The sequence below is a fragment of the Magnolia sinica genome, chromosome 9 (assembly GCF_029962835.1).
Source record: "Magnolia sinica isolate HGM2019 chromosome 9, MsV1, whole genome shotgun sequence".
NCBI lineage: Eukaryota > Viridiplantae > Streptophyta > Magnoliopsida > Magnoliales > Magnoliaceae > Magnolia > Magnolia sinica.
Genome location: NC_080581.1, coordinates 83,389,787 through 83,461,875, shown reverse-complemented (window position 1 = coordinate 83,461,875; position 72,089 = coordinate 83,389,787). Strand labels below are relative to the sequence as shown.

The 72,089-nt window shown below is 40.2% G+C and overlaps 1 protein-coding gene, 1 long non-coding RNA gene, 1 other non-coding gene and 1 pseudogene across 3 annotated transcripts; 2 read left to right on the top strand and 2 right to left on the bottom strand.

Annotated features, from left to right (window-relative positions):
* Nucleotides 1–3,904: 3,904 nt before the first annotated feature.
* LOC131257114 (small nucleolar RNA R71) lies at nt 3,905–4,009 on the bottom strand. The gene has a single exon (XR_009177132.1). It is a non-coding gene; the product is annotated as a small nucleolar RNA R71 (small nucleolar RNA).
* Nucleotides 4,010–16,777: 12,768 nt separating this feature from the next.
* Nucleotides 16,778–19,494, top strand: LOC131255890 (uncharacterized). Its single transcript, XR_009176510.1, has 3 exons — nt 16,778–16,894; nt 17,309–18,193; nt 19,395–19,494. It is a non-coding gene; the product is annotated as an uncharacterized LOC131255890 (long non-coding RNA).
* Nucleotides 19,495–37,209: 17,715 nt separating this feature from the next.
* LOC131255268 (receptor-like protein 11) lies at nt 37,210–45,708 on the top strand. The gene is made up of 3 exons (XM_058255961.1): nt 37,210–37,220; nt 42,324–44,201; nt 44,535–45,708. Exons 1-3 carry the CDS (start codon nt 37,210–37,212, stop codon nt 45,706–45,708), a joined length of 3,063 nt encoding a protein of 1,020 aa, XP_058111944.1.
* Nucleotides 45,709–48,661: 2,953 nt separating this feature from the next.
* Nucleotides 48,662–68,990, bottom strand: LOC131255267 (C2 and GRAM domain-containing protein At1g03370-like; annotated as a pseudogene).
* Between the last annotated feature and the right edge of the window lie 3,099 nt (nt 68,991–72,089).

The window sequence follows — 72,089 nt, the reverse complement described above, 5'->3', positions numbered from 1 at the left end:
CCACGTGCTCCTCCTGCTTCAGGCTAAGTTCCTGTAGGAACCTCTTCATCCAAAGCTTCTCTTTACATGCCTCTGTGACTGCAATGTATTCGGCCTCTGTCGTCGACAATGCTATGACCTTCTATAGTTTGCTCTGCCAAGAGACTGCTCCTCCTGCAAATGTGAACATGATGTAGACTTCCTGGAGTCTATGTCACCTACAATATCTGCATCTGTGTACCCTCTAACACAGGTTTACCGTCACCATAATATAAGCTCAACCTGGATGAGCCTCTTAGATACCGCAGTATCCATTTCACCGCTGCCCAATGCTCTCTGCCAGAGTTGTGTTGAGGGTCAAATATTGCATATCAGACCCCAGTTTTTACCTGGATTTACAAACATGATACTGTTTAACGGCCTGGTTTAAATCGTGTTTGTGATGCAGAGTGTACGTATGAGCTTGGACTGGAAAAGGATGATAAAACCATGGATTTACGCTCAGGAATCATTAATCTAAAGGGACAGACTCTAGGGGACCGAGATCGATGATTTTATACAGCCGAGATTCAAGAAAATCACATGTGTCGCACTAAAGAGGCTCGAAATTGGCTCAGAATGTGAGATCACAGAGTTTCCACCATCCGTTCTGCTCGAAGCTTCATATGCGGTCTTAGGACCACAAATTAACCGTACACGTCAAAAATCAGCCATTGGATCTTTGTGGAAATGTCTCGACAGACGGATCAGCCCACAAATTATCAATCTGGGGCCCGCCTGCTATCTCGAAATACTTCAAGTTTGGTGTCAACCGTTTAAATTATGTGGCAAACAGGATGGTCGGAGCTGATCTCTCATATACATCAGCGTGGGACCCACATGTGCATTGCACATGTACAGCATAGGTGCACTAGCCGTGCACGGCATAAAAGCAAGATTCAAATACGTCTCTGACCGAGACTCTTTCCAAAGCGCGATTTCTTCTTCCAGCGTCCGCACACGGACGTGCGGACGAATCTTTGTGGGCCCCACCACGCATCAACGGTCAGATCCGGACCGTTTATAAGATACACATGCCCCCTATCACTCAAGCCTAGGTGGATGAATGTCAAAAGACACCGGAGATCGGTTTTCCAGCCGTTAAACGCAGGACGGACGGCAGTGTGAAGAACTCTGGGGGGCACATCGGCTCCGATCCAAAACGAGCCACGTCCGACCGGTTTTTCGAGGGGAATCGAACGGACGGACTGGATTTCGAAACCGAAATCGATCGTGGACCACACCAACTTCGACAGCGAGCCCAGCGTGTGCAGGCCCTGTTTCTGCGTCCGGTAGAGGCCGAGATTTGCGGGGGGTAGTAGGCAGCGATCATTGACATTTTGTGTGATCCAGACCGTCCAATGTGTCCACAGGGAAGCAAATACTCTAGCCAAGATTTCAGAAACGACGGATAGCTTGACATCGCGCCGTAAATATGATCCAAACGCAAGATGATTGTGCGTTTTCACTGTGCACGCGGACGCGGCTGCGTAAACGGCCGTCCTTCTCCCCCTCCGCAACAAATTAAACTTCAGCATGGAGTCTTCGGTATTGGACGGACCAGGATATAAAGGAAGGAGGGCTACGGCTGCTGGGAAACGAAAAAGATTGGGAGAGAGCTAGAAGAAAAAAAAAAGGAAAAAGTTTGGAAACGGGGACAGGACAGGGACGTGGAGTGCACGGCTGACCTTGGGTTGGAAAAAAGGGCTGCATGTCAAGGCGTGTTCTGCTGCTGCTGTGCGTAGAAGAGAGGATGCACGTGATCTCAGGAGCAGGCTTGGATGATTGAAGGAGAAAACAGGGAAATTCTTTGGTTTCCTTTTTCTTTTCCTTTTATTGATTTTCTTCCTTTTCTTGTGTTTATCTGTTTATTTTAACCCATTCATGTGTGGCTAAACCCCTTAGCTAGGGCTAAGGGGTGAAGCTTGTAGCGTGATGGGAAGAATTTTATGCCTTTAATTCTATTTTAAACTGAATGGATTTGGTATTGGGTTGATTTTATGGGAATATTTTTAGTTTTTTTAATGGCATGTTGTGACTGAAATTACAATGGGCTTGCAATGGCTTTGAATATTCCTTTTCTTTTTATGTTTATGAAGTCAGGAACCCCTGTTGTTCATCATTGTCCCATGGGCATGGTAGGATGACAGTACCCTTCCTAACCTTCATAATCATGTTGATTGATTGGTAATTAGATTAATTCTGTTGTTTGCCTTGTCCCATGGGCATGGTTTGGTGATGGAATCCATTCTAATTCATCCATTCTTCATCTCTTGAAACCTATATCAATGGCAGTACAGTAAAGTTCCATAATTTGTGATCCTGGCATACGATCTCCCTGATCTCTACAAGTGGATCCTCTGAATCCCTAGTTCCCTTTCTCTGAATTCCTTAAAGTCTTAGCTAATTCTTCCACAATTATTTCTTAAATTCTATTTGGTTTAGATCACATCTTAGTCTAGTTCTAGTTCTACTTGGTTTCAGATAACGTACAGGTATCAGTCCCTGTGGATTCGACCTCGGACTTACCGAGTTTATTACTACATCACAACCCTACACTTGGGGAGTGAACAAGTTTTTGGCGCCATTTTACGTTTTCTGAAATTAATTAGTTTTAGAATTAAGTTAGGATTAGGATTTTACTTACTTTAGGATAGAAGTTTTTATTTTATTTTATTTTATTTTTAGAACTTAACTTGTTTCCTGTTTTATAGGATCTGGACATAAGTTTCTAAATTGGTAATTCCTTCCTAATTTCTCTACTCTTTCTACTTTTAAAATTAGGGTTTAAATTTTAGAAAATTTTAATTCTAGTATTTTTTTTCTATTTTTAGGAAGCAGTTTATTTTTAGAAACTAGGGTAGTTATTTCCCTTTCTAGAAAAATCCTCTAATTTTCGAAACTTTTCTCTTTTGTTTTTCACTTTCTATTTTTAACTCTTTTTAAAATCTAATTTGTTTCCTCATTTATTTTTAGGATTCTTGTTTAGAAACTAACCTTCTTATTTTGTAGGCCTTTAAGATAGAAATCTCTAATTTGGTAAGCTCTTTCCCTACTTCCTATCTTTCAGTTCTCTTTTAATAATCTACTTTCTAGTTAGATCTTTCCTAATTTACTTTAGAAATTTCCACTTTCTTTTAAGAATACCTTCTTTTAGAAATTAATTTACTGTTATTTTTCTTCTCTTTTTAGGAATCTAACTTATTTTTGTTTTATTTTGCAGGTTTTTAACTTAGGAGTCCAATTTGGTAATTTCTTTCCAACTCTCTCTTTCTTTCTAGATTTTCTTTTCCTTTCTTAGGATTAGGTTTTTAATCGAGGGCTGCGAGTGTTTTCATGCCCAAGTGGGCCCGTGACGACACTCGACGTCTCTTGACTGAAGGAGGATTGGTTGAGGGGTTGACTATCCATCGCAGGACTAGACACCACTCGAAATCCCCTGAGTTAAGTGAAGTTATGGCTGAAGACCAACCTCCTCTACTCCCACCCAGGGTGGAGGATACCCAAGATGAGAATGAGGTGCAACAGGCACCCCCGCCTCGTACTTTACGAGATTTTCTGCAACCGGCGGGAGTGAGTATGCCCTCATGCATGATTTTTCCTGAAAACACAGGACAGATGGACATCAAGCCAGGAGTTATCCAACTCCTTCCCAAATTCCATGGACTTGAATCTGAAAGTCCATATTTACATTTGAAAGAGTTCGATGAGATAATAGCTACATTATGTTTTCCTAATGTATCCGAGGATCAAGATGAAACTCTTTCCTTTTTCCTTAAAAGAGAAAGCTAAGACGTGGTTACATTCACCGTCCCAGATCCATTGGCACATGGAATGACATGCGGAGGAATTCATAAAAAAATTCTTCCCACATCATAAAACGATTACCCTCGAAAGCGATCATGAACTTTGCCCAAAAGGAAGATGAAACATTCTTTCAATGTTGGGAAAGGTTCAAAGATTTGGTCAGTTCATGCCCACAACACGGATTTGAAACATGGCGCATTACAAATTTTTTCTATGATGGACTGACATCTTTCATGCGCCAAATGGTCGAGACAATGTGTAATGGAGAGTTCATTAATAAAGATGTCGACGAGGTATGGGACTACCTCGACAGTTTGGCTGAAAAAACACAATCTTGGGACTATTACCCAAAGTCGAACACCACGTCTAGGCCGACTCAATTAAAGGAGAAAGGTGGATTATATCTCTTGAAAGAAGAGGATGATCTCAAGTGTAAAGTGACTACGCTCATAAGGAAAGTTGAGGCCATGGAAGGAAAGAAGGATAAGGTCAATGAAATTGTTTGCGGCATCTGTGATTACAATCCAACAATACCTGCCTTTCGAGGAGTGTTGAATGAACAAGCCAATGCCGTAAATAACTATCAAAGACCTTTTACTGGACCTAACTCCAACACATACAATCCTGGCTGGAAAAATCATCCAAACTTTAGTTGGAGGAATGGACAAACGGCGACTCCTCCAGGTTTCTTCAATCAAAATCCAAATCAAGTGAAACCTCAAGAGGAACCGGTTCAAAATCCCATACAAGAGCTGGCTCAGGCAATGCGGGGAATCACAGATTTTATGCAAAAGATAGATTCTCGTATGACGGTTATAGAAAAGGGGATGCTTCCTGCACAACCTCTCCCCAATCCTCCACCGCAGTACGAGAATAATGATCCCAGCTCTTCAAATCAGAGGGGGCATGCTAAATCCATCACCACTCTTAGGAGTGGGAAGATCATTGATAAAACTCTTGGTTAGGCCCGAAAAGCCTCAAGAACCAAGAGGACAACAATGATGGATCTGATGAGCACCAAAAGTGGAACCGGAACTTCTAGAGAAGCCGATTGCTCCATTCCCCCAACGGTTGGTTTCACCAAAACCTCTCTCTAACTCTCGGGATATCCCAGAGGTGTTGAAACAGTGAAAGTCAACATTCCTCTCTTGGATGCCGTTAAAAAGATACCTTCATATGCCAAATTCCTAAAAAAGACAAAGCGACGGAAAATTATTCAAAAGAAAATCTTCTTGGAGAAAGTGAGTGCCATCCTGAAGCAAGACGTGCAACATAAAATCCTGCTAGCCCAACCATATCATGTGTAATCGGGAACCATCGAATTGATCACGCACTTCTTGACTTAGGAGCGGGCGTCAATCTGATTCCCTACTCGGTATACAAACAGTTTGGTGAATTAAAACCCACCCTAACCACACTACAACTTGTTGATCGCTCTGTTCGTGTACCAAGAGGGATAATTGAGGATGTGTTGGTCCAAGTTGATAGATTTTACTACCCGGTAGATTTTATCATCCTGGACACCGAACCCATCAATAACATGAGCACTCAGATTCCCGTCATTCTTGGTCGCCCATTCCTTGCCACGCCAAATGCAATTATCAATTGCGGGAATGGGATCATGACTATGTCTTTTGGAAATTTGACATTGGAGTCAAACATTTTTTCAATAACGGCAGCAACTCAGAGGATGTTGACAATATTTACGACATTAACATGATTGACTCTTTCGTGGAAGATACGACACCTCGAACCTTATCCTCCGCCTCTAAAGATGTGCCTTTGCTGCTGCTGTGCACGATCAGGGACTGAATTACGATACTGCACCGGTACTTGAAGTTAACCGATGGAGGCCACAATTTGAAGAATTACCACAAACTGATTTAGTGCCTCTACCGTCTAACCTCAAGCCGCCGAAGCTTGACCTAAAACCTTTGCCCTCTGATTTGAAATATGCATATTTAGGTCAAGATGAGACATACCCGGTGGTGATCTCGGCCTCTGGAGAAAGAACAGAGAGTATGCTTATATCTACTCTCATTGAGCATAAAGGAGCCCGGGATGGACGATAGCGGACCTCAAAGGAATCGATCCTCGATTTGTACTCACCACATATATCTTGAGGATAATGCAAAACCGCTGGCAACCACAACGTAGACTAAATCCAAACATGAAGGAAGTGGTTAAAACCGAGGTTCTTAAACTTGGACGTGGGTATTATATACCCTATATCGATAGTCTGGGTGAGTCCAACTCAAGTGGTCCCTAAGAAGTCCAATCACCATCGTAGCCAATCTCGAAATTAACTCGTGCCAACTAGAGTCACTGGTTGGAGAATGTGCATTGACTACGGGAAGTTGAATACGTCACGAGGAAAGACCACTTTCCCTTACCCATTGATCGAGATCCTGGAAAGGTTAGTGGTCATTCCTTTATTTCCTTGCGGGTATTCGCCAACCGATAGAGATAGCCCCGAAGACCAGGAAAAGACACATTTACATGTCCCTACGGCACCTTTGTTTATCGAAGGATGCCATTCGGACTATGTAATGCCCCTGCCACCTTTCAGCGATGTATGCTTAGTATCTTTTCTGATATGGTGGGGCAATATCTAGAGGTCTTCATGGACGATTTCTCTGTTTACGGTCCATCTTTCAGCAAGTGCTTGGAAAGTCTTAAATGTGTGTTGAAAAGATGTGAAGAAAAGAACTTGGTACTTAATTAGGAGAAGTGCCATTTCATGGTTAAGGGAATTGTCCTTGAGCATATCATCTCGTCCAAAGGAATCGAGGTAGATAAGGCAAAAATAGATCTTATCTCTAACCTACCTCCACCCAAGAACATCAGAGACGTGCGATCCTTCTTAGGACACGCGGGATTTTACAGGCGATTCATAAAGGACTTTAGTCTTCTCTCTCGTCCTTTATGTAATCTTCTTCAAAAGGATGTCCCATTGGGCAATGCCGGGAAGCTTTCACCAAGCTTAAGGGCACGTTAACCCCTGCACCTATCATCACCGACTGGAGCCCTCCTTTTGAGCTTATGTGCGACGCCGATTATGCTCTTGGGCGGTTCTAACCACAGAAAAGATAAGAAGCCCTACGTCATTCATTACGGGAGTAGGACAAATCCTGCCCGGGTGAACTACTCGACTACGGAAAAGGAACTCTTAGGTAGTGTTCGCCTTGGACAAATTTAGGTCCTACTTGATCGGATCCAAGATCATTATCTACACAATCATGCGGCACTTAAGTATCTTCTTTCTAAGAATAATTCTAAGCCCCTTGATACGATGGATCCTCCTACTTCAAGAATTGATTTGGAAATTAAAGATAAAAAGGGAGTAGAGAACGTAGTGGCGATCACCTTTCTCGCCTTAATACCTCCGAGTCCCTTGAGACGACGCATATCAATGATATGTTCCCCGATGAACAACTGTTGAGTCTCCCATTCACCTTGGTTCGGATATTGCTAATTATCTTGTAACAGGTTCCATACAGTGGACTGCCCAAGATAAGAAGAAATTTTTCACCGAGGTGCGCAACTTTTTCTGGGATGATCCTTACTTATTTAAATATTGCCGGACCAAATTCTAAGGAGATGTGTACCAGACGATGAGCATCGAGCATCATCTCCTTCTGTCACTCAAGGCTGTGGTGGTCACTTTTCGCTAAAAAGACCACGGCCAAGATTCTGAGTGTGGCTTTTTCTTGGCCCACTATGTTTAGGGATACTCATGAGTTTTGCAAAGCTTGTGAGCGTTGTCGAAATTGGGAGCATTGTCCCTCGAAATATGATGCCTTTGAATCCCATTCTTATCATTGAAGCATTTGATTTTGGGGCATCGATTTCATGGGACCATTCCCCAATCGTTTGGAAATCAGTATATTTTGCTCCGTGGATTATGTCACTAAATGGGTTGAAGCGATTGTGTCGAAAGAATGACCATCGCAACGGTCATTAAATTCCTAAAAGAGAACATCCTTTCTCGATTCTAACGCCTCGAGCCATCATTAGTGATGGGGGCTCACACTTTTGTAATAGACCATTCGAGAGCTTAATGAAGAAATACGGTATCTCTCATAAGGTGAGCACCCATACCATCCACAAACAAGTGGACAAGTGAGATTTCTAATAAGGAGATTAAACACATTTTGGAGAAAACGGTTAACCACGATCGTAAGGATTGGTCAATCCGATTGATCGATGCCTTATGGGCATACCTCGCCTTTAAAACTCCTATTGGAATGTCTCCCTTTAGACTTGTCTTGGGAAAGCTTGTCACTTGCATGTGGAGTTGGAATGTACTGGGCGGTCAAAAATCTTAATTTCAATCTGACAACGCTGGCTCGAAACTTCTATTGAATGAACTTGAAGAAATCAAGATGCCTACGAGAATTCGAGAATTTACAAGGACGATATGAAGGTTCATAAACAACATATTCTACGAAAATCATTCACGCCAGGAAGTCCTTTTGTATAATTCTCGATTACATCTCTTTGGTAAGCTTGATCTCGTGGACCGCCCTTACATTGTTGTCGCTTTCCTCATGGGGCCGAGATAAGAGATCCACAATGGCAAGGAGTTTAAAGTAAATGACATCGTTAAAGCCATTTGTCGAGAAATTTGATTCGGAGGACATGTCCATGCCTCGACTGCTCCTGTTTCAGGATTGATCTCCTAGTTCGATGGAGGTATAGGTAGGTTTATCGCTTTCATAGGATTATGGTAGTTGCTTTGATGAAGACGTTAAACTTAGCGCTCGTGGGAAACCCAGCATTTCAACTTATTTCATTTTCCTAGCAAGTTCAATGTTTGTGGGTAACATTACTGCAAACCCTCACGAGACTACAACTCGTCCACTAGGGGTAACCTAGGGGTTTAAAGGCTTGTTGCATACGCTAAATGCAATCGAGAGCACCTACGAAAGTGGTATAGGTAGGATTTTATTTTGTGTTATTTTTTCTCTCGTGCTGATTGGTGCCCAGGCTGTGATCTCTTGAAAAGTGTCTCTCTATGCATCATCCAGGTACTATCTTCCCATTACTTCTCATTTACTCTTTTTGTCCCATGTGCATTGCATGACTATTTCTTTCTACATTGAGGACAATGTAGCTTTTAAGTTGGGGGTGGGAGATTAGGTTACCTAATCAGTATAGCAAAAATTGTGAAAATTTTTAAATTTTTCTAGAATTTCATATGAATTTGAAGCGATTTTGACGACCATCTTGGACTTAGAACTTCAAGATATGTGATGTTGGTACTTCATGACTCTTGGATTCAGTTATCTATTAAATTTCACAGCTAAGTTTGAAGTATTAATCCATTATTAGAATTTGTAAACATTGATTGAGTCATGAATGCGCAGGACACATCTCGCTTGTGTATTAAGGTTTTAGTTCGATATTAAAGGATTAACTTGGCAATCACTAAACATGAAAGGAACCAACTTGAGAAATCGAAAGGATTGGGCAAATGATCTTTACCTTAGGTTTGCTCCCTATAGGTGTAGATTTAATTTCCCATGAATGATATGTGAAAAAGTTGGGTGTACAGTCTTTACCTTAGGTTTGCTCCCTATAGGTGAAGAGCTGATCATTCTTCTTGGCGTTACTTCTAATTTAAAAAAAAAAAAAATAATAATAATAATAATAATAATAATAATAATTTTTAAAGAATAAAAAGATAATGTGTAAGCCAAAGAAGAGTTAACATGAATTCTCTCAGTTGTTACCAATGATATCCTTAGATATCAAGGTGAATCTTAATGTTGACAAGTCGAGATTAGATTATACATTCATAGATCTCAATGGCTAGAATCGTTCTAATTGATGGATTAATATTTGAGCTTGATTATGAAGTACCGGGAGTTTGATTCTAAGAGAAAGCACTGCCAACATTCATGAATCTTAGAATTCGAATATCTGAATTGTTTTTCATAAATCTCTCGAGTTTGTAGAAATTGGTCTGAATTTCTCAACTTACTTTTCGCATCTTTTGCTCGGGACTAGCAAAATGCTGGTTGGGGGTTGTGTTGAGGGTCAAATATTGCATATCAGACCCCAGTTTTTACCTGGATTTACAAACATGATACTGTTTAACGGCCTGGTTTAAATCGTGTTTGTGATGCAGAGTGTACGTATGAGCTTGGACTGGAAAAGGATGATAAAACCATGGATTTACGCTCAGGAATCATTAATCTAAAGGGACAGACTCTAGGGGACCGAGATCGATGATTTTATACAGCCGAGATTCAAGAAAATCACATGTGTCGCACTAAAGAGGCTCGAAATTGGCTCAGAATGTGAGATCACAGAGTTTCCACCATCCGTTCTGCTCGAAGCTTCATATGCGGTCTTAGGACCACAAATTAACCGTACACGTCAAAAATCAGCCATTGGATCTTTGTGGAAATGTCTCGACAGACGGATCAGCCCACAAATTATCAATCTGGGGCCCGCCTGCTATCTCGAAATACTTCAAGTTTGGTGTCAACCGTTTAAATTATGTGGCAAACAGGATGGTCGGAGCTGATCTCTCATATACATCAGCGTGGGACCCACATGTGCATTGCACATGTACAGCATAGGTGCACTAGCCGTGCACGGCATAAAAGCAAGATTCAAATACGTCTCTGACCGAGACTCTTTCCAAAGCGCGATTTCTTCTTCCAGCGTCCGCACACGGACGTGCGGACGAATCTTTGTGGGCCCCACCACGCATCAACGGTCAGATCCGGACCGTTTATAAGATACACATGCCCCCTATCACTCAAGCCTAGGTGGATGAATGTCAAAAGACACCGGAGATCGGTTTTCCAGCCGTTAAACGCAGGACGGACGGCAGTGTGAAGAACTCTGGGGGGCACATCGGCTCCGATCCAAAACGAGCCACGTCCGACCGGTTTTTCGAGGGGAATCGAACGGACGGACTGGATTTCGAAACCGAAATCGATCGTGGACCACACCAACTTCGACAGCGAGCCCAGCGTGTGCAGGCCCTGTTTCTGCGTCCGGTAGAGGCCGAGATTTGCGGGGGGTAGTAGGCAGCGATCATTGACATTTTGTGTGATCCAGACCGTCCAATGTGTCCACAGGGAAGCAAATACTCTAGCCAAGATTTCAGAAACGACGGATAGCTTGACATCGCGCCGTAAATATGATCCAAACGCAAGATGATTGTGCGTTTTCACTGTGCACGCGGACGCGGCTGCGTAAACGGCCGTCCTTCTCCCCCTCCGCAACAAATTAAACTTCAGCATGGAGTCTTCGGTATTGGACGGACCAGGATATAAAGGAAGGAGGGCTACGGCTGCTAAAAAAACGAAAAAAAGATTGGGAGAGAGCTAGAAGAAAAAAAAAAAGTTTGGAAACGGGGACAGGACAGGGACGTGGAGTGCACGGCTGACCTTGGGTTGGAAAAAAAGGGCTGCATGTCAAGGCGTGTTCTGCTGCTGCTGTGCGTAGAAGAGAGGATGCACGTGATCTCAGGAGCAGGCTTGGATGATTGAAGGAGAAAACAGGGAAATTCTTTTGTTTCCTTTTCTTTTCCTTTTATTGATTTTCTTCCTTTTCTTTTGTTTATTTGTTTATTTTAGCCCATTCATGTGTGGCTAAACCCCTTAGCTAGGGCTAAGGGGTGAAGCTTGTAGCGTGATGGGAAGAATTTTATGCCTTTAATTCTATTTTAAACTGAATGGATTTGGTATTGGGTTGATTTTATGGGAATACTTTTAGTTTTTTTAATGGCATGTTGTGACTGAAATTACAATGGGCTTGCAATGGCTTTGAATATTCCTTTTATGTTTATGAAGTCAGGACCCCTGTTGTTCATCATTGTCCCATGGGCATGGTAGGATGACAGTACCCTTCCTAACCTTCATAATCATGTTGATTGATTGGTAATTAGATTAATTCTGTTGTTCATCATTGTCTCATGGGCATGGTTTGGTGATGGAATCCATTCTAATTCATCCATTCTTCATCTCTTGAAACCTATATCAATGGCAGTACAGTAAATTTCCATAATTTGTGATCCTGGCATACGATCTCCCTGATCTCTACAAGTGGATCCTCTGAATCCCTAGTTCCTTTCCTCTGAATTCCTTAAAGTTTTAGATAATTCTTCCACAATTATTTCTTAAATTCTATTTGATTTAGATAGCATCTTAGTCTAGTTCTAGTTCTACTTGGTTTCAGATAACGTACAGGTATCAGTCCCTGTGGATTCGACCTCGGACTTACCGAGTTTATTACTACATCACAACCCTACACTTGGGGAGTGAACAACTACCAATGCCATCTAAACAACAACACCAACCGCATATGCTATATCTGGGCGTGTACACACCATAACAAATATCAAACTTCCTACAGCAGACGCGTAGGGTATCTTCTGTATCTCATCCACCTCTGCCTTCTTCTTGGGACATTGTCTGTCGCTCAATTTAAAGTGACCATCCAGTGAAGTACTGACCGGCTTCGCTGCATTCATATTGAATCGCTCTAGAACTTTCTCGATATACCGCTCTTGTGACAGCCAAAGCTTCCTGCTGCTTCTGTCACGGGCTATCTCCATTCCTAGGATTTGTTTAGCCGAGCCCAAGTCTTTTATCGCAAATGACTTGCCTAACTCCTGTTTCAACCCGTCGATCTTTTTGATGTCTTTTCCCATGATGAGCATGTCATCAACGTATAATAGCAGAACTAAGAAATTACCATTTGAGAACTTGCGTGTGAACACACACTAGTCTGACTCCGTTCTGTCATACCCATACTATAACATGAACGAATCGAACTTCTTATACCATTGTCGTGGAGCTTGTTTCAGCCCATACAAGCTCTTCCTCAGCCTATACATCATATGCTTTTTGCCCTTGACTTCAAACCCCTATGGTTGGTGCATGTAGATCTCTTCTTCCAGGTCACCATGGAGGAAAGAAGTTTTAACGTCCAACTGCTCTATCTCTAGATCCATACTAGCCGCCAACCTAAGCAAGTATGGATGTCATCTTCACCACTGGTGAGAATATCTTCTCGAAGTCTATGCCTTTCCTCTGACCAAACCCTTTCACTACAAGTCTGGCCTCGTCAGTGAATTCTTCTGCTTAACCTTCTTTCTGAATACCCACTTGTTGCTCAAAGCTTTCTTGCCCTTAGGCAGTTTTACCACATCATAGGTGTCCGTGGTTCTTATGTAAGGATTCCATCTCCTCTTGTATAGCTTTCAATCACTCCTCCTTATGCTCGTCGGATAGGGCCTCAGAATAATCTTTTGGCTCCCTCCCATCAGTCAACATAATGTACTTATGCGGCGAGTACCTCTTAGACGACTGTTTGTCCCTCGATGACCTCATCACCTGTGGCTCAACAGGTGGATCAAGTGGGGGCTGCTCCCCTGGTCCATCTTCTGAAGGAACTCCCTCGTCTTTTGCATCTTGTTGTACTCCCCCGTTATCAGGCACCACGGGAGGAATAATCAGATTCATGTCCTCTAGCTCACCTGAACTAGGCTGGTTCTTCTTTGGCTTACCAATGTCTTCTATACACTGATCTTCAAAGAATACCACATCTCTGCTCCTAATGAGCTTCTTCTCGGTCAGATCCCATAATCTGTAACCGAACTTTTCATCATCGTACTCCAAGAACACACACTGCCTGATCTTCATATCGAGCTTGGACCTCTCGTCCTTTGGTACGTGAACGAATGCCCTGCATCCAAATACCCTAAGATGATTGTACGATAGATCCTGTCCAGTCCACACCTTCTCAGGTACTTCTCCATTCAACGGGGCTGATGGAGACCTGTTTATCAGATATTCCGTTGTGTGCATTGCTTCTCCCCAGAATGTCTTGGGCAACTTCACATGGGAAAACATGCATCTGATTCTCTCTACAATGGTGTGATTCATTCGCATAGCTACACCATTATGCTAAGGGATCTTGGGAACTGTCTGTTCATGCCGTTACCCAGGGACTTGCAATACTCATGAAAGTCACCAATGTATTCACCGCCATTGTCAGTGCGGATGCACTTCAATGGTCTGCCTGTCTCTCTCTCGACTAGAGCATGAAACAATTTAAACACACCAAAGACCTCGTCCTTGAATTTTAAAGCATAAGCTTAAACCCTCCTAGAAAAGTAAAAAAATACAATGCCCCACCTAAGGTTTTTGTCCTCGTAGAACCATAAACATCAGATAAACTAAATCTAATGCATGCACTTTATTAACATGAAAAACAGATTTAATGAATAAAACTTTATGTTGCTTCCCTAATAAACAATCAAGATAGGTTTTGAAAGGTGTACCTATCACGTCTGGAAGGAGCCGCTTCCTCGCTAATAGCTGAAGCCCTTTCTCACTCATGTGGCCTAGATGCTTGTGCCACATATCAATAGCTGAATCTTCCGCTGTGTTCAACCCACCCTTACACATACTGACACTTGCCTTGTAGAGGGTGCAACACTTCTTTCCTCTGGCCACGATCAACGAACCCTTGATGAGCTTCCATCGCCCACCAGCAAACCGGCTTTCATAGCCATCATCATCCAACCTTCCCGTCGACATCAAGTTGAGGCGAAGGTCTGGGATATGCCTCACATCCCTGAGAACCAATGTACAGCCCACATCAGTCTTCACATAAATGTCACCGACTCCCACGATTTTCAATACACCAGAATTTCCCATCTTCACAGTCCCATAGTCACCTGACTTGTAGCTTGTGAAGAAGTCCCTGCGTGGAGTCGCATGAAAAGAAGCTCTTAAGTCTATCACCCAGTCGGTGTCCTGACTCGTAGCCGTGAGACATACATGGTGATCTACTGAAAGAATAACTACAACGTCGCTATCTGAGTCAACCGCAGTGGAATCTGATTCATCTTCCTTCTCCTTTCCTTTTCCTTTTCCTTTCTTGTCGTTCTTCTTACCACGACATTCATGCTTATAATGGCCCTTCTTGCCACAATTCCAGCAATCAACATCCTTTCTATTACTCGACTTGCCTCTTGATTTATCTCGGGCTTTCCCGCCCTTCCTGTTCTTTCCTCTTCCCCGTTCCTGTGTCACAAGGGCCTCTTGCTGAGTAGACCCTTAAGATTTTCTCCTTGTCTCCTCATTGAAGAGACAGCTAGTCACTTGTTTCATGGATTTTCTTCCATCTGGCGCGGAGTTACTTAGAGACACCACTAATGTCTCCCAACTGTCAGGCAATGAACTAAGCAATAGTAAAGCCTGCAATTCATCATGCAGGACCATCTTCATGGCAGAGAGTTGGTTCACTATATTGCTGACCTCATTCATGTGCTCGGCCACAGAACCACCATCCTTGAACTTGAGATTCACAAGTCGCCTTATCAGAAAAAATTTATTACCGGCTGTCTTCCTCTCATACAGCCCTTCTAATTTCAGTCATAGGCTATCGGCTGAGGTCTTCGTAGACACATGGTGGAACACAGAATCATCCAACCATTGTCTAATAAACCCTACCGCCTTTCGGTCCATCTTCTTCCAATCATCATCAGACATATCCTTGGATTTTGCTGATATACCTAAAATTGAAAAATATAGGTCCTTATAATAAAACAAGTCCTCCATCCTAGCCTTCCATATGGTCCAGTTAGAACCATTGAGGTTGATCATCCTTGATGAGCCACCTTCCATAATTCAAAAAACCGATCTTACCCATTCAATGAACTTGGTTCTGATACCACTTTGTTAGGGGCCTTGCACAAAACCTTAGGATCTAGCCCTCCAAAGAAAACCAGAATTATGGAATAATAAAGCAATGAAATAAATCAAAGCATCAACCACACACCACACAAGAGATTTTTACGTGGGAAACCCTCAAAGAGGTAAAAACCATGGGACCTCGTCCAGATCAACTGTCCACTATGAAGTAGAACGTTACAACCTTCTTCACTCACGCAGGAGTGGATAAACAATAAGAGAATAAAATAAAAACGGAGAGATCTCACCGATAACGAGGACGTAGAAGCACTAAGATATAAATTGCACAATAGATAACCTCCACGAGCATAACCTCCTTTCTAAAAGCTTCCTGTCTCTCTCTCTCTCTCTCTCTCTCTCTCTCTCTCTCTCACACACACACACACACACACACCTTTTGACAGCCCTCTTATGTTTTTCATCCCCTTAGAAAAACCCCAGGGACCCCTATTTATAGTTTTAGGAAACTCCTTTCTACATCCCAGTTGCGAAAGGACTTGCAAAACGAAATCCGCGCAAAATCGCGGAACGAATCTGCGTAACTACGACTGGTCGTGTCGAGTCCACGACCGGTCGAGCACACCCACGACCAGTCGAGCACCTCCCACGACCAGTCGAGCGCCCTGGAGAAAATTAACTCAAAGTCGCTGGACTTTGAGTCATGCAACCCACGACTGGTCGAGCGAGGCTCACAACCGGTCATGCCTAGGGCAAAAAACCCCATCATTTCCGCCAGCTATTTGAGATTGCCTTTAATCTTTTCCTTGTTCTTTTGGGGAAAAAAGAAAGGAAAAGTGAGAAAGAATTAAATCAGTTAGTTGAAATTTGTGAACATTTGGAGAGATCAATGGAGAAATTAATCCCTCGAGTTCCTGAGAACTATGGGAACTTCTCATAGAACGCTGAAGCTTGTCTATTAGATAACTTTTAATAATCAATTTCTTGTTCTGGGTAAAGATGCACTTGAGTCATCAGCTGATGCTCTCATGCTATTTAGGATAAGAGAACATTAAAGGACTTCTTTTTTGTTCTTCTCGAAATTAAACTGTGTATCTTTTCGATTCTGCATAACTTTTTTCTTCTCTTGTGGACCATCGCTTAAAGTTGAGCTGTTTGTTACTTACTGACATTATAGGCATTTTTTTCTCTCATGCTTGTGCATTGGTTAGTGCTGTGCTTGTGATGTAATATCATTTTATTATTATTATTATTATTATTTTCTGCAACATGTCCAATTCTGAGGAAGATGCCTCATGGACTATTGAGAGAGAATGTCAGAGGTAGCTGGAGACGCATGGAAGAATTGCCTTCGCCAACTGCAACTTCACGACCTTAGAGCTAAGGTTGAACTGCAATCGACTATCTTCCTCTCTGATTTTTCTGATTTTTTTTTCTTACTTACCCCTTTTTATTTTCATACTACTCATTTTCCACTTTGAGAATTCCTCATATCGGTGTGTGGAAATATGAAAAGGTTGGGGTGGATGCAGATATCAAATTACGTTTAGGGGTCATTTGTTTGAAAGGATTTTGGGGGGAAATTGATTGGAAATCCATTTCACTCCTTTTACGGACGTTTGGCAGCAAGGATTTAAGAAAATCCTCAAAAAGGGCGTTTTTGGAATTCTCAACTGTTTTTGGTTATGTTGGAAAATTTGAGACGTTTTTCATCATCAAATTCATTTTCATGTGAATATGCACAATATAATTCTGATGTCATAATCTAGTTTGCCAAACTCAATTTATGGATCTGTCAGGATTCAAATCCAAGCTGCCAAACTCAATTTATGGATCTCAATGCAGATGTCTTATTGGCCACAGATTTTGGCGATGTTGTTAAATTAAATGTAAAGCATGTTTGGATGCAAGGCATGCTCAGTTGAATTGAACTTAATGAAACAAAGAAAAATGAAAAAAAATAAAAAATAAAAAATCTTGAATCAGGTATCATTATTCTAATTTGAATGAGGTTGGCATTGCATATCATGTATTTTAATTCAGACTCAATATCATCTGAATTTGCAGTTTCGGTCCTTTTCCCTCTAGCAGTGTGCTTGCTACTCATTTTTTGTCAAAGCAAATGCTTTTTTGAATTTGAATAAAATTAAGGTCCTGCTTCCCACCTAAATATAAATAAATGGCGATTTCGACTATTACCCATTTAATGTCTGACAAAAGAAATGCTTCTAGCTTTCCAAATCTCCCAACAACATTGATGGCATGACCCAAATGATTACGTTTAGGTACTTCTAGCCATTTAAACAATCCATTCTTCCCCTATCAAATGTAAATCACTGTCCATCCATTTGCCATTCTTCTCTAACCTTTGAGGTGTGTTTGGATACATAATCCAAGCAGAAATGGAAATTGCTTTTCATCGGCTTGCATTTTTGTGCTGTTTTATACGATGAATTATAGGTCTAGATGAAATTTACAATGATCATATATCTAGAAATATCATGATATTTTGACCATCTAATCTCATGTTTGGGATCATATATCTAGAAATATGTCTAGATTGTCATGTATACAGTGCGCATATAGATGAACATATGGATAAAATACATGCACGCTTGTTGGTGCTTCCTGGTGAAAGGGTTGAAGGCCTGATTTCTCCTACAGGGAACTGACATCTCTACAACGTGTGTGTGTGTGTGTGTGTGTGTGTGTGTGTGTGTGTGTGTGTGTTTTCCTGTTCTCTTTTTCTTTTTCTGCACAATCACTTTCAGGTTTTATGCATGTTTGTTTGGTAGGCTGAGAGAGAGAGAGAGAGAGAGAGAGAGAGAGAGAGAGAGAGAGAGAGTATAGTATGTGTTTGCAAGGTGTATTGCTTGATATTCATGTCATTCAGTTTGTTTAATGCTTTGCATCTTCATAGTTCCATGCTTAACCAGAATCATTTCCGCATGTGAGCATTTACTAGCATTCATAATGAGGCAGGAGCCCTCAAATTGTTGTTACCTTTCTTTCAAGTCCAACTTCAGAAGCAATCGGTGAACCTTTTTTTATTTTTTATTTTATTTTTATAGGTGAACCTAGTACAACAGGATTTAGTCAAACCACATCCCAACTTGATATCTTTATAGGTCCAAATCATATCAACCGAAGTATTTCTAAGAAAAAGAGAACCAGAACCAAAATCAGGGTTACATTTAGAGGTGACTTGGGATTCGAGGCTTCACTCATTTCAATTACAATGTGAAATGAGTGAAATTGTTATTATTTGGAGGAGAAAAGACAAACTGATAATCTGCACAATGGGGCTTCAATTATCACACCAGCCCAAATCTGATAATGCCATGTCCACTAGTGCAGGGAGACAATTGCATTGCCTTAGCATGTAAGCATTGGCACATGTATCATTCAATTATAAGATAATTAACTGACATTCACCTGCCTCTGCTTAGTAGTTGACTACGGTTGGACTATTCCAATTATCTTATCAATTTGATGCCGCTGGATAAATTAATCTTTCGATGAGTAGAATGACCTGACTCTAGGACCAAGTCATCTATGTGGTGAGCCCATATGAAAGATGGCTGGGATGTCATGTCACACACAGTTTTCATAGTCAGGTTCAGTTCAGTTCAGGTTCAGTTTGCAGTTTGGATTCTTGAGGTGCTTAAGGAATCCAATTCACAGAGCTTGGTTCACCATCAGTTTGTTCAGTTTGTAGTATTGATTTACTAAGTTTGTTTACTCTGTTAGTCATTTTGTGAAGTTTGTAGTATTGATTTACTAAACTTGTTCACCATGGGACCCACTTGTGCAAATTGAAACCTGAAATTGTTATACCTTGCATATTAAATTCCTGTTATTGACCAACTGGCTATTTATGTCTAGATAAATCAGACACTGACTGGTAGTAACTGGAAAAAGGTTTATAGATGCTGGAATTTGCATTCGAATGCTGGGAATTGTGATCAGATTGCTATATTTTTTTTTACAGTTCTGGAAAACTATTTTCTTACAAAGGTATTTATATTGGAAATAGTCTAAGACTCCTAACAAATTAAATACAATTGAAAACAATAGCTATTGAAGTAAATGGATGTTCAATATCAGTTTATGAGGAATCATCACAAACAACCAGTTGCATGTGAAGTTCACATGCAAGCCTGATCATATGTCAAAGTGTCATGTGTAGGACATCTGAGCGATGCATAAGGTGGGACTCACTATGACAACCACCTGCTGCAAAAAACAGGTCAGCTCGCTCATCAGGAAGCCACCCTATATGAAAACAATGAGCGTTTTTAATTGGAACTGTTAACTGTCTGATTCAACGTGCATGTCTGTCCTGCCTGATCAGTGGATTTTTCTGATTTCTATGCCAAGTGGCCTTCATCTTATGCATAACCTGATGTGTCATACACATGACGTGAACGGGGTTTCATCCGAAGTTCACATGCAACTGGTTGTAAGTGATCATTCCTACTAGTATTGAATTGACTGTAATGATGGTTATGTCTTTGAATAATCCCGAAAGTTTGGCCCAATAACTCGCTCAGATGTTTGTCCAAGAGCTGGCTTTGAACGTAACATTTGTTTAGCCTTTATCAGCAAATCTTTGGTTGACAGTTGTATCATCTCATCTTTTGACAGTTGTGGGTCATCTTTCCATGCTCATAACTGTCCTTTGTTTATCTACAGATTTTTGTTGTTGTAAGCATGGGGTCTTGGTCATTTGCATAGTACTTGAGGATTAATGCTTCTTTTTTTGTTCATTTATTTATTGATTTTAGCTTTTCGGTACAGATTAAATTCCTAGCCATATCTCTTAGACCTATGGCTACAATACTTACTGCTACGGTCACATGCTCACACTATGAGTTTTGACCGTAGCCTGTTCTATTTAGCTACGGATTTTATTCGTAGCATAATTACTTTAGCTTTTCTTGTAGTAAACAGTCACTTGTGAATCATACGCCAGTCCAACCAACCACTGATTATATATTTTATTTAGAATGCTCCATGCTCATCTAACAACTGGGAGACATGAAGAAGTAAATGAACATCAGACCATTCTTACCTTTGACCACTTGCTTAATGGGTCTAGATTCACTCATCTGTTTATCATAACACCAACCAGATCTTGTCTCTGAGTCTGTGCAAAAACAGGGGGGAAAAAAAGAACATAAATGGTTGCATCCTTCTAGTCTAATTTGCAGTGATAGCTCTCACAAATGGTTGTACAGGTGCCTAGTTAGAGGTATTGTGCTTAGGTAACCTCTACTAGGGGACCCACTGATTTGGAGTGGCTCCACAAAAGTGTAAAAGTGTGCTCCCAAAAACCGTCCATATGGTTGTGGGCCCTAGATGATGTCCGAATGACAAAACAAATTGGTCCCGTTTGAATGCCTATTGATATAGCTCTCAAACAGCCAAATATCATGCGACTCTTATATAAAAAATAAATAATAAATAAAATTACATGTGACTCTGATATCATTTGAATGAGCTATGATGGATTTATGGAAGGGTTGTATGATGGGATTTAGATAATTTGTCTTTTTTAAATATTTTATTAAAATGGATGGTCAGAATTAGAATAGTGAATGTTTAAGACCAAATCAAGGTTTTCTTGGGAAAAAGTACATATGCATGTAATGACTCTTTTTATGACTGAATGATGAATGTAATTTTAGTTTACTTGCCCCAACTCATTTTGTTGCTATTTCATTTTGGTCTACTGACTTGTTTTGTTGCTAGATGACAAGACAACTGTGGCTGTACTCCAATCTTGAAATCTGATTCACTATATTTACACAATTTCCAGAACAATGCCTTTTGGAAATCTAAATTAGGCTGACCATAACATAAATGCTTACTATCAAAATCATAAACGGCCCATGTGATAGATTGTAGAAATTATTATGAACAACAAAGCAGATTTTGACCCAACCCAAGCTATTATAAATTAAAGAATAAGAACATGATTAGAATAAACCCAGTCTTTTTCTCAGCTTCATGTTGTTTCTCCAAGCAAATGGGTCGTGGATTTTTAAACATTTCAATAAGTTCTGAAAGCTCTACAACTGGAAACATCTGAATTTAAGAAAAAATAAAATAAAATTATATCAATCCAAAAATTATAATTAGTAAAGAAGCAGGTAACATTTAGTTAAAAGTATCAATCAAAAAATCAAATTGATAAAGAATCTAGTGAAAATCAGGTCACATTTATCAATCCCATGTCTCACATAATTGTTGCATGTCCATCGATCTAGATCAACCAATTCATAGGCCGCCTCAAGAATGGGTTGCTGCACAAGATTTGCAATGACTAGATGATTCTAAGCAGTTTTGAACTTTTGCTCCGAAAGCTTTTTGGCCATCCAAGCATTTATATGAATCAGATAATTATGAATGTGAAATCATCAATGATCTTGAGGTATGCCTAATCCTAGAGTTAACCAGCTGATTAGATGGTCAGGAGTCTGAACCAACAGCAGATGCACCAATCAACAGTTTATACAGTTTTTCTGCCATTTAGATGTAGCCAATGCCTATAAATAAAACCGTAGTATGTGAGTTACCTCAACCAAAGCCCCAATCAGGAAGTCATTGCATCTATGATAAGAACTCAAATAAAATCTGATTTCATCTGCTTGACATAATCCTTCCTTGTGGAACACTCTTGCCTCAAGGACTTAAAATTGGATAGCATTAATTTGAATAACTGCTTAAATACTCAGAGAATTAGCTAGAAAGAAAATGAAAAATAAAAATAAAAAATAAAAAATAAGGCGGAGAAGGAAAGAAAGTCAGATAATTGAAGGCTAGGAACATTCCACCTAGGAAATTCTTGGCATCACAGGCCAACCAGAGTCAAATGGTTCAGATCATTGAAGCAATATTGACATCTCAATGTGAGCCTTTGCTCTACTTTCAGTATTATCCCTCTATTTGGTAGCCACCTAATTGAAGGCTATGAACTTCCCACTTAGCAAATTCTCAACAAGGTGGGCCATCCACAATCAGTGGTTCAGATCACTGAACCGTTGGTGGCTAAATGCGACCCTTTCCTGTACTTTAAGTGTTAACCGTCTATCCGCACACAAGCGGATTGCATGGTGTGCTCCATCAACAGGTGGGCGAAGCCAAGCTCTCAACAGGCCCAGCCCACATTCTTCAAAACAAGCCTAAACCTGGCCTGGCCCATCATGGTCCAAAATAGCCCAACAGCCAGAGCTACGCTGGCTAGTCAGACTTTGACGCAGGGATGAACGTGATGTGGATAACTACTCCGAATCCACGGAGCTTCTCTGGACTCCTCACAGAGACTTCTCGAATCCACGAGGAAAGAAAGCAGAAAATAGAAATAAATTCTAAGAAATTCGAAATTGATTAATTCATGAATAAAAACGAGTTCACAACCCTTTAAATAGGGGTACCAAGCAATGGGAAAGAAATTAGAATCAAACTACAACTCAAACTCCTAGAATCCGCGATTTACTATAAATAGTAAACTTACTATTTATAGCGGTCGTGATGTCTACTAGTGCGCAAGGTTTTCGGCCAAAAATAGTAAGTGTCCTATTTGGCTTCACCAAACCGTTCTCCAAATTATTTTAAGCTCTTTTCACGTTGGGCGCAACTCCTAAAGCCCGACGGATGAAGACTTATAATCAAACTAAAACTTACTATTTATAGTAAAAACAAAATTAAAACAGGGAAACGACCGTCGATCCAGGGGTTTTTCGCAATTCCGGCCTGCGCAACCCGGCGTAGCAGGGTTGGTTGGCTTCAGTAGCTCGTTCTACCCCAAAATCATATATTTTACGCCAGATAACTCATTCCGAATTGCAAGATACGCCCGATTTAAGGTTCGATGGTCTGGATCACTTCTGTCGTCGACCGGGCCTTTTCTGATCCATCTTGGCCATGTAACTGTCCGCGACCCGCTCTACATCAGTCTCCTCCACTTCAAAAGAACTTGTCCTCGAGTTCTCGTCATGCTCTGGTTCATGATACTCGGTTAGGTCCGCGACATTAAAAGTCCGTGAGATTGCCATGTCATCTGGGAGATCAACAACATAAGCGTTGTCATTGATCTTTCAGATGATTGGTACCGTTCCAATCTTCTTATTTTTCAACTTGTTGTACATCCCGGTCGGAAATCTCTCTTTGCGCAGATGGACCATAACGCGGTCGCCCACCTCGAACAATTTTTATCGCCGATGCTTGTCCGCTTGTTCCTTATACTTCTCGTTCGAGGCATGTAGCTTGGTCTGCACTTCTGCATGGATGCCCATGATCTTGTCTGTCATATGTTCTGCTGCAATGCTCATGCCTGGGTGCTTGGGCAGAGGGACCAAGTCAAGTGTGTGGCGAGGCACTCGTCCGTAGATAATCTAGAACGGTGATCTCCCTGTCGAGCGGTTCACCATATTGTTGAATGCAAACTCTGCTTGAAACAAGGCCAAATCCCACTGCTTCGGTTTTTCTCCCGAAATACAGCGAAGGAGGTTTCGCAACGTGCGATTCACAACTTCGGTCTGCCCATCAGTTTGTGGGTGGTAAGCACTACTGAATTGAAGTCGTGTATCGAATCGATTCCATAAAGACCGCCAAAAGTGGCTAATGAACTTCGTGTCACGATCAGAAGTAATGGTCTTGGGGACCCCGTGTAGCCGTATGACCTCCCTGAAAAATAGATTCGCTACGTGTGTTGCATCGAGGGTCTTCTTGCATGGGATGAAGTGCATCATCTTGAAGAAACGATCTACCACCACGAACACCAAATCCATGCCGCGTTGTGTTCGTGGGAGACCAAGCACGAAATCCATTGATAAATCCTCCTAAGGACCGTTAGGTACAGGTAACGGGGTGTAGAGGCCCGTATTCTGAGATTGCCCCTTGGAAGTCTGACAAACATGACAACATTGTATGGCTTTTCCCACATCGCTTACTAATTGTGGCCAGTAATACCGCTCTTCCACAAGAGCTCTCGTCTTGTCTCGCCCCAGGTGTCCACCGAGGCCACCTCTATGTAGCTCCTGAATAATTTGCTCCCTCAGAGAACTTTGAGGGATGCATAATCGATTCCCTTTGAAGAGAAAATTGTCCTGTATATGAAGGTCACTGGGGTGACCTTCTTGGCACTTCATCCAAGAATCTTTGAAGTCTTCATCCTCGGCATACAGCTCCTTGAGACAGTTGAAGCCGACCACCTCGTTGCTCATTGTAACAAGTAGTGATGCACGACGGCTAAGTGCATCAGCTACCTTGTTCTGCTGCCCTGACTTGTGCTTCAGAATGAACGTGAATTCCTGTAAAAATCCAACTCATCTAGCATGCACACGATTCACGTTAGTCTGACTATTAATAAACTTTAATGCTTGATGGTCAGTGTACAAAACAAACTCTCCTTGAATCAGATAATGCCGCCAATGTCGCAGCGCCTGAACAACTGCGTACAACTCAAGCTCATAAGTCGACCACTTCTTTCAAGCTTCGCTGAGCTTCTCGCTGTAGAAGGCTACCGGCCTGCATTCCTGTGATAATACTCCTCCAATTCCGACGTATGAAGCGTCACACTCAACCTCAAACAATTTGTCAAAATTAGGAAGCACCAAAATCGGTGTTGTAGAAAAACGATGCTTGATCTCATGAAAGCTCTTGTCAGCTTTATCGGTCCACTGGAACGGTCCTTTTTTCATGCAATCTGTTATAGGCGTGACTATGGTACTAAAATCTCGCACAAATCGACGATAGAAAGTCGCCAACCCGTGAAACCTCCTCATCTCATGAATGTTTGTCGGGATCGGTCATTCCCTAATAGCTCGCACATTTTCATCGTCCACACGAATGCCTGTGGATGTTACAACAAATCCTAGAAACAACAGGCTGTCAGTTAAAAAACTACACTTCTTCAAGTTAAGGTACAACTTGTTAATTTGTAGGACCTACAGCACCTGCCTGAGATGTTTCCTGTGCTTCGCCTCATCCTAGCTATATATCAATATTTCATCAAAATATACTACCACAAATCGGCCAGTGAACGGTTTTAGAACTTGATTCATCAAACGCATAAAAGTACTTGGTGCGTTCGATAGGCCAAAGGGCATGACCAGCCACTCATACAACCCTTCATTGGTCTTGAATGCCGTTTTCCACTCATCACCGGGTCGAATACGAATCTGATGGTACCCGCTCCTTAGATCTAGTTTAGAGAACACCTTGGCCCCTTCTAACATATCAAGCATATCGTCCAACCGTGGAATTGGGAACCGATATTTGATGGCAATTTTGTTGATTGCCCGGCTGTCAACACACATGCCCCAGCTTCCATCTTTTTTTGGCATTAATAATGCTGGTACGACACATGGGCTCATGCTCTCTCAAGAGACCCTTACAGATCAATTCATCCACTTGCTCCTGAAGTATCTCGCACTCCTTCGGATTCATCCGATAATGAGGGCGGTTGGGCAGGCTAGCCCCAGGGACGAGGTCTATGTGATGTTGGATGTCCCTCATGGGGGGCAATCCATCAGGTAAATCCTCAGGCCAAACTTCTTTGAATTCATTTAGCAACAGTCTTAAACTTGGAAGGATGTTTGAGGGTTCCTCTTCCTCGCCCTTCACCACTACAGCGTGTACTTCGCCGGTTTCCTTGGATTCCTCCATAAAATCCCGAATGGTTAAGAGGGAACTCCCCTCCACTTTAGAGGCTTCAGGGTGGTTCTCTGGTGCCATAGGGGTAAGGATTATTTTTTGACTATCCTTGACGAATACGTAAACATTATCTCGTCCCCGATGGGTCGCATCACGGTTCGACTGTCAGGGTCGACCGAGTAACATATGATAAGCTTCCATATCGACCACGTCACAAAGTATTTGATCTTTATAATTTTTGCCAATTGAAAACGAGATAGTGCATTGTTCAGTTACCTTGGTCTCATTCACCCTTTTTATCCAGCCAATTGAGTACGGGGAAGGATGTTTCATCGTTGGTACCCACAACTTATCCACCATCACTCTTGAAATGATGTTCTCGCTACTACCACTGTCTATGATCACATCACAGACCTTTCCATTGACGGTGCACCGAGTACGAAATATATTGTGTCGTTGTAGATGTAATTCCTTTCGTGGGGCATACAGCAATCGCCTCACAATTAGAAATTCGCTACGATCTTCGCCCGTCATTTCATCACCACCTGCTATTTCTTCAGTGATTTGTTCATGTTCATCAAAGTGATGTTCTTCTGCAGCCTCATCTTCAGTGCCCCCTTCGTTTATAGTCAAGTGTGCGGCGGGACACTGAGGACAAGTGTTTGATAAGTGGCTTGGTTGGCCACAGCGGTAACAATTGTTCCACCTTGGCCGAGCATAAGGATTTGGAATCCTACTCGGACTCGCTGTTGTGGGTGCTACACATTGAGGTCTAGATGAGCCGCTCCCCGTATCACGGTTTGCGATTGTAGAAAGTTGAGGTACTGGGTCTTTTCCTCATGACAGCACTGGATCCTGCGTGGGACCCGTCATGGGGGGTCGAGTTGAAAGATATGGACGAGCAGGAGCTCTTGCAAGTTGTGTTTCTGCCCTACCCGCCAATTGAACTGCTTCATCCACAGTCCCGACTGGGTACATCTGAACTCGGTCCTGAATTGTCGGTCGCAACTCACCTATAAATTGTGCCACATTCTGTGACTCAGATTCTGACAGATCGTTTCGTGTAGCCAGCCGTTGGAATTCTTCATTATAATCTGTGACTGTTCGATTTCCTTGTCTACAATTTTGATATTGCTAGAATAATATCTGCTCATAATCACTGGGGAGAAATTGAGATCGAAGAAGGCGTCTCATCCGTGGCCATAATGAGATGGGCGCCTTGTTTTGGCGGGCTCGTGAGAGTTGTAATTGTTCCCACCATGTAGAAGCACCAGATTTTAATTTAAACGCTACCAATTTTACCCTTTTATGATCTGGCACGTCCATGTAATCAAAGTATCTTTCTACTTCGGCTAGCCAATCGAGAAAATCTTCTATATGTAATAAACCGTTAAAACTAGGAAGTTCAGCCTTACCTCGATAGTCTCTTTCAGCACGATCTAGATGATCACCTTCATGGATTGGTCGTCTGGCAAAACCCTCATTAAGGTCCTCGTCGCTAGAACTTGAATCATCTGGTATAGCCCTACGGTTTGCCACTGGTAGTGCTCTACGAAAATCGGGGTTGCATCGTACAGCAACCATGGGTGGTGGAGCCACCATGGGTGGGGGAGCAACCAAAAGTGGCGGAGCACCACCTAGGGTTTGGGGCGGGAGTAGCGCATCCGCAAGACGGTCGGGAGTTGCATGCAGCCCTTGCATGGTCAATTGACTCTCCCGGTGGAAAGCTTTCATTCTTTCCGAAAGATAACGAATCCCTGGATCACCGTCCATAGGATTTTAATTCATACCTTCATTGTTTGCCATCAGCCCGAGGGGAATCCTCGCTTTGATACCAATTGACGCAGGGATGAATGTGATGAGGATAACTACTCCGAACCCACGGAGCTTCTCTGGACTCCTCATAGAGACTTCTCGAATCCACGAGGAAAGAAAGCAGAAAATAGAAATAAATTCTAAGAAATTCGAAATTGATTAATTCATGAATAAAAACGAGTTCACAACCCTTTAAATAGGGGTACCAAGCAATGGGAAAGAAATTAGAATCAAACTACAACTCAAACTCCTAGAATCCGCAAATTACTATAAATAGTAAACTTACTATTTATAGACGGTCGTGATGTCTACTAGTGCGCAAGGTTTTCGGCCAAAAATAGTAAGTGTCCTATTTGGCTTCACCAAACCGTTCTCCTAATTATTCTAAGCTCTTTTCACGTTGGGCGCAACTCCTAAAGCCCGACGGATGAAGAGTTATAATCAAACTAAAACTTACTATTTATAGTAAAAACGAAATTAAAACAGGGAAACGACCGTCGATCCAGGAGTTTTTCGCAATTCCGGGCTACGCAACCCGGCATAGCAGGGTTGGTTGGCTTCAGTAGCTCGTTCTACCCCAAAATCATATATTTTACGTCAGATAACTTATTCCGGATTGCAAGATACGCCCGATTTAAGGTTCGATGGTCTGGATCACTTCTGTCGTCGACCGGGCCTTTTCTAATCCATCTTGGCCATGTAACTGTCCGCGACCCGCTCTACATCAGACTTGAAGACCAAGCTGAGCCGAACTTGAGTTAGGATAAGCTGCTGGCCAAACCAAGCTGAGCTGAGCCAAGATTGTCTCAATTAGGCCAGTTGTTTTATATAATTCCAACCCCACCCAGCCTGTATTGGGCCAAAATAGTCCAGCAGAGTCCATCCCAGTGCCAGATCAAAAATAGTCCTGCCCAAGAAAGGGAGATTTGAATGCAAGTGAAGAGGGTAACCACCCATCTTCCGTAGCAGAGTGATGGAATCGGGTTTGGAGATCATCAGTCCAAAAATTGAATCTTAATGCCTACATCTCCATAGTCATATTCTGTTAGAGAATCGAGGTATTATCTCTAATAGAAATACATTTCCTATACAATATGATATACTTTTGCAACATAGATTCGAAGAGGAAAGAGAAAGGGGTTAGTACTGAGTAAACTCTGTGGGGCCCACCACAGTTGTATGTGTCTTATCCATGCCATCCGTTTTGTTTTTCCAGATTATCTTAGGGTATTAGTCAAAAAATTAAAGCATATCTGAAGCTCAAGTGGACCACACTGCAGGAAAAAGTGGGAATAATGATTTCCACCATTGAAACCTTCCAAAACCTACAGTGATGTTTATTTGTCATCCAACCAGTTCATAAGATCACACATACATCGATGAAAGGAAAACACAAATATCCATTTGATCCAAAACTGTTGTGGGCCCTAAGAATTTTGAAATGGTGGATGTCGAATTCACACTGTTTCCTATGGTGTGGTCCACTTGATCCTTGGATATGCTTCAATTTTGAGCTTATACTTTAACATTATTTGGAAAAATGAATGGACAAAGTGGATAAAAGAAATACAGTAGGCCCCACAAAGTTTACTCGATACGCAATCTATTTCATTAGTAGAGAAAAAGGTTCAATACATCCCAAAGGATGAATTTTTTATTTCCTCCATTTTTTGTTGGACCACATCATCAACTACTAGTGTATTAGATGCAAATTAATAACATCCCTGGAGGTAGCAAACAATTCGTGTTTACTGGAAACAGAGGATCCAGACTCAATTTACCTTGACCAGGGTTGATAAACGGAATTGTGATGGATTTGTCCTCACAACCTCTATTTTTTACCGTTATATCCCTTGCAAGGGACAATATGCAGAAAATTCTACGGGGCTCACTTTTATTCATGAGTGTGATCGATGCCGTCCATCCATTTTGTGATCTCATTTTAAGCCATGAACTTAAAAATTAAGTGTGCAGCAGTGGTTGTAAACATTATAAACATGTTGGATGGCCCTGATAAGCTAGTGATGGAATGCCTACCATTATAAACATGTTGGAGCAATGGATTTCAAATTAAGCTGATTTTGTGTTTTCCCTTCATCCATATGTGTGGCATTGTCAACAGGTTGGATGGCCTTGGTAAGCATTTGGGTGGGCCCTAGTATGTGTGTGGTTGTAAAAACATGGGATGCGGGCCGGGGTCCTCCAGGGCAGCGTTGGTGGATCCAAGGATTGTGGGGCCCACCTTGATATATATACCGTGAATCCACACCGTCCAGCCATTTTGAAAACTCATTTTAGGGCATGTTCTCAAAAATGTAGTATATTCAATATTAGGTGGACCATAGTAAATGAAACAGTGGTAATCAACTATTAAAAGATTTCGTGGGAACAAAAGTTGAAGCTGATAATTGTGTGGTCTCTTCATCCAGGTCTTGGTGACCTTATCAACAGGTTGGATGGAAAATAAAAGTCCGGTGGTCCCTCTGAAGTTTTTAAGGGCAGGAATTCAATAAAGGACCGTTTCCTGTGGTGTGATCCGCATAGGATTTGAATTGCTTCATTTTTGGAATAATATCCTAAATGAGTTATCAAAATGGATGAATGGTGTGGATGTAAGGCACATACATCACGGTAGTTTCAAAGTTACGAATCCATAGATCCATGGATCTATGTAAACGGACATACAGGGTTGCATATGGTGCTGCCAGCAGCGGATTGCGTGATGGTGCACACACCACCAAACTCTGACACCAAGTTATATAGGCCCACCATGATATTGATATATATATATATATATATATATATATATATATATATTTCAAAACTATTTATACATTTTGCAAGATCATTTTAATGCTTGAAATAAAAAGAGAGGTAGATCCAAATCTCAGGTGGACCACACCCCAAAAAGCAGTGGGAGTGAATGCCTACCCTTGAAAACTTCTTCGCCGAACAAAAGCCTTTCGCAGGAAGTTCCCGTGCAAGGATGCTAGGTGGGCCCACCTAGATGTTTGTGAGAAATCCATCCCATTTATCTGTTTTGAGAGCTCATTTTAGAAAATGTGACTTAAAACAGAGCTCATTTTAGAAAATGTGACTTTAAACTAGGTGGATCCAAAACTCAAGTGGGTCACACAACAGGGGAAATTGGGGAAAGAAATTCATATCCTTGAAACCTTCCTGGGCTACACCTTATATGACATCCAAACCGTTTATAAGGTCATTACCACTGGGATGAAGTGAAAATACCAAAAATATTGCCTGACGCAAAAATTTTATAGCCCCAGGAATGTTTCAACGATTCACACTGAATCTCCGCTGTTTCCTCTCGTGTGACCCACTTAAGTTTTGGATACACATAATTTTTTGTCGCAGCTCCTAGAATTATCTCTCAAAGACGATGAAATGGTACAGAAAATAGATGTACGGTGTGGATAAAACCCATACATTACATCACGGTGGCCGTTCAAAGCTCCTATACCTATTCCCACCTGGAGACGGGCGGGCGTAGGACACAACCATTCTACTTTACCCTGTAAATAACTTAGATGAAAAATAAGCATCATGGTGGGGCGGGCGTAGGACACAATCATTCTACTTTACCCTGTAAATAACTTAGATGAAAAATAAGCATCATGGTGGGGCCATGAAAGGTTTCAATGGTAGGTATCAGTCCCTACTGCTTTATGTAAGGTGGTCATTTGTGGCTCAAAATGAATGTATGACTCACAAGTAACGTCAACACAGGAAGGTCGGTGGTGCTGATACACGAATGAATGTATGACTCACGTGTAACGTCAACACAGAAAGGTCGGTGGTGCTGGTACACGCAAGCCTCTCATTTTTGCAAATTCTTTTCTCAGTTTTCAAATTCATTTAGTACATCAGACCAAAAACGAGTAGAATGCAAGACCCAAGTTAACCACATGGGAGGAAACAGAAACTAAAAGCCCTGTATATGTTGTCCCCACCTATTTCCGCCAATTTTGACTCTTCAAATCAATTCAGAAGACTCACACATATATACAGCTAGAGTCATGCGTGGTCTTTTACTTCAAAGAAGAGGAAAAAATAAGAAAAGATTATTGGATGGAAGAATCAACACGAAGGTTTGGTATGGTATATTCCCACGACTTGCAATAGGATACGTTGGGACAATATCCATGGGGTCATGGTTTTTTTAATGATCTAAACTGTTTATAATGATGGGCCTCATAATCTATAAGAGATTAAAAAAAACAAAAAATAAAAATAAAAAATCTGATATTGAAATAGGTTAATCTATTGATTTTTCAAAGGTTAAGAAGTCCATTTATATTTAAAAGGAACTAGTCCAACGATTAAAGGATTTGATATTTAGTAGTTATTTGATACTCTTCCAAAGTATGATGCTTCATGCGCAACCACTCTGAAAATATATCCTGTGGCATACATTAACTTGAACTAAATAGACCAAACTGCCTACCACGTACTGCTAAAGTCACCATTCTAAAGTCTGGCTAGGCTGGTCGAACAACTCTAGCCTCTGATTTGTAGACAAATTTGTTGAAACAGCACCTGCTTTCAATTTTAACCTTCCAATAAATGTCCGCCTTTTGACGGTTATAAAATTAACCAAGCCTAGATTTTTGTTGCTGATAAATCTGAATGGAAACCATAGTTCGAATAATTTAGTTTGAATACGCAATTTCTAAATTACCTGTGTATCATCCCTAACACCTTTGTATAGAGTATCAAAGTTTTTGTTTAAAATATTTGCTAAGTTTTCCCCATCCAAATGTGAGGCGCATGGATCGAACCATTGAAAGATGAACCCAAATAGGAAGGCTAGAGTCCTATTGAATAGCAATAAACCCGAATGTATTCTAAGGAAAATTAATTGAGAAAAATGAAGGTAAGGTCCGCATTTTGATAGATTGAGGTCTCTCTGTGGTCATCAATGCACAACTTTCTACGCTAGTGTGAATATATTGATAGGAAGTACGACGTGCTTTACTCGCTTGTCATCAATCCTTTGCCTCTTTTTTCATGTGTGGGATTCACATTTTGATAAATGGAGGTTTTTCATAGCCACCATCTGCATGACTTTCTACCCCTGCATGAATGAATTGACATAGGGTTTGACGTGCATGATTCCTTTGTTATCAATCCTTTGCCTCTTTTTTCATGTATGGGATCCACGTTTTGATCAATGAAGTCTTTTCATAGTCACATCTGCATAGCTTTTTATGTTGGCATGAAAACATTGAATGAAGATTCGATGTGCATGGTTCACAATTGTAGTCAATCCTTTCCCTCTCGTTTCACATGTGGGGTCTACATTTTGATAAGTGGAGGTCTTTTCATAACTTACTATCATCACCTCTCTTTTCATGGTGCATGCATTTTGGAATAGTGGCTTTGAAATCTATGTCCATGCTAGAGACTCCCTTTCCAACTTAATCACCTTCTCAACAAACTTCTCAGGATAGCCATTAATTAAGTGAGAATCAAAAATAATAATGGTGTAGATCATCGTTTAACATGCAATCCTTGTTAGCAAGGGTGGCTTGGGCATGGTACCCTATTAAAACTCTTCCCTCATTCCCTGGGATGCAAATTTCCAGCAACCGTAGTCATAGGAGCCCTGTCTACAATGTGAATTGCCTTTGTGCCGGCTTAAATTAGCACATGAGCTCTAAAATCAAACAGAGTTGAAACTCAAGTAGGCTGCACCATAATAAATAGGGGAGATTGAGTGCCTGCCATTGAAACTTCCTTTGCACCAACAGAAGTTTTTTTTATTATGCTGACATTTGTGTTTTCTTTCATCCTAGTGGGGTTACCTTATAAACAGATAGGAATGCATATAAACTTAACCGTGCGCTACAGGAAGATACCAATGGTGGATGTTCCCCTCGTGCAGCCCACTTGAGATCTGATTTTACTAATTTTTATGATCATGTGCTAATATGATCGCGCAACCTCTATTTTTTTACTGTTATACCCATTACAAGGGACAATAATGCAGAAGATTCTACAGGGCTCACTTTTATTCATGAGCGTGATCATGCCATCAGTTCATTTTGTAATCTCATTTTAGGCCATGAACCTAAAAATGAGCCAGTCTGAAGCACAGGAGGACTCTGCCACAGGACATGCTAGTGATTGAATGCCTACCATTATAAACATGTTGGAGCAATGGATTTCAAATCAAGCTGATTTTTGTGTCTTCCCTTCGTACATATGTGTGGCCTTGTCAACAGGTTGGATAGCCTTGATAAGCATCAGGGTGGGGCTTAGGAAGTGTGCAGTGGTGGTTGTAAAAATATAGGATGCGGATTGGGATAGTCGATGGCCACTTCGGTGGATCCTTAGATTGTGGGGCCCACCTTGATATATATACTGTGAATCCACACCATCCAGCCATTTTGAAAACTCATTTTAGGGCATGATCTCAAAAATGAAACATATTCAGTATCAGGTGGACCATAGTACATGAAATACTGGTTACCAACTATTAAAAAAAATCCGTGGGAACAAAAGCTTTGGATCAAGCTGATAATTGCGTGGTCTCTTCATCCAGGTCTTAGTGACCTTATCAACAGGTTGGATGTAAAATAAACGTCTGGGGGTCCCCGTAAAGTTTTTAATGGGGGGATTCAAAAAGGATGGTTTCCTATGGTGTAATCCACATAGTATTTGAATCTGCTTCATTTTTGGGATCATGCCCTAAATGAGTTATCAAAATGGATGAACGGTGTGGATGTAAGGCACATATATCACATTAGTTTCAAAGTTAGGAATCCACCAACCACGAGGATTTAGGGAAATGGACGTCCTGGGTTGCGCATGACGCTGATTGTGGAAGAGTATTGCTTGGTGGTGGACACACCACCAAACTCCATGGTGTTGTAGACGTCACCAACTTATATAGTCCCTGTGTGTGTGTGTGTGCACGCGCGTGCACGCGTTATATCAAAACTGTTTATACATTTTGCAAGATCATTTTAGTGCTTGAAATAAAAAGATAGGCAGATCCAAAGCACAGCTGGACCACACCACAAAAAGCAGTGGGAGTGAATACCTACCCTAGAAAACTTCTTGGGGGCATAGTAGTCCTGGTATTTGTTTTTTCCATTCATCCAGTACTATATATGATCCTACAAATAAGTTAGATATATGGTAAATAAGCATAATGGTGGGGCTCATAAAAGGTTTCAACGGTAGGTATCAGTCCCTACTGCTTTATGTAAGGTGGTCATTTCTGGCGGAAAATGAACGTATGACTCACATGTAATGTCAACACAGGAAGGTCGGTGGTGCTGGTACACGCAAGCCTCTCATTTTTGCAAATTCATTTAGTACATGCAACCAAAACCGAGTAGAACGTGAGACCCAGGTGACCCACACGGGAGGAACAACGACCAAAAACGAGTAGAATGTAAGACCCAAGTGACCCACACGGGTGGAAACAGCTACCAAAAACGAGTAAAATGCAAGACCCAAGTGACCTACATGAGAGGAGACAACGACCAAGAACGAGTAGAATGAAAGACCCAAGTGACTTACACAGGAGGAAACAATGACAAAAAACGAGTAGAATGCAAGACCCAGTGAGGAAACATCGGCCAAAAACGAGTAGGACCCAAGTGACCTACTCGAGAGGAAACAGCAACCAAAAAACGAGTATAATGCAAGACCCACGTGACCCACAAGAGAGGAAACAGTGGGATTGAACAACACCGTTAAAATGACTTTATAAACGGTTTGTATGGCATATAAACATCAAAGTGGAGCCCACAAAGGTTCTAAGGATAGGCATTCCTTTCCAAATTTATATAATATGCATTAGCCATGACTGGCGTCTAAATGTTATGCATATAACGTTTGATTTGGGTTTGGTCAGTTTGCCCAAAGCCTCAACCCAAACCCAACCCAACTTCGGTCAGTTTAAGGATTTTCGACCCCAACCAATAACGCAAACCAAAGTTCAGGTCATACTAAGAATGTTTGAATTGACCTAACCAAGTTGCACCCCTAGCCACCCCAATCTGACCAAAGCCCAACTTGATCAATCACTTTCCCAACCATAACCCATCTCAGGTTGAGTCCGATTGGATCCTCACCCTTGCTCCGGTGGTAGACTCTCAGGAGTTTCAACACCTGGTCATGAGTTCGAGTAACCATAGGTGGTGAAATCCCACCTCAGCGTGGGTGTGTGTGCAGGGCTCGAGTATCCATAGGTGGTGCAATCGCACTACAGCGTAGTGTGTGGGGGTGAACGTAAAAGGGAAAAGTATAAATGATTTTTTATTTTTATTTTTAATAAATCATACGCATCCAATGTTGAGGCTAGGAACCTTAATGTCATACTCAGGCTAGTCAGTCCAATACTCTTAATGAATTTTTTAGCGGATCAGATCCATCAGAGGGTAATGGCCATTGGTGAGGTTTGGGCAAGATTTCCAAAAGGCTGGGCGTGCTCTCCCATTGATTCATATGGTGTGGGCCGGCTGTGTGAGTTTTGGATCAGCATGAGTTTAGGTGCACCCCATTTTCTTGGTGGGCCTCGATGGATTCATGGTTTGGATGATACACAAGTATTACTGTGAGCATAAAAATGTTCCTCCAGCCATACTTTTACTAGTACCCTACACTCAGGCTATTGAATCATAAATTTCTTAGTTTTGAGTTTCCAAGTATTTGATGTTCTTGCATAATAACATGCTTGACACAAATGCAGTTGTAAATTGTACATGTGGACTATATTAATTCAGATTTAACGGACTAATTTCTGGCATCCATCCTTCTTTTTTTCTTTTTTCTTTTTTAAATTTTTTTATTGGCAAACTCACCCCACATGCCACATGGGGACTTGAACCCATGACCTCAATGTTGAAACATACACTGGCTACCACTAAGCCATGAGTAGGGACCCATCCTTACCAAGTCACTGTCCCAAAATCAAATTGGTTGAAGAATTCTTCTTATTGATCCAGTAAATGCTCACCAACCTACTATCAAAGAACCAAACGAATTTAAATTTTAAAATTTTGTTCATGATATATCTAAATTGAGACTACTCATAATTTGGATGGTTAAATTTGAATTACTTGTATGTCATGCTTATAATTTCTTTTTAAATGCTTGCACTTATATTAGCTCATGTCAAACAATGTATAGATACATGACACTATTTCTAATCCTTTATGATGGCAAAAATTAACCTTAAATCTCGAACATGAAGCTAAGGTAAGAAATTCTAGATGACAGATTAGAATCATTAAACCCACTATTATATCTTTTGTTGCCAGAAACTTATGAATTTGTAATATATAACAAAGATATGATAATCAGCAAGTCAAGCACCCACTCAGTCCAAAAAATGGGGTGCGATCAGGAAACGTTTTTTACGGTAACTCGTCCCCTGGCGCCTGTGTCAGTTGCCGTCTGTTTTTGGTCTGTTGTTGCATATGATAGGTGTGGCTCGCCCCTTTTTGTTGGGCCCCACCCGAAGAGTTATAAATTTTGGTGTTTAATGAAAAGTTTTCTTCAAAAAAAAAAAAAAAAAGCACCCACTCAGTCATACGGAGTGTGGAAAGTTGTACAGATGGTAACTATGAAAAGATAACACCCGTCTGTCAAATTTTTAACCCTATGTTGTCCCCACCTATTTCTGCCAATGTTGACTCTTCAAATCAATTCAGAAGACTCACACATACATACAACTAGAGTCATGCGTACGTGGTCTTTTACTACAAAGAAAAGAAAAGAAAAGAAAAGAAAAGAAAAAAAGAATATTGGATGGAAGAAACAACACGCAAGGTTTGGTATAGTATATCCCCATGACTTGCAATAGGATACATTGGGACATTATACATGGGGTCATGGTCTTTTTAATAATCTAAACTGTTTATTATGATGGGCCTCATAGTCTATAAGAGATTAAAAAAACAAAAAAAAAAAAAAAATTAAAAAATTAAAAAAAAAAAAAAACTGATATTGAAATAGGTTAATCTATTGATTTTTCAAAGGTTAAGTAGACCATTTATATTTAAAAGGAACTAGTCCAACGATTAAAGGATTTGATATTTAATAGTTATTTGATACTCTTCCAAAGTGTGATGCTTGACGCATGACCATTCTGAAAATATAGGCGTGGCATACATTAACTTGAATTAAATAGACCAAACTGTCTACCACCGCTAAAGACTGTTCTAAAGTCTGGCTAGGCATGGTTGAACAACTCTATCCTCTGATTTGGAGACAAATTTGTTGAAACAGCACCTGCTTTCAATTTTAACCTTCCAATAAATTTCCACCATTTGACGGTTAGAAAATTAATCAAGCCTAGATTTTTGTTGGTGATAAATCTGAATGGAAACCATAGTTAGAATAATTTAGTTTGAATATGCAATTTCTAAATTACCTGTGTATCATCCCTAAAACCTTTGTATAGAGTTTCAAAGTTTTTGTTTAAAATATTTGCATAGTTTTCCCCATCCAAATGTGAGGCGCATTGATTGAACCATTGAAAGATGAACCCAAATAGGAAGGCTAGAGACCTAGTGTATCGAATAGCAATACACTGGAATGTATTCTAAGGAAAATTAATTGAGAAGAAGGAAGGTGAGGTTTGCATTTGGATAGATTGAAGTCTCTCTGTGGTCATCAATGCACAACTTTCTACGCTAGTGTGAATATATTGATAGAAGGTTCGACGTGCTTGACTCGCTCATCACCAATTGATCTTTTGCCTCTTTTTTCACATGTGAGATTCACATTTTGATAGATGGAGGTCTTCCAATAGTCACCATATGCACGACTTTCTACCCCGGTGTGAATAAATTGACAAACGGGATGTGCATGACCCCCTTGTCATCAATCCTTTGCCACTTTTTTCCCATGTGGGATCCACATTTTGATCAATGAGGTCATTTCGTGTCACATCTGCATAGCTTTTTATGCTGGCATGAATACATTGAGGGAAGATTTGACGTGGATGCATGACTCACAATTGTCGTCAATCTTTTAGCTCTCGATTTCACATGTGGGGTCTACATTTTGATAAATAGAGGTCTTTTCATAATTTCCTGTCATCCATCTTTTACCTCTCTTTTCATGGCACATGCATTTTGGAAGAGTGGCTTTGAAGTCTATGTCCATGCAAGAGACTCCCTTTTCCAATCTGATCACCTTCTCAACAAACTTCTTAAGATAGCCGTTAATTAGGTGAGAATCAAAAATAGTAATGATGCAGATCGTTGTTTAACATGCAATCTTGGTTAGCAACGGTGGCTTGGGCATGGTACCCTATCAAAACTCTTCCCTCATCCCCTGAGATGCAAATTTCCAGCAACCGTAGTCATAGGAGCCCTGTCTACAAAGTGAATTGCCATATCCTGAGGGAGGAAAATGCCCTAGGCTGAAGCTCTGGCCCGATTCGGTAGCGCCTCGAAGGAGACTTCTATGTTCAAGATCTCAGCCGAGCTCCCGCAGCATATTAGGGGATTATTAGTGCTTGATAAAACAAGTGTGGGAGCCATTAAAAAATTATAGGGAGTCCTCGATTGTGCCTTGTAGGGGCATTCCATATGATAGGCGGCCCTCCATCTCTTTTTATGATAGGGGTGCCCGAATGTTGGTCCAGTCAGTATATAGCTACAATTCTATGCAATGAGAAGTTCCTTTCAAAAAAATAAAATAAAATTGCCTTTGTGCCGGCTTAAATTAGCACATGAGCTCTAAAATCAAACAGATTTGAAACTCAAGTAGGCTGCACCATAATAAATAGGGGAGATTGAGTGCCTGCCATTGAAACTTCCTTTGCACCAATGGAAGTTTTTTTATCATGCTGACATTTGTGTTTTTTTCCCTCCTAGTGGGGTTAACCTTACAAACCGGTAGGAATGCATACAAGCATAACCATGCGCTACAGGAAGGTACCAATGGTGGATGCTTCCAGTCATGCAGCCCACTTGAGATCTAATTTTACTAATTTTTATGATCATGAGCTAATATGATCTGGTGAAACTGATGAACGGAGTAGATGTCTAATAGACATCACGATGGGGCTCACAAACTTTTGGGTTGCAGACCCACTTATATTAATGTGTGGCCATTGCTGATGGTTTATGTAGCCTAAACCAATTCACAGTGGACCACAAAGATCGTTTCTTAGAAAACAGGGAAGACAAAAATGAAAAATAAAATAACAAAAAAGGATATGAAAAAAACAGATAGATGCAACCCACTTTGTGAGTCAGTTCACCTTGGATAGTCCATTTCAGTAAAGATTGATAGGTTATATGTCCCGTAACGATGGCCGAATCAAAAGTTGTGATCAATTTACGGTTCACCTTCTTTTGGTCCAACCATGCTAGGAATTTATATCTGACACGTTCAACATCATAAACTATACATGTGGATCCTTTCCCTTGCTCAGGTGGTAGACTCACCCAGTCAAGGGTTCGAGTATCCATAGGTGGTGAAAGCCCACTACTGCATGAGTGTGTGGGGTGTGGGGTGTGTGTGCATGTGAAAAAAAAAAAAAAAAACTATACATGTGGACTATATTAACTCATTTAATGGACTAAATTGTGGTAGCCATATGTACTAAGTACTAATCTCAAAAAAATGAATTAATTGAATAATTCTAACATTTGATTCATGAACACTTGTTTATTGAAATAAGACAATAGGATATTTTTCACTTTATTGGTCTAGTAAATGCTCACTAACACAGTTGTTGCAAAATTAGAAAGTTTACATTTTTGTTCATGATAGACCCGACCTCACCCAAGACGGTGCAGCCCATACTGTGGGGCCCACCTTGTTGTGTGTATTTTGTATCCACTCCACCCATCTGTTTTTTAAGATCATTTTAGAGAATTATTCCAAAACTTAAGATGATCCAATTATTAGGTGGACCATGCTCCGAGAAACATTGATGATTGAACACACCACTATTTGAAACTTCTTAGGGCCCACCTTAATGTTTTCTTAGTTTTTATTTACTATCTAATCTGTTGAATAATTTCCTATGGTATGGTCCACCTGATAATTGTATCTGCTCCATTTTTTTGAAGTAATTCTCTAAAATGATATGAAAAAACAGATGGATGGAGTGGATAGAGAATACACACATCAAGGTGGGCAACCCTGATAGAGCCGCACCTTCGCAGTGAGTCCCAGATCACACCTAATCCACGCTTCGTGGTGCAGCACATTCCAGGTACAGAGAAGAAACCGGAAGTGTGGACATGTGAAACTTTCGTGGGCCTCATCATGAGGTATATATCAGATCCACACTGTTCATATATTTTTTTCATACAATTTTACTAAATGATACAAAAACTAGGCAGATCCAAGGACTAAGTGGGCCACACTACAGAAACAGCACGAATCAGAAGCCAACCATATGAAACTTCTTGAGGCCACATAAGACTTTGATCAAGAAGTTAATATTTTTGTTTTCCCTTCATCTTCATCCAGGTGTTTGTGACCTTATGAAGAGGTTCGATGGCTAATAAACCTTACAGACTCTAAGAAGATTTCAATAATAGTCATTCAATTCCCGCTACTTCTGTGGTGTGGTCCAATTGAGCTTTGGATGTGCCTCATTTTTGGGCTAATGCTCTAAAATGATCCGTAAAAGTTGATGGACGGTGTGGATCTAAAATATAAATCAGTGTAGGGCAAAGAGAAGTTACAATCGTTAAAAATTGGAATTTGTTCTTTTCTAGTCGTTGTCTTCGAGGACAGATCATCCGAGATGTCCAACGTTAGATCAATGGTTGGGATCCTATCAAGACTGTACAAATTGACAAAATATGGAATATAAACCAAAGGGCCCAAATCAGCCATATCGATGGCTAAAAAGCCCAAAACATTAGAAAACAGTGGTGGCCCACCATGGACAGATTGGACAATTCCACCTGTGGATTGATCTAGACCAGTTATCTGGTTCAAAGATTGGATGACCCAAGACGGAAGAAAAAAAAAAATGAAATAAAAAGAAAATCATAAAAAATAATAATAATAATAATAAAGAAGTGGAAAGACTTCATCAACTGTACTGGCTGCGTGATGAGTGGTCCTCATCCCTCGCAAATGTGCGACTTGTTATTAGGCAACCAAGTGAAAAGCCCACTCCCTCTCGCCTATATAATGCCTCCCCCACGTATTCTCTTCCTATCACAAATCCCCCAGTCCAAATCAAATGGATCACCTCCACATCTCCTCTCTTACTAATAAACCGTTTCCATTTCCAATCTTCTTCTTTGTTCTCCCTTCCTTATTTAGGTTTCTCTTATTCTCTTCCTTCCTTTTCTCTTCCTCTTTTGTCTTTGCCAGTGTCAGTAACAGCAAGGCATTCTCAATCCAACAACAATGCATTGAAGACCACTTCTCTGCTTTGCTCCACTTGAAACAGGGCTTTAACTTCTCTGGTGAGTACTCCAAGACTAGACTCACTTCTTGGAATCCTGGTAACAGGGATTGCTGTTCTTGGGAAGGCATCACGTGCCATGGTGCCACTGGTCACGTGACCAGTCTCGACCTCAGCGAGCTCCGTATTTTCGGTCGGATTGATTTTGTAAGCCTCTTTCGTCTTCAGAGCCTGCAGAGGCTCAACTTCGCTTACAATAACTTCGATGGCTCTCCAATTCCTTCTGGGTTTGAACATCTCACCAGTTTGACCCATCTCAACCTCTCTCATTTGAAATTTTATGGCCAAATCCCACTGGAAATCTCCCGCTTGACCACTTTGGTGTCTCTCGATCTATCTTACAATTCCCTTCAACTCAAAAACCCAAGCATCAGAGCATTCGTCCAAAATCTGTCCAGTCTGAGAGAACTCCATCTCAGTTGGGCAAACATCTCAGTTCAGGGTAGCGAGTGGGGCTTGGCCTTATCCTCGGCACTCCCTCTTCTCCAAAAGTTGAGCTTGAAAGGCTGTCATCTTTCAGGCCCCATCCATCCTTCCCTTTCCAAGCTCCATTTCCTATCTGAACTCTACCTCCGTCTAAACAATCTGTCTTCAGCCATACCCAAGAGTATTTTCAGCCTGCCAAACCTACAAACCCTGGATGTATCTTACAATCCTCTCCTCACAGCTGGCGAAATCCCTCCAAACAATACTATCAGGCAGCTGTACCTATCCGCCACTGGATTTTGTAGCAATCTACAAGATTCGTACGGTAATTTCACACTGCTGACCAAGTTAGTACTCAGTTCTTGCTATCCAGGAAGCCCATTTCCATCCTCTCTTGGCAACCTCAGCAACCTCATTTATTTGGATCTTTCATCCAGTGGTTTCAGCGGACTATTGCCATCCTCTCTTGGCAACCTCAGCAACCTCGCTCATTTGGATCTTTCATCCAATGGCTTAAGCGGACCATTGCCATCCTCTCTTGCCAACCTTAGCAACCTTGTTCATTTGGATCTTTCAACCAATGGTTTCAGCGGTCGAATCCCATCATCATTGTTTTCACTCCCATCATTACGGGTGCTTCATCTCCAAAAAAACCAATTTAGTGGTGAGCTTGGGGAGTTCCAAAACACATCCTCTTCACTACTTGAGAACATCTACTTGTATGAAAACAAGTTGGAGGGGCCCATTCCAAGGTCGATCTTTCAACTCACAACGGTCATAGAGCTCAGACTTGACTCCAATAGTTTCAACGGCACAATCCCTTCTTTGTATGGAAATGCACTTCATAATTGTACGGAGATCAACTTTTCCAACAATTCACTCAGTGGGACCATCCCATCATCATTGTTTTCACTCCCATCATTACAAGAGGTGCATATGGAAGAAAATCAATTTAGTGGTCAACTTGACCAGTTCCAGTACACATCCTCTTCAGTGCTACAGATCATTGTTTTGTCCAACAATTCACTCAATGGGACCATTCCATCGTCATTGTTTTCACTCCCATCATTACAACTGTTGTATCTCCAAGAAAACCAATTTAGTGGTCAACTTGGTGAGTTCCACAACCCATCCTCTTCTCTGATAAACGCAATCGGCTTGGATAACAACAAGTTGGAGGGGCCTATTCCGATGTCCATCTTTGAACTCACAAAGCTTGAATACCTCTCTCTTTCATCAAACAATTTCAGTGGTGATGTGGACCTTGGCTTATTCCAAAACCTTGAGAACCTCTGGCTCTTAGATCTTTCAGATAACAACTTCTCAGTCCATGATGGCAGAAGCAATTCAACCTCCATGTCCTTTCCCCATATTCAATATTTGTCCTTGAGATCTTGTAACGTTACCAAATTTCCAAATATCTTAAGAAACCAAGAATTTATGCATTTCATAGACCTTTCCAACAACAACATCAATGGTGAAATACCGAAGTGGCTATGGAAGTTGGGAAACGGTAGTTTATATTATTTGAATCTTTCTCACAATGCACTCGAGGGATTAGAGCAACCATTTCCCTATCATTCTTTAAGCTCATTGCAACATCTTGACCTAAGCTTTAACAAGCTAAAAGGCTCAATCCCAATCCCTCCTCTATTTTCTATTTTCTTTTCACTTTCAAGCAATCATTTTAGTGGAGAAGTTCCCTCACTTATTTGCAATTGCACTTCCTTACAAGTCCTCAATTTGTCTCACAACCGCTTCAGTGGTTTTATTCCACCATGTTTGGGTCAAATCAGTGATGCCCTCATTGTGTTGAATCTTGGAGGAAATGCATTTCATGGCCCGTTGCTTCAAACATTCAAAGAGGAGTGCACTCTAAAGACACTTGATCTCAATGGAAATCAATTGAAAGGACAGGTGCCAAGTTCTTTGGCTCGGTGCAAGAAGCTAGAGGTGTTAAACCTTGGAAACAATCAAATACATGACACCTTTCCTTTCTGGATAGAAAATTTGTCCCATTTGCACATTCTCATCTTGACATCCAACAGATTTCATGGCACCATTGGGCACCCCCAAGCAAATCATACATTTCCACTCTTACAAATCTTCGATCTTTCATACAATGGCTTCACAGGTAACTTGCCATCTAATTTGTTTAGGAGCTGGAACGCAATGATGGAAACCAAATCTCAATCTCAAGTTCTTAGCAAAACTGCTGGCAAGAGATACTATCAAGATAAAGTGATTATAACGAGTAAAGGGCTAAAAATGGAACTTGTAAAGATCCTTACTGCTTTCACGGTAGTGGATCTCTCAAATAACCAATTTCATGGGGACATTCCAGAATCGGTTGGGAATTTAAAGTCTTTGGTTGTGCTTAATATGTCCTATAACCATTTCACAAGCAGAATTCCAGCATCACTCGGAAACATTAAAGCTCTTGAGTCATTAGATCTGTCACATAATAATGTGTCAGGAGAGATTCCTTGGCAGCTGACAAAGCTAAACTTCCTTGCCGTGTTGGACCTTTCGGAAAACTTCCTCATTGGAAGCATACCGCAAGGTCCACAATTCAATACATTCACAAATAAATCTTTTCTAGGGAACTCGGGATTATGTGGCACTCCACTGTCAAAGAAATGTGAACACGTTGAGGCTTCACCACCATTGGCACAATCGGAAAGCAAATATGACTGGAAATCCATGTGGATTGGCTTTGGAGTTGGATATGGAGTGGGAATGGGAATTCTTTTTTGGACTCTAGCACTTTGGACAAAGGGAATGAAAGAATTCACTATATTTGTTGATAGAGTGCTTGTGCTGATTTTTCCATGTGAGGCATTTATTCTAATGCATCCATACTAAGCGGATTGGAGCTAGGAGAAGAACCAAAGAACTCAAGGGAATAGAAGCGTAAGAGAAGAAGGATGATATTTATAATGATATTTATACTTTTGTATCTAATGTATTCAAGTATATGTTGATGGCTATATAATAGGCAAGGCATGTTCCCTTTTTGTGGAGCCCACCTATATGTTTGTACGCATTTTTGTCAAATCAACAAAGTTACAGGTGGTGTGCTCCCACCTTTCTGGAAAAAAAAAACTATATATTGATGGTTTTGTATTTCATAGTTATGGCTTTCATTTAATTAGTTTTGTTAATTTGGTAAACAGAGAATTAATTATTTAGTTTCCACTACTTGGGCCTTATATTATTGGCACTACGGTTGCTCAAGTCGTGATCCGATCTCTAATCAACTCATGACATAACCGAGTCATTAGAGAATCATCTGGATAACTTATGGGGTCAAATTGGATAGGGTCCATCTATTAGATAAGCTTAGATTTTTGTTGGTGGTCCATATAATTGAAAACTATAATTTAAACAATTTAGTTTGAATCATGCAATTTCTGAGTAACCTGCATTCATCAATAGCACCTTCATACTCTGCAAGAGTATCAATGTATTTCTCCAATATATTATCAGAATTCTTATCTTTTTGTCACAATAGCTGAAGCACATGTATCGGACCATTGAAAGATGAACCCAAATGAAAAGGTTGAGGCCCAATGCATCCAATAATAATACATTTGACTGTATTTTAGAGAGTATTATTAAGGTGGGATCACATATGGAGGTATTTCCTGGACTCAGATCGGGTGTTCACCCTGCTACTACAGTATGTTTTTCGACCATGTGGGATTCACGGGAGCAGATCAGGTGTTACCTGATAAGACCGCTGGTGGGTGTTACTCTTGCCACTTGAAACTGTGGTGATTGACCATTAAAACCTTATTGTAGGCTATAAAAGTTTTGCATGAAGCCGATCTTATGTATTTTCCCATCAATCAGGTCTCTTTGACCTTATCAATAGGTTGGATGACAAATAAAAATTATGTTGGGCCCTAGGTAATTTCTAATGAGAGGCATTCAATCAACATTGTTTCCTGTGGTGTAGTTCACTTGAGATTTGGATCTGAATAAGTTTTGGGACCACGTCCTTTTTGATCCAGAAGAACAGATGAAGTAACACCTAGTCCGCGTGACTCGCTGCTGAAAAAGCACCATGGCCCCACCATGATGCAAGTGTTTTATCCATTTTTCCAGCTCATTTTACCGTATGAGTCGAAAAGTTAGGCAGGTCCAAGTATCAGGTGGTTCACACTATAGGAAACAGTGGTGATTGAATGCCCACCATTAAGAACTTCCTGGGAGCCATAAAATTTGTATCAAGTTAATATTTGGGTTTTCCCTTCAACCATGCATCTGTGTTGTGTCTGTGTTGTGTCTGTGTTGTATGGCAAATATGGAAGTTTTTAATGGTGAGCATTCAATCACCACTCTTCCTGTGGTGTGGTCCACCTGAGATTTAGATCTGCCTCATTTTTGGACTCATGCCCTAAAACAAGCTGGGAAAAAGATGGACAGCGTGAATAAAACATATACATCATGGTGGTGCCCACAGCACCGATCCGTAGCCAGGTTGCCCCATTGGCTGGTCTGTATGGTTAGGTCGAGTATGTACTCAACCAGCCCATCCTGACAGCAGCACATGTTCTAGTCAGATCCCTCCACATCATGTCACCACCAACATCTGTGCTGGCAGGGTCACCATGAAATTATTGTCCCTCTTTCCATGGTCACCGTCTACCTAGCTTACTACCCTGCTTGCACTGACATTGGTATAGGCAGGACATGGGATGTGATTGATGGAGCCTAGACTGTCAAAGATGGGGCCCATGTGAAACATGTTTGGGCCTCATCTCTGACAGGCTGGGCTCAACCTATCATACCCGCCATGTCATGCCTGTATCAATGTCCCAATCTACATCCTCGATGGGCATGAATCTCTGATCTGATTTTTAGGCCACTTAAGCTTAACTTGATCCACCAAAGACCAGCTCACCAGCAAAAGGAAAAGGCCTACTTATCAATGGACAAAGAAAAAAATTACATTAATTTCAATACATTGTGATGTTACAGTTCTGTTTCAGCAGAAACCGAACCCGTTTCTCAATTGACATTTGATTCCAAAATTTACATAAATTACATAAGAAGAACAATGATGCATTGAGAAACGACCAAAAAAATTTCTCTATCAATCTTGAGAATGAAAATCATGCCATCGCAGTGAATCTTTTGTTACAAGTCAGCTGCTCATACCAATGCCATGGTCTTGGGTTCAAAAGTCTTCACAACCAGCAACACATCAATGCCCTGCCACCCCACCTGTCTTCTCTCAGCTGTAGGTACATTGTCGGAATGGGATACAAGGAAATTATGGAATTAAGCTTAGACGCATGTCACGATCTTCTGTTTGGCTACCATTTCAAATTCCTCTCTCAACGGAGAAAGAAACTAGTCTGGAATCAGAAAGAACGTCATTCTAGAAGCTTAAAAATGAGTGTGTTGAGAATTGTAAATGAAGTCTTGGATCCCAATTTCTTATGCAAATGAATCCATTTCTTTCAACCTCTGAACAACCAAAATTACAGAATTCACCTTCAATCATTGCACACAATGCCTCCTCTCCACAAGTAGACAAATCGGGTCATTCTCTTCTTGCAAATCACTTCCTGAAACAGCACACTTTCTGAACCCAAGCTAGAATTCACAAACCGTTGCATCTTGGTCAATATCCCTTGAGATGTGATGGGCCCTACAACTCCAGTGCCTATAGGAAATACAGCAGATGATTCTTGTGCTTGGTATTTTCCAGCTGGGGGAGGGGAAAGGCCTTAGCCGACATCGGCTTGGTGATATAAATTAACGAAAAACAAAAACTACCCACGCGGTCGACTGCAATGGATCTTTTCTATTTTCCCAGTGTGAATTCCTTCTCAACTAGGCTGAACATCTCTTTCAGACGATCAGCCAGATTTGATATCACATTCTTAGTAATCCTTTTCTGATGCTTTGTGCTTTTCGGCCACGCGATTCCCATGAATACTTGAACATTGCATGCCTTCGATCTAGATGGGAGATCCTCAACCTGGTATCTTATATGAAGCTGCAAACCAGACAAAAGCAATGATTACACACGAAACTCATGCATCCTGGAACGAAAAAAGGGCAACCCTTAAAGTGGATCCTGTAGATCAGTGATCCACAGGGTCCAACCATGAATGTGAGATGCACCAAGAAAAAATCTCTATATTGGAAGATCAATCAGTGGCACACAATTCCTGGCCATGATAATTCGTGGAATAAATGACTAGATGAAGCAAATACATACGCTGAAATAATTGCCGGGACCCCTTGTAGGGTCATGACCTCTTCGACAACCCATCCATTTCTGTCGGGAATGGGGGATTTTTGCTGTGTGCTTGTCACTTGCCCTCCGTAACGAAAGACATGCTTGTCGAACTTCAAACAGAGCTGTCTTTGGTACACATCGTTCTTAATGAATTCCCATCGAGTAGAAGAGTAATCAAGACAACCAACTTTCTCCATTACTTTATGGTCCATGTAATGAACAGTTCTATTAATGAGTTGGCCTGATATACACAATAAGTAAATAGATAGATAGATAGATAGATAGATAGATAGATGGGGGGGGATGGATCATAATTGACCCGAACTCCATATGTTTGAAAAGGCAAAAAAATAAAATAAAAAATCATATATTAATTAAAACGTTTAAACTTTGTATGGAAAAAAGGAAAAACCTTCTCTTGGGCAACTGAATTAAACACATTTTTTTTTTCAATAATACACATTTTATTCAAAAAGAAAATCTTTTGGGGGCAATTCCAAAAGAGAAATTAGCAATCACCACCCACTGTGGAAGGATAGGATTTTACCTTTACAAAAAATGAAGGATTTAAGAGAGGTAAAGAACACCATTCAACTATATGTATATTCATTATCATCTAAGCATCATCATGTAAGCATCATCCCAACTAATTGGGTCAGCTACATGAATCCTTTACCCCCATTCCACTCTATCAAAGGCCATAGGTCAATAGCCTTTTCTTTCTACCTCCACCCACATGCTTTTAGGCCTTTCCTTTGCACTTTTAGAGCCTTCAACTTGTACCAATCCTCTCCTAATTCCTAACTGGCGCAGCTCTTGCTCTCCATTGGACAGGCCCAAAGCATCATTACCTATTGCTGCTGCTCCTAACTATATGTATATTATTGTCATAAATATAAAAGTTCTATTTATTCTACTTTTAACCTTAACTATATATAATAACCTGAACTGGCGTGGCTCTTGCTCTCCATTGGACAGGCCCAAACCATCATTACCTATTGCTGATGCTCCTAACTATATGTATATTATTGTCATAAATATAGAAATTCTATTTATTCTACTTTTAACCTTATTTATATATAATATATAGACACATGCACATACATAGCCATTTTTTCACTTTGTTTTTCTTTTCTTTCTTTTCCATTTTTTTTTAGTTCAAACCATATATATTTTTCTTAGAATTTTTGGCATTTCCGTGTTTTTTTGCCTAAAGATATACAAAAGAAGAGGAGTGAGAATCATCTTTCTGGTATACATGAGATATTTGGCCCATGCATGAGTTTGCCAACATGAACATATCTTTTGGCACAAAAAAGATGCCAGTCAGCTCATCAGGTGGGTATAATGGAAAGATAGCTAAAATAAAATAACCATCTGCATTCAACATACTTGTGGGGCCTAAATGATGAGCATGGAATTCCATAATAGTAACGGTTGCCGTAACAGCCATTACCATTACCATTATCAACCCCCCTCCCCCGGTGGCCCGGGTCATTTTTTCCTGTAACAACCATTTAAGGCCCACCATTAACATTATGTAACTGCCGTTACATAAACCATTTTGGAACAACTTGATTATAAGCACATCAACCCTTTTTTTCTTTTTGGTGGGGGCGCAATCTGCAATACTGTTCAAATCTCACACGTCCCATGCTCACATTGAGCATTGCAAAGAGGTTTTTATATCCTCTTCATTCTCTATTTATCATTACCATCTTAGCCATTCTCCCAACAATTTGGTGTTGGAATTTAAGTGGCGGATTGGCAAAGTTTTATGACCAGCTGCCTGCCAGACAGGACATTCTCACACATGCGCACATTTTGGGGGAGAGAAAGAGAGCTCACAGGAATTGGAAGAACAGAGGAATAAACCTCGGACATGCTAGCATCTACTATGCCCAAGAAAGATCCACTCTCTTCAGTTTGGAGGAACTTGGCATTGGATTCTTCTTCCACTATTTGAACCTTCTGCTCAGGACTCAAAGTTCTTGCCTTCCATAGTGCCATGATGGTCCTGTTTCATACAAGTAAATAATTTAATTACTTTGCTAATCATCAAATTGTAAAACAATGTCAAAAAAAATGACTGACATGCAAGATTACAGGATAAAGTGGAACCAATGCCACATCCATGAAGGTATAGGCCCTAGAGGAAGGAGAAGATAGAATTGATAGATTTCTAGCTAATTGTGGTGATGCCTAAAATAATAACTCGCGTCAAGTGATGTTGGAATGACATGAATGTGGACTCGTTTGAAAGCTTATAGAGTTAGCTCTACAACGAGCCCAAGATTATGCAATTTTGATGCTAACAGAGCAAATCATAACCAAAATATGATAGAGTATCACATAATAGAGAATTGAAAGATAGGGTGATCACGTGGCTCTAGGGTCCTAACATATGTGGTGCCCACATAAGAGACTGATTTTGGGTTTCAAATCTTTGAGACTTCAAGATGGTTCTGGAGTTCTCAAAGTTTCTAAAGGTGTTGTCAATCAGAGTTGTTTTATATATGTTAACTTAATTAGTAGTTTAATTTCGTTAGAATTCATTAATACTTAAGACTTTCTTGACTATTGTTTTCAGTTTCTTGGCTTTTAAAAGATATTTCAAAAGAAGAAGAAGAAGCTTGTGTTGCTAGTTTTTCAGGGCCCTATCTAATGCTTATGTAATAGGGGCTAACGTGAAGAAGAAGCAAGGAAGGTTTCTTTTAAGTTAGTAATAATTAGTTTTTAGAATCTTTTACATAATTATTTTTCGGAAAGATCTAAAAGATCTTTAGCATAATCTACTTTCGTTCAGGTTTGAAGTCTATTCTTGAGTCGTAAAGGGTTCTAGAAAGTCTAGTGTTCTATGAATAGACAATATCAGCCCATATTTTCAGTAACAATTGTTGGAGATATGATTCCATCCTGGAATACAATAAATAAATAAAATAAATTGTATAATGATAATATTGTCTTTACATGCCCGGGTGGTAGACTCTCGGGAGTTTCAACTCCCGGTCAAGGGTTCGAGTACCCATAGGTGGTGAAATTCCACCAGCGTGAGTGTGTGGGGTGTGTGTGCGTGTGTAAAAAAAAAAAAAAACTGAAGAAAAGGGGAATGCAATTCGTCAATATTTGTCTCTGCAACAGCAAAGCCGAGGAATCTGTGGACCATCTCCTGCTGCACTATTCTTTTATTTCTCAGATATGGGTTGAATTCCTGTCACGCTTCAACATTTGTTGGTGTAACCCGCTCTCTGCCGCCAATCAGTTGTTGTCTTGGCATGGGGTTAAGCTGTGGAAAGCCAAAAAATGCATCTGGAGGTTGGCCATCCCTGCAATCTAGTAGTCAGTCTAGGAGGAGAAACAATAGGTATTTCAACGACAAGTCGGCATCAGTTCAAGCTGTCTAGTTCAGGGCAAAAAATATTATATTTGAATGGGCGGGCAATGTAAACGGGCTGAAAGAAGAGAATCTGTTGTTCCTGGGTTTCTAGGTTCTCTGCTATCTCAGCAGAGTCCGTTCTTCCTTTGTTCTTATTCCTTTTTTAATATATTTTCTAGTTATCCTTGAAAAAATATATATATACTGAAGACTGCTAACTTCTCAAGCACAAACTGGTTAACGGATAGAAGCATGAAGAAGACTACACATTATACAAGCTCAATGAAGACAATTGAAACTTGAAAGGAATATTGACGAAAAGAGGGAAAATTACTGAAGACTACTAATGTCTCAAGCATGGACTGGGGATCGGATCCGTAGGTCATTTGACTAAATCAATCTTATTATAGCACGATCCTTGAAAGATGATTGAATAAGAAATTCTCAGTTTCCGTGATACATTGGGTGCACTAGCTGTAGCACAGCCATACAAGTTGCCACATAATAGCACATAAAGCAAATGCATTAGGACATGTCCAGTTGTCCTAGCTGCCCAGTCCGTACAGGTGGACCCATGGTTCAGCAACCACATTGGATTTGGTGGGAGCAACTTTGAATGGGTGAATCCCCAATCAGTGTTCGAAATATTGGTATCATGTTACATATCGCATCCTTGGAATACAGATACGTATCGGTTATCGCATGGGATATATCGTTTGTATTGGGTAATTTATCGCACTTTTTGGAAAACATTGGGGAAATGGTAGAATTTTTCAAGGAAACTTTAGCGATAGTTTAAAAAAATACCTTAATACACACTTTTAAAACATAATATCTTAAAAAAGAAGTGCGCATAATAGGTTTCCTTTGTATAGGGTCCTAAGCTATGCATTGTCTGACTGAACTAATGCAACTATATTCAAATTGAATGCATAACATTTAAAGTGTTTGTGATGATCATTTCATCAAACACTCTTAACTACATTGAAATTAGTCTCAATAGACAGCTGGTTGAAGGGAAATTTCAAAAAAAAATATTTTTTAAATAATATTTTATTAATTTTTAATTAAAAAGTGATTTTGATTTTCTGAAAATTGACAAGGACTTGACAAATCGGTAGATCAGCCCTCATACATGCTTGATTTCATGTTTGGCTTGGAGTACAACATTGCAAGCAATTTGGGAGAAATTTCGAATTTTCCCCAAATCGTACCAACTACATTCAAATTTCGAAATTAGATTGTACAGATGATCATTTCTTCAAATACTCCTAAATAGTTCGAAGTTAGTATTAATTGCCGGCTAGTTGAAGGTAAGTTTTGAAAAAAACATGAAGAACCAATGGATATTAAAATCAAAGCTCCAACTCCATGATTTTTTCATGCAAAACATGAAGAACCAATGGATTTATAACCATTTAATACTGATTTAACATAATTTTAACAACAAAAAAAAAAGGAACAAAAATTGAAAATGCTCACCAGATCAAACATGTGGGATATATCAGCACTACCTATGCGTTTCATATCGCACAGGTGGGATACAAGATATATCGTGGGATATATCGGCCGATATCGTCAATATTTAAAACATTGGCCCCAATAACCCCCAAATTGGAGGATCCTAATCCTCATAAGCATTGTGCAAATTATCTCCAATATTATTGAAATATCTCCAATAATATCTCTATCTCCATCTCCAGCTCGGCGATACCGATAACATGGGTAATATTAAAAATTCCAAGATCAATGATTTATTGCCAATGTTTTGATATGGTGAACATTTTCGACTGTGTAAATTTCAGGTGTCGCTTGTGTTGCAAATGTATCAATATCACCAATGTATCGCTAATATTTGCGACTATGTAAATTCCAAATGTTGCTTGTATCGCTAGTGTATCGGTGATATTTCGATATTATTGAAAAAAAAAATTGTTTATTAAAAAAAATCTTTTCAAATACTTTATGGGAGCATGGTTGCACACAGTGTTTAATTTGCCGATGATAATATCTATAATATCATGATATTATCATTATCGCAACATAGGCGATATCGAGACTGCAATATATTCTTTCTAGTTGTCGACGATTTCTTGGCAAAATATCGTGTCTTGGCAAAATATCGTGTGTTGTCGATATTCTGAAATATCAATGGATGCTTGGATGGAAGGTTGGATGGATATATGGGATGGTTGAGATGGTTAGACTGATTTCTTACAACAACACATGCTTTTAGGCCCCTATTAAATGAAAACTTATTATACATGCATTCTTTTTGTAATTTTTTAATTCCTAAATATGCAAATGTGTATTTTAACATCTCCTGAAGTTTCATTGAAAAAATCTATCATTTTCCCCATGTTTGTCCAATGTTTCCCACATTTCTAGTTATCAGCGATATTATAGGCGATATCGATACTGTTTCCATATTCCCAGCCAGTGAAACTTGTAGCGATACCGATACTTCGAACACTACTCATAAGTGACTTACGTAGGGATGTGAATGGGTTGGGCTTGAGGTTGGCTTTGGCTCAGATTTTGAATTGTTTGGGCTGGGCCTAACAGGCCATCCCTATTCGAAATTTTTATTTTGCTTGGCCCAAGCCTGGCCCATTGACAGCCCTAGACTCACAAAATAAAGATAATAATGTTAGAGAAATTTCATGAAATGGTATAGAAAAGGCCAAAAAAAAATAGGTAGAGTTTTTTGGGGCATCCCCCATCCATGATGGTGCCCATCATAACAACATTATGGATCATTGAATGATGGATTTCACCTGTACCAACTGGTGCATTAGGATACCACGTGCCTTGAAGCATCAAGATCAAAACTTGATAATTTCCTTGTTCACAGAAGCATGTAAAGAACTTCTATTGAAAGTAGAAAGGATGTGAAACTAGTACCTGTTGGCTATATGGAATGATGCAAACGATTGGAAATGGAACTTCAACCTGCCTTCTTCATCCTGTGCCTTGGCACCATGCTTGGCATCCATACCCCTGCCTCAGCGAAGAATAATGATAAGAGATGGACTGCCAACAGGTGCTAGAGATGGAGGGACCACTTGGATGTCTTCTATGTCTTCCCAAAGAAAAAAGAATTTTGTTTTATGTCCAAACAAGTTTGCATGAAACCCAATTATTCTTGCGGACAGAAAGAGACAGCCCTGCACAGAAGGAACCAGATAAACATGGTCAAAGCATACCTGGTATCAACAGGAAGGATGTATGTATGAGTCATTAAAAAGAACATGGAGATATATGATCCTCAATATTAAGCATTTACGATACCATCAGGTTAGTAGTTTGTGTAAGTGGCACCTAATATTTCATGATCCAAACCATTGCTCTCATGGGCTAGCACAGTAGATGGACTGTTGCTAAAAATCCCCAGATGGAACAATCCTGGCCCGTCTATTGCTGACCTGCAAATAGACTGCTAAGAAGAAAAATATGGACATAGCCCATATTCAATTGAAAGAGCTTTTGGGACATGGCCCATTGAAGGAAGAGTCCATTGGATCAATGGATTTAATCACTGAAACATGGGCCTCACTTCTACAAGCTGAATACCCAAGGATACTACTCCTTGGGGTGGACCCGATCATCATGTGGATCCCGTCATTGAATCTCATGATCATGGCCCACTACCCTAGGTGACCTAGGACTTTGAGTTTTGCTTATTACTGTTATTAGGAACATCATGAACAGTTTCGATTGCATTGATTAGTTGTTATTTTTGATTATTTCGTCTTCAAGTAATAGTATGCGTACATGGCGCGGCTTTTGGGGTATAGGTTTTTCTTATAAATAGGCAACCCTTTGTAGGTTGTTTTTCATTGAAGATGATTAACAAAATTCTGCATTTTCCTACTTCTCTAATGCTCTAAGTTGTGGAAACTTAATTGGGTGCGAAACCCTCCCTTCTTTGAAGGGCTAACTACCGTGGTACGAAACCACACCTATCCCAAATCGCCCCCATCTCCTACCCTCCATATTCCTCATCTCCTACAGTCATCCCCTCATCAAATCCACTCACGTTTGTAGCTAATCTTTCCCCTATAGCAGATTTTCAGAATCTGGCTTTGCAGGAGGGCTGAAACTTTGACGGAGCATCATGTTCAAACCGATCATCTGTTTGGCCTGAAATTTGGAGGGAAGGTGGCCCATCCCTGGCCGACCAAGCCCTAGCTGGCCAATTCCAGATTCGTGGGCCCCACACATGTGCGTCAGACTGGTTTGTTGTCCACACATGCGGGCTGATCACAGGTTCCCTCTCGTCTCTATTTCACTCATTTTTCGCCTTGTTTTCATAACCCTAGCCCTAGATCATCTCAAATCCCCAAGTTCTATTCCACTTTTGAAACCCCACATTTTTCCGAATTGAAATGTGAGAATCCCTTAGATGGGAAATAATCTTTTGCATGTGTGGATGAATCTACTATCCTTTAAGCATTGTTTGGTCTATAATTTTTAATTGATTCAGCCCTAACATGTGTAGGCTTGGACCCCGTAGATTCCCCTTGTTGAATGCTTGACTTTATATGGGATGTGGAATTATTGTGATTGTTTCTAAATTATTATGATCTAAAGCCTGAAATCTTGCACATCATATCTAATTTTCATGTCCTGCATCACTTGTATTGTTCAAAAAGATTTGTAAGTGCAACTTAGACTGGCATGCCTGAGCTAACTTCCCCTGAAGAGGAATCCATATATCTGCCAGTTCAGACAAATTAGATTTTACGAAATTGATTTCAGTGTGTCCGAGGGATGTTGCTTCGTCGAAGGGTCCATCAAAATCAAACACTTCCACATCCAGCATAGACGGAGGCTCATCCATTGCATCAAATTCTTGCACATCATATCGCATTTTCATGTCCTGCATCACTTGTATTGTTTAAAAAGATTTGTAAGTGCAACTTAGATTGGCATGCTTGAGCTAACTTTCCCTGAAGAGGAATCCATATATCTGCCAGTTCAGACAAATTAGATTTTACGAAATTGATTTCAGTGTGTCCGAGGGATGTTGCTTCGTCAAAGGGTCCATCAAAATCAAACACTTCCACATCCATCATAGACGGAGGCTCGTCCATTGCATCAAATTCTTGCACATCATATCTAATTTTCATGTCCTGCATCACTTGTATTGTTCAAAAAGACTTGTAAGTGCAACTTAGACTGGCATGCCTGAGCTAACTTTCCCTGAAGAGGAATCCATATATCTGCCAGTTCAGACAAATTAGATTTTACGAAATTGATTTCAGTGTGTCCGAGGGATGTTGCTTCATCGAAGGGTCCATCAAAATCAAACACTTCCACATCTATCATAGACGGAAGCTCGTCCATTGCACAAATTCAAATATTTCTGCAAGCACAACAAAATTCGATAATAAAAATCCATACATGAGAAATTGGGATCACGAGTTGGTCGTCTGAAATTCTACTAGGAACTTTCCAGCAAAAGTGCTACAGCTGCTATCTTCTAGTAGCTAGGACTGCAATGGGCTAGCCTGGCTCTTCAGGATTCCTGGCAGAACTTTATGACTGCAAATTGGACTAAGGCATGATACTTGGGCCCAACAAATAAACAACCATGCCCATGACAATGTTTAACAACTTTTTCAATTGAAGCCTGTTCCAGGTCTGGCTGTGATTGGTGATAAACAGCCGGCCTGAACCTGAATTCAAGCTTGATAACAGTCTTGCCTGAGCTCGGGCTCAACCACACATTCAATTGTCCGCTTGCCATATCCTAAGTGGCATCACAGATATGCTAATACATTAACAGTACAAATACAAAACAGAGAAATTACAATAGCTTACCATTCCATTGAGGATCTAGCATTTGGAACTTGATTGAGCTGGTTCTTCTTTTACCATTGCAGGTCAATATCACATATGGGTCCGAAAATCCAGTTGAATCCACAGCCGCTAAGTTGGTTCCTTCAATCAAAGCAACAGTTAGCAACCACCCATCCCCCTGTGCTTTGACTCCATGATCGCTGCCTAAAATTCAAGATGGCAATGATTCAAGTTATTAACCAGAAAGTGTGCAACCACAGAAACTTAAAATTTGCAAGAGAAATACATGTATATTTTTGTCAATCAGAGATGCTGCAGCTACGAAGAACAAAATCTTGATGGCCATGAATAGGGCAAAGAAAGTGGGTACAATTATGAAAGGCAAAAGCATACTTAAGTTTATATATATATATATATATATATATATATATATATATTCTGAAACTCATCCATTTTTAAAAAGCAAAATGAAATGCCAGGGAAATATATATTTAGGAAGTCAGGTATCAGAATATATGCCTTCATGTGTGAGTATTAATATTGTGTTTGGTATGGCTAAGGAAAATGAATTCATTCCCAATCATACTTTACATAAATGCTCACAATTAATACTATCATGCACTGATATTAGAATCAAGAACCCTCATGGTAAGAGGAATTATAGCTCCATAATGCATCAGGTCATGCTTACCATTCTCGTGTGCTCAGTTCATACAAGTCAGACCCATAGAGTAGAGATCTGGATCCCAGAAGGTTCATCTGACTGGCTCCAGCATCGACAAAGGACACCCTAAAATCCCCCAGATTGCAAGATCTCAGCCTTCCAAACCTTGGCCTTTCCACCAAATTATTTCTCTTTTCACCTCTTAACCGTATGTCTGAATGCCATGGACCAGAAGGTTAGGATCTTCTCTAATCTTGAAGAGTTGTTGGGGTATCGCCATCCATGGTGGGGCCCATCAGATAAATGGCCACGGTGAAAACCATGGGCTGCACATGTATGGACAGGGAACAGGAATGTGTATATATCATGATGCATCATGGCCCTACAATTCCTCCTGCTACACAATACTCCCTCTTAACTAAGGGAAATCAAGCTGATCTGTAAATAAAGGAGTTTACCTCTTTGCATTCTAGCCTGCATAAAGCGAGCTATCTTCTCTACGACACGCTCGCCTTGAAGAACCAAAACCCCACACATTACCACTTCCCCAATTGAATCTGGCAATTCTAATCCCTTAAACTCGAGCCCTTGGATGGTGCTGGGCATAGCTAGCATGATATGTGTGAAAACATACAATCCCATAAAAACAGCTGAGACAACAGTAAAATTCCTGAAATACCGAACAGCCAGCTTCCAATCGGACTGCTGCTCCGTCTGCAGAGAAGCTAATATCTGCTCCTTATCAGACCCAAGATCTTTCGAATCAACGAGTTTTACATTCTGAGCTAACAATTTTGCAAACTGCTCGTAGCTGTCCTTGAGACCTTGTCAGGCCCCACTTTCGATCATGCCTTTCATTATGGTGCTCTGTAGAAAATTCATACACCATGATATTACCAACCGCGACAATTGATCTCCCGATGGCAACTCAGTCCTTGGCATGATACAGAAGAGCAGTTCTGTCTTGAAACAGCTCCCAAACTGAACATCCGGGGTGCTCACACTTAATAAAACTGCAAAAAGCTTCCCATCAGCTTTCACATATACTTGCTCCTCAGTAGCTTTCACAACCTTGACTAATTTAGTTGCAGCCTTTGTGTAGGTAACAACTCTTTTTAAGCTGTCTGCACCATTTTCAATCATCCAGGGTCCTTGCAGGTCAGTAGTTCCCTGCAGCTCTGCCAAAGATTTCATAAACTTCGAACCAGGTGAAAAAAATTAAGGGAATTCAGGTCAGCTGGTGAAATCACGTATTGTTGGTCTAGAAGTACTCCTCCCGGTAAATTGCTAGGCAGCTCTGCTCCTTGATCTCTTAATTCAAATACTTCTCAGTGCTTCTTCAAATGTGTTGTGAGAGGACATGTCTTCGACTTTGTTATCCTGAACCTCAGTCTTGGGTAGTGTTTCTTGCAGGTCTGACGAAACAGCAACTTCATTGGTGGTGGATGCTGTTTACCCATTTTTGTTGAGAAAAATTTGAACAAGACGTTCAGCAAGTGTCTGTGCATATGACTTATCGTCCTTAGCAGGAATGGCTACTTCCACAGTACCATTAGTAGATACTGACAATTCTCTGGTAGTGGTTGTGGGTTTCTCTGGTGCGTGATCATCATCCATGGACCTTGAAGCAACTGCCATTTGGTCTACGAAAGAGTTGTTCTGAGATGAAGATATGGTGAGACAAATTTCACCTGAAAAAATCAAACCAACGATTATGGCCAAGGTGCATGATAGCGTCCTAAACTTTTAAAGAATTTACAAAACATTACAAAATCCCTGTTTCTGTGCAAACATACTGCTGATTATTTGGCAATGTAAATGAATAGGTTCTACAGTTTCCTGAATAAACAAGTACCCAATGCTTAAATTATACACGAAAACATGGAAAGCCTGATATTCTGCAAGTCTTAAATCTAAAATCCAAAACATTCATGAATTTCACAAAAAAGACCATATCCACAGGGAAATGCATTTTCCCTTAAGGCCTGTTTGTTTCACCACATCCTTTTATCAGTGTAAAATGCAAAACATCCATGTTAACTAAATGAGTAATACATTAAAAGGGCCAGGATATCACTGATCTCCCTACATGAAGAAAACACTATTTGCAAACAGAGTAACTCACTTATTATGTAAAATATAAAAGAAGATAAAAACTGAAATTTTTTGCGATCTAGTACAGCTCAAAAAGGAGCTAGAAATACTGAGCTGATAAGCAGTTTCATGTGGGTCTAATGGTAAAGTAGCCCAAGAAGCAAGACAAAAAATCTATTACAACCTAATCTAGAAGAGATTAGACATTTTTTTCTTCCTTTCTTTTTGTTTAAATTTGATAGGCAAATTGGGCTTGAACCTGAGACCCCAATTCCGAATACAGGCTGTCAACCACTGAGTTACAGGCTCAAACCCATAGATCAGACTAACATGGTCCTTCAATACCATCTGGTAGTCTGAAAATTGATAATCAAAAGCAGACAATTAAAACAAACAAAAACAACTGAATTTTAGTTTTTCACCATGAACTAGCAATTTCAGCCACCAAAAATAAAACATTTTGAGAATTTGAGAGATCAAAGGGAAAGCAGGAAACAATTTAACTATTTGAAAAAGAACAAAAAATTCTTTTTAATGGAGAATACTCTAAAAGAAAACTGATGGATGCAACTAAAATAGATAGCGTCATCTTTTTTTCTTTTTTTTTTATATTAAAAAAAAAAAAAAAAAAAAAAACAATCTTACATTAGAGATCTGTGAAGTAAACATGCGGGCATTTACGAGGAAGGTTCCAGGCTACTTCCACTGTTTTCACAAAGTAGTCACAGCTTTAACAGCACCAAAGTGAATATTGTGATTGTAATTATTACTTAAAATAAAAGTATTTAATTTTTAAGTTTAACAACATCACCCATGATGCATAAATGTTCAAGTGCTTTTAACAAGATGCAGGTAATTTAATTTTCATCTATAGCATTACGATCATCCTTTCATGCTTACAAAAATCACAAGGGTGCAAACAGCATAACTAGCAACACTACCAAAAACAGATTTCACAATTTTGCATAAAAAAAAATAAAATAAATCACGACATCAGCAATGAAATTGATGAAGTACACAAAATGATGGTTTCATATTAGGATCAAACTTTCATCTTTAAAAACTCACGGAAGTAGATTTATGGTGTTTTCAATAGAAAATAATATAAGCCATTTAAAGACATGCTAGTTGTGAAAAGAATTCTAAGGTATATCAAAGGGACTAATGAATTCGGTCTCTTTTATCCATACGATGATGAGGCGATTCTGTATGGATACTCTGATTGTGATTGGGGTGGTGACCAAGACGAAAGGAAGAGTACCACAAGCTATGCTTTTTTATCATGGATCAACAACATTCACATGGAACTCAAAGAAGCAGAGTATGGTAGCGCTATCCACATGTGAAGCCGAATATGTAGTAGCTTCATCTACTGTATGTGAGGCAATATGGCTAAAGAATATGCTAAAGGACCTAAAGCATTCACAGGAAGAATGCACTGTCATATACATGGACAACAAGTCAGCAATTGAGCTTGCCAAAAATCCAATGCAACATGGAAGGAGCAAGCACATTGATACAAGGTATCATTTCCTAAGAGATCATGTGAAGCTAGAGTACTGTCACACCACTGAACAAGTGGCAGACATCTTCACCAAAGCATTGCCGACTGATACATTCACAAAACTTAGATTGAAGCTTGGAATGAAGCCTGTTTTAGTTTGAATGGGAGTATTGGAGTTGCAAACCAAAACCAAGCAATAGCCGGTAACTGTTGAATTCCCAATGCACAGCTGCAGCTCTCAAGGAGCTGTTTTGGAAGACGAAAAGCCTTTGTAAGTTTCTAGGAATATTAAATCGTAGAAGCTCCTAGTAGGGGTATTGTTGTCTTTTCACCTTTCATTCAAATGCCTATAAAAAGGCACCTTATGTATCAGGTTGTAGCAAGTGTAAAGAGTAAAGTAGCAGTTAAAAAAAAAAAAAAAAACAGTTTAAAAAAGTTTTGTTTGTTCTCTCTTCCTTCCTTTTACAGAATCAGTTTTCCGAGTTGTCTTAAGGCTTTGCAAAGCCGATAATTCTGTCCTTCTACAAATAAAAATCTGGCTTGTACAGAAAACATGTCGAACTTGTAACAGAGCTGTCTTTGGTACACATCGTTCTGAAAGGATGCCCATGGAGTAGAAGAGTCATCAAGAAAACTGACTTTCTCCATTACTGCCCATGCAGCCTCCGTAGAACACACACACACACACACACACACACTAATTATATATTTTATTTAGAATGCTCAATGCTCATCTAATGACTGGGAGACATGAAGAAGTAAATGAACATCAGAAAATTCTTACCTTTGACCACTTTCTTAATGGGTCTAGATTAACTCCTCTCTTTATCATAACACCAACCAGATCTCATCTCTGAGTCTGTGCAAAAACAAGGGGGGAAAAGAACATGAATAGTTGCATCTTTCAAGTCTAATTTGCAGTGATAGCTCTCACAAATGGTTGTACAGGTGCCTAGTTAGAGGTCTTGCACTAAGGCAACCTCTACTAGGGACCCACTGATTTGGAGTGGCTCCGCGAAAGTGCAAAATTGTGCTCCAAAAAACCGTCCATTTGGTTTTGTGGGCCCCAGATGATGTCTGAATGATGAAAAAATTGGTCCCCTTTGAAAGCCTATTGATATAGCTCTCAAACAATTAAACATCACGCGACTCTCTATGTCAGTTTTCTTACATGTGACTCCAATATCATTTAAATGAATTATGATATATTTATGTAAGAGTTGTATAATAGGATTTTGATAATTTGTCATTTTTTAATATTTTATTAAAATGGATGATCATAATTAGAATAAAGAATGTTTAATACTAAATCAGGATTTGATTGGGAAAAAGTATATGCATGTAATGACTCTTTTATGACTGAATGATGAATGTAATTTTAGTTTACTTGCCCCAACTCATTTTGTTTCTATTTAATTTTGGTCTACAGACCTGTTTTGTTGCTAGATGACAAGACAACTGTGGCTGTACTTCAATCTTGAAATCTGATTCACTAGTCTTAGAATGTATTTACACAATTTCCAGAACAATGCCTTTTGGAAATCTAAACTCAGCAGAACATAACATAAATGCTTACTATCAATAACATAAACAGCCTATGTGATAGATTGTAGAAATTATTATGATCAACAAAGCAGATTTTGACCCAATCAAATCTTTTACAAATTAAAGAATAAGAGTATGATTAGAATAAAGCCAGTCTTTTTTCACCTTTACAGTGTTCATCCAAGCAAATGGGTCATGGTTTTCGAACACTTCAATAAGTTCTGCAAGCTCTACAACTGGAAACATCTGAATTTAAGAAAAAGAAAATAAAATTATATCATAGTAATGCTGAAAATGATATAATTATTAGAAGGTATCAATCCAAAAATTATAATTAGTAAAGAATCAAGTAACATTTAGTTAAAAGTATCAATCAGAAAATCAAGTTGATAAAGAATCCAGTGAAAATCGGGTCACATTTATCAATCCCATGTCTCACATAATTGTTGCATGTGTCCATTGATCTAGACCAACCAATTCATAGGTCGCCTCAAGAATGGGTTGCTGCACAAGAATTGTAATGACTTGATGATTCTAAGCATTTTAACCATGGACATTTTTGAACTTTTGCTCCGAAATATTTTTTGGCCATCCAAGAATGTATATGAATCAAATAATTATGATTTTTAAATCACGGATGCACCAGTCAATAGTTTGTAGGATTTGATTAGATGGTCAAAAGTCTGAACTAACAATAGATATACCAGTCGATTGTCTGTAGTGTTTTCTGCTATTTACTAAATGGTACCTGATGTAATCAATTCCTAGCCAAATTATTATTTAAAAAAAAAAAAAAACCATAGTATGTGCATTACCTAAACCAAAGCCCCAATCAGGAAGTCATTGTATCCCTAATAATAACCTAAATCCAACTCCAGCTGCTTGACATTATCTTTCCTCGTGGAACCCTCTTGCCTCAAGGACTATAAATAGGATAGCACTCAGATAACTGCTCAAATACTCGACAATTAGTTGCAAAAGAAAAAGAAGAGAGAGAGAGAGAGAGAGAGAGAGAGAGAGAGAGAGAATGCAGAAGATCGATGGAGAGATAGCACATTCTTTTATTCTGCGCTGAAGATTTTGGAACATCTGGTGGTTACTTTGCCTCTTCTTGAAGCTCCTAAAGGAAAATCACAAGGGGCTCAAGTTTCCAAATTCAAAAGGAACGAGGAGAACTTCAAAGTAGAATTAATGGAGAAGTGCCTCTTCTGTAGGCAATGTAAACTCATCTGATTTGTCTTTGATATTGAGCTGCAATTCTACCTCTGTATCTTTTAGTTCTCTTGCCTTATCAATTCCTCTAGGATATCCGATCCATCCGAATACAAGTCAGAACCTGAATCTGAATCTTTCTCTACAATGCGAAAGAAAAACCCATAAGAAACAAATTCAAGGAGATATTATACAACTCCACTAGAATAACCAGCATTTCCATATGGGCTAGCGTTCTGTACATTTCTTGTGGTGTGTCAACTTGAGTATTTTGTCAGCCTCACTTTTTGGCTCGCATCAAAAAAGGATAAAACGAAACTGATGGACAGAGTGGACGTCGCGGTGGGCCTCACAGAGCTTTCAGTTACAAGAGCCTGAAAGTACTTGGGCCATATCCACAATTCGTTTCTCCTCCTTAGAAGCAAGCTCCATAACAGGCAAGAAAGAGCTAGCGCTTTTGTAACTTTGATCACCTTCAATTGAAAATTTCATAGGCGTAAAAAGTAAATAGATCCAACATTACCAAGCTCGAATTAAATCCAAACATGCACTAAGCTGTAGGTATCTTTGTAGGTATCTTTTTTCCTAAATAAAAGCTTGGAATGTATATTAATAGAAGGAGATTTACCATGTCATGCCCAGCCATGTATTCAAGAGTCACACCAATGGGCACTTGTGCATCAAAAACAACCAGTCCCAACCTGCCATTGATTGTATATTTTACTTAAAATGCTCAATGTGCAGGGACAACTGACCAATGAATAATGAAATCAGGCAATTCTAACCTTTGATCACTTGCTTAATGGGTCTAGATTGACTCCTCTGTTTATGAAAACACCAGTCAGATCTCACATACGAGTCTGTACAAAAACAGGGGAAAGAAAAGACGTGAAGAAAAGAAATTCCACAAAACATAATCGAACAAATGCATCTTTCAAGCCTAACTACAGTGATATCTGTCACGAATAATTGTACAGATGCCTAGATAGAGGTCTTGCACTTAGGGAACCTCTACTAGGAGACCCACTGATTCAGAGTGGCCCCACAAAAGTGCAGTAAAGTACCCCCAAAACCATCCGTACAGTCCCGTGGACCCTAGGTGATGATTTGATTGATCTGTGGGTCCCACAAAGTGGTTAACTTAATTTGTGCGCCTGGTCCTTATGATGGTCATGATGTGAGTTATATCATATACCAAGAGGTAGTAGGTGTCTTTCAAGGCAAGTTTTTCTTTATCATGTTAGTCACTTAATTTGTAGATCACTTTCGGGCAATATATGATTTCTAAATGACACGAAATTGGTCTTGTTTTTAAGCCAACCAAAGACCATGCGACTTTCATGTCATTTTTACATGTTACTCTGATATCATTTGAATGAGCTGTGATGAATTTATGGAAGGGTTGTATGATGGGATTTAGATAGTTTGACTATTTTTAATATTTTGAGAAAATGAATGGTCAGAATTAGAATAATGAATGTTTAGGACTAAATCAGGGTTTGCTTGGGAAAAAACATATATGCATGTCATGATGATTGAATGACGAATGGAATTCCAGTTTACTTGCTCCAACCTGTTAAGTTGCTGTTTCATTTTTGGTCTAGTCTCATTTTGTATTGTTTTTTTTTTTTTTTTCTCTAGATGACGAGACAACTATGGTTGTATTCCAATCCCGGCATCTGACTCACTTGTCTTAGGATGCATTTACACAATTTCTAGAACAATGCCTTTGGAAATCTAAACTCCGCAGACCGTAACATAAATGCTTACTATCAAAACATAAACTGCATATGTGATAGATTGTAGAAGTTATTATGATCAATAAAGCAGCACTTGACCCAACCCAAGTTATTACAAATTAAAGAATAAGAGAATGTTTAGAGTAAAGGGAGTCCTTTTTTCACCTTTAGAGTGATTGTTCCCAAGAAAATGGGTTGTGGCTTTTTAAATGCTTCAATAAGTTCTGCACGCTGCAACTGATATTAATCATGGAAACGTATTAATCATATGGAAAAAATAAAAAATAAAAATTGAAGTAGATCTTAGCAATGCTGAAAATGGTATAATTAGTAAAAGGTATTAATCAAAGAATTATAATCAGTAAAGAATCAGGTAACATTTAGTTAAAGATATAAAAAATAAAATCAAATTAATAAATAATCAACTGAAAATCAGATCACTTTTAGTTAATGGTATCAATCATGTGTCTCACACAATTGTTGCATGTGTCCATTGACCTAGACCAACCAATTCATAGGCCACTTCAAGGATGGGTTGTTGCCCAAGAATTGCAATGAGTGGATGATTCTAAGCATTTTTAAACATGGCCATTTTTGAACTATTGCTCCAAAAGCTTTTTGGCCATCCAAGCATTTACATGAATCAGATAATTATGAATGTCAAATCATCGATGATCTTGGGGTATGCCTAATCCTAGAGTTAACCAGCTGATTAGATGGTTAGGAGTCTGAACCAACAGCAGATGCATCAATCAACAATTTATACGGTTTTCTGCCATTTAATAAATGGTACCTGACGTAGTCAATGCCTAGACCAAATCAATAAAAACAAAACTGTAGCATATGCATTACCTCAACCAAATCCCCAATCAGGAAGTCATTGCATCCATAATAAGAACTCAAATCAAATCTGACTTCATCTGCTTGACATAATCCTTCCACTCTTGCCTCAAGGACTTAAAATTGGATAGCATTTGAATAACTACTCAAATACTCGAACAATTAGTTGAGGAAAAAAAAAAAGTCAGATAATTGAAGGCTAGGAACATTCCACCTAGGAAATTCTTGGCATCATGGGCCATCCAGAGTCAAATGGTTGATAATTGAACCATTGACAGCTCAATGTGAGCTCAATGTGAGCCTTTGCTCTACTTTCAGTATTATCCCTCTATTTGGTAGCCACCTAATCGAAGACTATGAACTTCCCACCTAGCAAATTCTCAGCAAGGTGGGCCATCCACTATCAATGGTTCAGATCGCAGCTAAATGCGACCCTTTCATGTACTTTCAGTGTTAAGCGTCTATATGGCTGTCGCCTAATTGAAGGCTTAAGAACTTTCCAACAAGGAGATTTTCAGCAACGCAGGGCCATCTACGGGAGGGCCTATAACATCAACGATTAGGATCACTGAACCATGGGCCCCACTTGTACGAACTGAAATCCCAACCTAGAACAGTATGATATCTCTTCTTACAGGGGGAAAACTAAAAAAATGGGAAGTTAATTACCGTCTTCTACTAGCTCTGCATCTTTCTCGTCTTCTTCTTCTTATTTCAGTTATATTGGAAGAGTTATCGAAATGAAGCCGTGGTTCCCTTGATTTCTTCATATTCATCCTTATAAAGGGAAGCTACTAGAAGATCGGGGTCTTTGGGAGGTTTCCAGGGAGAAAGAAGGGATTTCTTATGCTTATTTTTAGGATTAGTGTTAGGGTTTTGTGCTTTTCTTCCTTTCTGCTTCTTCAGAGAAGCTGCCGCCATTGCTGCAACACGGAGAGGGAGGAGAAAAAAAAAAAAAAAAAAACCGAAAGCGGATTGCGTGGTGTGCTCACGGGCGGGCCAAGCTAAGCTCCGTCCAGGCCCAGTCCACATTCTTCGACACAATCCCAAACCCGGCCTGACCCGTAATGTGCCAAAACAGCCCAGCAGCTCGAGCTGCGCTGGCTAGTCAAGCTTGTGGACCAAGTCAAGCCGAAATCAAGCTAGGGTGGAACCAAGCTTAACTTAGTTCAGCCCAGAGTTTTATACAATCCCGACTCTTTCCCGGCCTGTGATGGGCCAAAATAGTCCAGCAGAAGCCAGCCCTGTGCCAGAGCAAAATAATCTAGGCCAGGTCTAACCCGTATTATTTGTACAGGGCCCAGTCCAAGAAAGGGGGAGTGGAATACAAGTGAAAAGGGCAACTACCCAAATTCCGTAGCAGAGAGACGGAACCGGCTCGGAGATCACAAGTTAATGCCTACATCTCCGTAGTCATACTCTGTTAGAGAATCGAGGTATTATCTCTAATAGAAATACATTTCCTATACCTTATGATATACTTTTGCAACATAGATAGGAAGAGGAAAGAGAAAGGGGTTAGTACTGAGTAAACTCTGCCGGGCCCACTACAGTTGTATGTGTCTAATCCATGCCTTTGGTTGTTTTTTCAGATTATCTTAGGGTATGAGTCAAAAAATTAAAGTATATCCGAAGCTCAAGTGGACCAGACTACAGGAAAAAGTGGGAATAATGATTTTCAGCATTGAAACCTTCCTAACGCCCATAGTGATGTTTATTTGTCATCCAACCTATTCATAAGATCACACATACATGGATGAAGGGAAAAAACAAATATAAGTTTGATCTAAAACTATTGTAGGCCTCAAGAAAATTTAAATGGTGGACATTCAATTCACACTGTTTCGTGTAATGTGGTCCACTTGAGCTTTGAATATGCTTCAATTTAGAGATTATGCTTTAAAATTATCTGGAAAAATGAATGGATGAACTGGATAAAAGAAATACAGTAGGCCCCACAAAGTTTACTCAATATGCAGTCTATTTCACAGGTAGAGAAAAAGGTTCAAAATTTCTTCCTCAAACCAACACGTAGATGTAGAGAACGTGAAGGTGCTTAGCTGGAGAGAGAGGTATGGTTAAATGGGGAGTGAGGGGGGACTTTTAGAGGGAAGGGTGAGAAATTTTTAAAACAGCCCATTCAAGCCTGGGCTTTTAGACAAGTGAGTCCAAGCAAAAACAACAAACTTGGCCCTCGAGCCTAAACTTCAGCCCAAGTACAACCCAAGGTGGGCTAAGCCCAAAAGCACGCCAAGCTAGCCTGATCCATTGACATACCCTAGCTCCACACCACTAACTTGGAAGTGAATTACCTGTGCCCTAGCATACGAATCTCTCGTGCAACCTGTTATCGAAATTTATGTGGTCCACAAAAATACTCGTGATAAATCTACTATGTCTATCAGTTTTGAAAGACCAACATGGGAATGAGACATGAGTCTAAAATTCAGGCAAATCCAAAATTCATGTATGCCTTGTTGTGGGGAAAACCAAACTAGTTTCTCACACGAGAAGAATAAATGTGATCTATAAGTGGTATGCCGCCGAGCTAAGGAAAACTCCCTAAGCTAAGTTGACCGAAGCCCAATCAGAAGGGCTATCATCACAAGATGGGGAATTCGTCCAGCTTAGAGACAAGCTATCAAACTGAGTCGTCGGAGGACAGAGCTCAGTAGGAGAGGATTGACTTCACGAGGAATGTCTACAACACGGATAAGGAACCCATGGGGGGATGAGCTTAAGTCCCAAGCTCCCCAACATCTTTAGCTGACCAGCTGGTTGACCACTGCCAAAGAGACAGTATGAGTATTCCGGAGAGAATCTCCCCACCCTCGATGCAGGAGAGGAAATTCCGGCCTTATCTCGGCCGAAAATCACTCTAGGAAATCCGGGATAGGAATCTCATTAAAATAGGGACTCTTGAACATTTAGAGATGGAACTTCCTCTAAAACCCTATATATACGACTACTCTAAACTAGAGAAAGAGGGAACAAAGTAAGATTTAAACCCTAGTATACATTGTCGAGGTTATTACTTACAAGCCTAACTTAGGCACAAGAGAATCCACAGCCAACCACCAGCATCGCCCGCTGCTAATATCTTCCCTAGCTTTTATAGGTTTATCAGAGGGCGCAGTTCTACATTGATCGTACATGTTGGCCATAATCCAACAACAACGGGCCATACCATAATAAGGAAGATTCAAATCTCAGCTGGACCACACCACTAGAAACAGTGTGATGAACGCCCACCATTAAGAACTTCGTGTGAGCTATAAAAGTTTTGGATCAAGCTGATACTTTTTGGTCCTTATCAATAGGTTGAATGGAAAATAAGTGTTGCGGTAGGCATTACAATGGACCCTAGGACGTTTTTAATGGTGCAAATTAAATCAAATCTATTTCCATTGGTATGTTCTAGTTGAGATTTAGATCTACTTAATTTTTGAGTTCATTTCATAAAAGGAGTTGGAAAAACAGATGGACCAAATGGATATACAATACATACATCAAGGAGGGCCTCATGGTCAAGGCCTCACCGTGTTCAGTGAATGTTGATGCAAAGATCTAGATGGTCCCTTCTAAGGGAAGGGGACCCTACGATGGTCTTGAAGATCCTTCTCGGGGGGAGGGTACCTGCACAAAGAGGAATGTAAAAGGTAACCCTGGCTATGATAAGGGAACCCTCCGGTGCTAAAGTCAGTAGCAATCTACGTTCAATCGGGCACTAGAAGGTCTGAATGGTGCCTTCTAAGGGTAGGGGACCCTACGATGGCCTTGAAGATCCTTCTCAGGGGGAGGGTACCTGCACAAAGAGGAAGGTAAATGGGGACTTTGGATATGGCAGGGGATCCTCCGATGTTAAAGTCAGTAGCAATCTAGGTTCGTTCAGATCTTTTAAAAGGAATATGGGTGTACATGTGTGTACCTTCCACTATAAATGGGGGCCCTATTTATGGGCCTGGAGTAGTCACGTGGCAGGAAGCGTTTCCTAAATTAGAGGCGTCCGTTTGGCGAACGTTTCTCGCGAGATCGACGGAGTCATGCATTATATGGACATCTCTCAACCATTATGCGAGATCCGCAATGAAGATAAGATCAATTGGTTGAGGTCGGAAAACTTGATAGGAAGACAAGGTCGATTGTCCGAGCTACTCTCTACCGTCATCCTGTCAAAAGAGTATCTCAAGTTGGGCTCTCCGGTGGTC

Coding starts and splice junctions, on each gene's coding strand:
- LOC131255268 (XM_058255961.1), top strand. Junction 44,202..44,534: donor AGAAGCAATTCAACCTCCAT/GTCCTTTCCCCA, acceptor CAATCATTTTAG/TGGAGAAGTTCCCTCACTTA.